This window comes from Phoenix dactylifera, chromosome 10 (genome assembly GCF_051530095.1).
Source record: "Phoenix dactylifera cultivar Ajwa chromosome 10, Ajwa_hap1_PhDact_Kaust_v1.1, whole genome shotgun sequence".
NCBI classification, from domain to species: domain Eukaryota; kingdom Viridiplantae; phylum Streptophyta; class Magnoliopsida; order Arecales; family Arecaceae; genus Phoenix; species Phoenix dactylifera.
The window spans coordinates 21,245,626-21,317,714 of record NC_143199.1 but is presented as its reverse complement, the minus strand read 5'-3'; the positions used below and the strand labels follow the sequence as shown (position 1 = coordinate 21,317,714).

General features: G+C 44.6%; 3 protein-coding genes and 1 pseudogene across 15 annotated transcripts in view; all 4 read right to left on the bottom strand.

Moving 5' to 3' along the window:
* Positions 1–1,800, bottom strand: part of LOC103698810 (cyclin-dependent kinase F-4-like) — an 11,156-nt gene extending 9,356 nt beyond the window's left edge. For all 13 annotated transcript variants that reach the window (XM_039117619.3, XM_088705503.2, XM_039117624.3 and 10 more), the window contains exon 1: positions 1,659–1,800. The gene's annotated coding sequence lies outside the window, so the exon portion shown is untranslated. The remainder of the gene's footprint in view (positions 1–1,658) is intronic.
* Positions 1,801–33,868: 32,068 nt separating this feature from the next.
* On the bottom strand, positions 33,869–33,966 carry LOC120105292 (small nucleolar RNA R71; annotated as a pseudogene).
* A 23,647-nt stretch (positions 33,967–57,613) lies between these two features.
* Positions 57,614–58,711, bottom strand: LOC148702298 (uncharacterized). The gene has a single exon (XM_089925709.1). The coding sequence runs from the start codon at positions 58,709–58,711 to the stop codon at positions 57,614–57,616; it is 1,098 nt and encodes a 365-aa protein (XP_089781835.1).
* Positions 58,712–58,779: 68 nt separating this feature from the next.
* On the bottom strand, positions 58,780–59,154 carry LOC148702297 (uncharacterized). Its single transcript, XM_088705302.2, has one exon. The coding sequence runs from the start codon at positions 59,152–59,154 to the stop codon at positions 58,780–58,782; it is 375 nt and encodes a 124-aa protein (XP_088561428.2).
* Between the last annotated feature and the right edge of the window lie 12,935 nt (positions 59,155–72,089).

Sequence of the window (72,089 nt, the reverse complement as noted above, 5' to 3'; positions counted from 1 at the left end):
ATAGGGAAAAAATTTCTAATCAGATGGATAGAACCCAACCATGCTTCCTCCCATATGCATTGCACATGCAAAATACAATCCATGTAATCAATACTACCTAATAGGATTACATTATTTTATCAGAAAGGCATTTAAAAATCATTTTATGGGTGAAATTGCTTGACATTGATAAACCTCAAATCAGCATAGGTAGGTAAATTTCTATATATGAACAAGATATAATCAGCATCCTCACATTATTATTTCCACTCCATTTTTTATAGGAACATCCAATTCATATTTTCCTTTTATAATTATACGACAGTAAGAAGCAAGCCTTGCCCCAGCCCTGCAATAATTAGCACAGGATTTTTAACATCCAATGCAATAACATAAGATTCACTTTCATCATAGGAAAGTGAATATAAATATATAAGAGTAGCATCATCAATACTTATAGTGTGTCAATCCTTCCAGACCTAGACAGTCCTTGATCATGTTATGGAAGTGTTATCAGCATAACATCCGACATCTACATAAATAATGCAGAGACGTCTAATGAATTACACTTAATTCCAGCCTAACTTGTCAAATTTTAGAATGGTTTTCCATCAACAAAGCGCGGCTAGCCCAAATTTATGGGGATGCTATATTCCGATGTACATTATCTCAACAAATCCTTCTTTAAGATGTATGGTCAGTGATTTTTTTTTCCACTAGTAGATGGGCATGCTTGCAGCAAGTATTTGGCATTATAAATTGACTGATTGAAAAGTTGTTGTATCTAAAAATTGCTTCTGATTTTGGTCACAAGAGACCAAGTCCACGTTGTTGTTGAAAATCATGTTCTAGGGTCAGATTTGGAATGGGTTCCATAATCTGCAACCCGTTGTTGAATGTAAATTTCTCCCATTATTATGATCAAATATCCCAAAAACTTTCTCGATAATTAGTTGGAGTCATCCAATAAGGTTCAACCTAGCATAAACCCATAAATACTACATCACATCTTTCATAGCAATTAAACAATAAGCTGGGTTTCGATCAGCAATAAAAACGATTTAGCATTAGTAAATTATTAGAAAATCAATTACTAAAAGAACTAGAGACAGTAAATAACTCAAAATCACAGATAACTGTAATAATAATCCTGGTATGAAATTTATTTATCCACAAAGCTTATCTAAAGCATAATCTTCACAAATCCTAATAATTTACACATGCTTGATAACCTAATCGTCCGATCCTTGAAACCCCTTAGTCATCCCCCCCAAAAAGAAAAAAAATAAAATAAAATAAAGAATACTGCATCAAACACGAATCCCCTTCAAATCCACACACCAAGATAAAATCGATCAACGAATCAGCAAAAATACACTGAAAGAGAAAGGAATTAGAAACAAAACAAATTCATGTATCAGAAACCCTAGAATCGTTAAAAAGTCCTCGCACCAAATTAAATCCTGAAACCCGCCCCGATGCCCACTCAGATCAAAACCCTAGGATCTAACAATAACCCAAATTCCAAAATTCATCACCCAAAACCCTCGAAATCAACGAAATCGTAGGGGGCGGCACCGCCGATAAAAAAAAAGAGGAATACGAGATCCAAAACACGAAGACAAGATCCAAAGGAGGAGCGACAAGACAGAAAGAGAGAGAGAGAGAGAGAGAGATACCTTGACGCCTTCCGGCATAACCTCCCTCGCCTCCCGCCACGAGCGCAGACCGACTCCAGGGCCGAAGCGTGGTCGTCCAACGCAACAACAGAGGGAAATAATGGAAGGGGAGCAATCCTTCGTCGCCGAGGAACTCTATTTATATCCTAGGTCTTGAATATGCTGTTCCACCGGAACGTCCTGCTTAAATGGAACCCGTGGTATTAGCTATCTAAGTACTCGACGTGACGTCATCGAGCACCTCACCGAATAAAAAAAATTGTCCTATTGCACGTGGATTTGGACGCTTTCCTTTGGGGACTCTCCTGCGGCGTTATTTAATCCTCGCGGGTGTGGATAAGCCTCGGGAAGTCCGGGCGGTGGGAGCGGTGTAGGATAAGAACCCCGAACAATTATTGTTCTTTATTTTTTTTAGCAACAAAATCGTTCTTCTTTATTTTATTATTTCATTTAATTATAATAATACGACGGTTCCCAAGTTACCACGATTAGTTATTTTTTCCCGTTCACGTTACGTCTTAAATGTCAATTCCAAGCGAAAGCTGGATGTGCCATTGGATGCCTTCCGGGGGAAGGATGAACGGCCATCTAGCATCCGCATAGAACTTTCCGTGCAATATTTAGGTGGTAATTTTATGCGGACGGAGGTTACCGGAGACCTATGTGAGGGAGACCTCATCAGGCATGCGTCGATTAACGTGCCAAAACTAAGATTCGAGAAACTCTTTTGGTGCGGAAGAGAGAGAGACGGTGCGCTTCGAAATTTATTATTTTTTATTTTTTATTTTTTAGTCGTACCATATTAGTAATGTATGATATATTCACTTTAGCAAAAAAAAAAAAAAAAAAAACTCATGACAGCGATTAGAAGAATGTTCACTGAATATTTTTTGTATCCTCAAAAGCCAACTTGTGCAAGGTCTGAACACGATTAGGTAACCAAAACGAAACCGGTGGAAGGATGATGCAGAGAGGCCATGCTCAGGGTAAGTTTGGTTCGGAATAGGCTGGAATGGGTTGGAATAAATATGAGAATAGTGATATTTTTCGACCTATATAGTTCATAACTAAAATAAAAAATAAAATTAAAATTAGAACATTTTAAATATTTATTTAAAAATAAATTAAATAGAAAGATGTTTTCAAAAAATCAATTTATTAAGTAAATTTGAAAAATAGAAAAGTGTTGGAATTGAATTTTGAAGTATTTGAATATTTTCGTTTTCTTCTGAAATTGGAATGGAAATGGAATTCTCCTTAACTAAGTTTGAAAAATTACAGACTTAGCTTGAAAAATCCAACATAAAATTTAGTCCCAATAGGCAATATTGAGGTCGTTTATTGATCCAATATCAATTCAAAAACAAAATTGTATCTTTCTACAGAGAGAGACTTGTATTGCATGGAGTTATCTAAATCACAGAGGAGTTTTGGCTTGAAAAGAATAGAATATTTTTGAGTTTGTTCATCTTGTTGTCACATAGGAGAAAGATAAAAGGCCACTAAGAAAAAGATGGCAGTAGTAAAATGTTTGAATGAAGAGATGGCTTGCAACATGGAGCTTAATAAATTGTACTGAATAAATTACGACCACAGTTGTCTGCTGTCTCTTGATTTAGATTTAGCATGAAGTTGGTTCGGAAGAAGTATAGAGGTTGTATCTTTAGCCGCAAAAGAGGATTTGCCTTCCTTTGCATAATTCCACCATTGGATCTTGCGACGGTCGCATCGAGATCTATGCAGCCTAATAAGTGAAAATATTTGGAATGCTTTGAGATCTATGAGAAGTGCTATCCGATGTGAAAGAAGGTCGGTCATTCTTTCGTACTAAAGATACCCGGACCCTTGCAAGCAAAGCATATCATGGGAGCTAACGTCAAAGGGATGAAATTATCCCGGAGATAACTTTGTGAATTTTGGTTGTGAGAATGCCTTGTGTTAAATAATCACCAACTTGGTTGTATGACTATGACAAGTTCCTTTACCTATTCTACCAAAAAGATAAGAAAAAAAATCCTTCGATCATGCCTCATTGACGTAACCAATAGAGTTGACAATAACAAGTCGATACATGCCGTTCACAAGCAAGGACCACTAAACCTGAGGAATGACAAAATATCTAGAAGAAGAATAAAGAAAGAGATGTGGTAAAGCGGCATAAATGTAAGAAACCAATGGTATGAAATCCATCCAAGAAAAGTGATTTTGCTAGTAAGAATTCATGCATCTTAAACAACAGATAAGAACATAATGTACAAATTTTTATCAATAAAATATAGATCAGAGGTGATTATTAACTAACATTCAACTTTAATAGTTCAAGCAAAACAATTTTTCACTCTCCAATAAAATAAAAAAATTGTAATTATATGACCATCAAAATATAAAGAATTTATACTTACCATCTAATAACATAATCATAATTACTAAAGCCTTCCACTATATAAGGAAATCATATCTATAAGTTCATTCATCGGCTAGCTGCGACATTTTAAACTTACTCCTTCCTAATCATGGCAATAATGAATTCATGGGTTAATCATGTTTGTCTATGCATTTCATGTGAAGCATTCATGAAAGCTTCACAAGAGTTTTTCATGTTTTTACCAATTTACCCATTATACTTCCCATGAAAGCTTCACATGCATGTATGGAGCCCTATGATTCTACAAGGAAAGAATTTACTGCAGAGGCCATGTGAGAAAAATATATATTTTTTTATTTATTAGGAAAAAGTGGGGCTGGGGAAGAGTGGGCAGTGGGACACAGATTATATATATTTTTTCAAAGAGAGTATATGCTTTTAGGCCTTAGAGGCTAGGTATTGACTCCCAAAGACACTCTAATTAGCAGACTTCTAGCTTAGTTTCCAATTTTCAGCATATAGAACTCACAATATTCTAATGTAGAAGCCTTAATTAGTTTCCATCACAAAGCAATCTCAAAGAGATTAAAATATTTAAGTCAAAGAATCTAATATGGAATAGAAGGGCTTACAAGCCTCTTTTTCCTTGTCTCATCTTCTCCTCCTCCTCCTCTTTACCTTATTCTCTCTCTATTTACACCATATCGATCTCAACAATCTAACTGGCAGATAGAAACAAGCACCATGTAGATTAAGTTTGATAGAATCAAAACATGTGGAAATTGCTTGACTCTTACTGAGACTGAATAGAGATCGATTGTGAAATCATACTAAGAATGTTAACTCAGGCCGAATAAAGAGAATTCGGCCATAATATAGATATACAGGCCGAAAAATCAAGTCTTAGCCGTTGGTTGGTAAGAGATCGAGAAGATCATATTGATCCCAGATTCTCAAGAATAGATAATTATATTATAAGCCGAATAAGGGGAGACGATTAACACAAGTTATGTTAGAATAAGATAAAAGCTGATGGGACAACTATCAGTCTAATAGTTGCAGAATAGTTGTGCTTGTATATGTGGATAATAGCAAGATGGTTGGCAATAGTTACCAAAACTAATAATAGTGACCAGACATGGGAAGCAATCGTTAGAATTGACTGTTATTGTGTTTGAGGGTAGTTGTTATGTATTACAATAAATAGTGAAATTGTTTATGTAAAAAGATCATTCCACAATCAATTTAATAAAATTATATTTTTTTTATCTTTATTTTAGTCTTTTATTCTAGAAGTAGGGGCAACTTAGATTATTTGTCATAGCTCATCACTGCATCCCTACTGTAGCCTATCACTATACTCTTACCATAGCCTGGTACTACATCCTTAGCATAGCCTAACGCTCCATCCCTATCCATTTTCATTCCAATGGTGACGTGATGGTAGGAAAAGTCCTTGAAAGCTAAGGGACTTGGACCCATGCTACTCTCTATCCTTTTTGATCTATACCTTTTTGGCTAGCTCCACGTCAGTGGCACGCTCACGCACATATTTAGACCTCGCCCAAGCAAACTTGATGCGTCTTTTGCCCTGACTGACTATGTTTTCCCCAAATTCTAAGTTTCCAGGCTTACTCACAACAGGATGGAAAGGGTGGCAACACTTTCTCACTTTATTTTCTCTCCTTTCCATGGAGCTCTTAGACAATATACAAGATGAGAGCTTCTAGCTTCATTTAGGAAGAACAAAAACCCCATGTAAATGGATGTATGTAATGTATATATGTACGCATGCACACATATATGTTTGTATACATATTATGCATATAGACATATATACAATTGGATTATATAGTTTATGTTAACTCCTTCTAAAAGGAGTTAATGATTTTAAAAATCAATGACAAGCCATCCAAATTAAAGATCCAAAGTATTGAATATTATCTATACTGCAGAGAATATTTGAAACTCATAAATAATATATTTGGTGGTCTCTAACCTATACACCAAGGTAGAACAAAAATAAATAATATCAATTTTACTAGTGTAGTAATATACATGATATGGTATTGAAACTCTACTCTATAGATCATGATCTATATATTATAAAACATGCAATACGTTTAAAAAAATCACTATATTTTGATGATTACTAATTAGAAACTACCAAAATACATGTAGCAAAGATTACTAACTATTGTTCGAGTTCAGTTGCAATATTAAATTTTCATAAATTGTTAAAAAATGTATACAAGGCGATGGTAACTTTATCTTAGGAAAACTCTTCTATAATATGTGATAGTTGAACAGTATAGTCTGATATGGGAGAGAGTTTTGGTGAGGCTTCAATTGGAATAGAGCATGAGAGAGGTCAAGTTTGTATTTTCAAAGTTTTATTAATAAAACTCATTTTCTCCTTCAAGATTACATTTGCGAGCCTTGTTTTTTATATTGTTTTTGATGCTTCTATTCTTATTGCTGGGTCAGCATTATCGCACACAAGGAGGATCATCATTTGTTATGAGTTATGTATGGGTATTTTAGTCATTATGATGCTTTTATCTCATTTTAATATTTCAATAAAAATTAAGGATGCGCTCCGCATGCTGAAATATAAAAGTCAAAACCCTTCTTCCTCTACTTTCTCGCTTGTCATTTTCCTCCATTCTTTAATCCCCTCTAATGTACAAAACTATTCCTTTTCTTTATTCTTAAAATTCTACTTGGCACAAGGGCACTAAAGGTATGCTGCAGAGAATTCCTCAGTGAAAATTATATTGTAAGGCTTATATATGAAGCGAAATGTTGGTTTGTGCATCATTGTTTGAAGATTGCTAGTTAGTTTTTTTTTCTTCTTTAGGATTGCATGATATATAAACCATGTCTTTGGAGCATATATGGTGTTGTTTAGCCATACGACGCTGATCGTTTCTGTTTTTTTTTTAATGTTCTAATTCCTTTCATCTATGATATGATGTGTCCTCTTAAGTGTTGTACCTATCATACAAGTATATGAGACAATATAATGATCAGTATTCTAAAGCGGCTGCTATATGGTCTACTTTTCTTGCAAATCAGTTGAGTTTCTTACAGTATAACATTAATATCTATGTCTAGTGTAAGTAGTGAGTCATTTTAGAGTTACAACTAGCATAGGTATTGATACACTCCAAACTGACTACAGCTCATCAGAAGGTCCAATCAATTAAAACATGCCACAATGCCAATATGTGGTGGATCGGGAGCGGCCACTAGGCGGGTCCAGTGTCATACCGTTAATCTTGCATATAAGGGCTCTCCATAGTTGGCCACATTCTAATCGAGGGATCTAGTGATAATCAAGATCTCACCGATGTGACAAGTAAGACGTCATCTACGTGCGAAGCATTCACGCCTGATGTCCACGTTGAGCCAGTCACTTCTAATAGTCGACCCACATGCCCTAATTTTTTTGTGGTAGGTAGGATCCTCTGCCGGACATACACAAAAGGGGGAGAGGGGCAGAGGAGGTAAGAAAGAAGAATGCCCTAATAGACTAAAAAAACGACCTCGTCCTATTCTCTGATTACCACACTAATTTAGGCATCAGAGAGTCTCCCACCGGTAGGGGTGCAAATGGGCCAGGTTGGGTCGGGTCTTGAGTGACCCTAACTCGACCCGATTTCTTGTTTGGGTCCTAATTTTGAACCGAGACCCGACCCAATTGAGGATCGGGTCGGATCAGGTCCACGACTATAATTTTTGACCCAACGAGTTATTCGGATCGGGTCGAGTCCGTGTATACCCAAACTCAACCCAAAAAATTCAGGTCCGGGTCGGATCTAGGTCGGGTACGACCCAAAGAAAATATTAAGCCATTATCTTTTTTTTTACTTCGTGGTGAGAACAAAAAAAGCCACACGATTTTGCATGGGATGGGGGGGAGAGGGGCCGTCCGTATCTATAACTGTCCCATCATCATTAAGGGGCGACATGACATTCCGCCACCTGTCATATGCTAAGCCATTATTTTTTTATTTTTACTTCATGGTGAGAACAGAAAAGGTCACCCCAATTTCGTATGGGAAGGGGCGAGAAGGGTTGCCCGTATCTATAGCCATCCCATCATCATTAAGGGTGACATGACATTCTGCCACCTATTATATGACGATCAACTATTGCCTTAGGAGCGGGAAGGCGTGATCTAGGGCTCGAGGTAAGTACTGCTGTACCACTCCCCCCTTTTTCTTTTGCATCTTTTCTTTATTTTTTGAATAAAAAATACTTTTAGCTTGGTTTTTACCAGTAGACTGTGAGCCTGCAGGCTACAGGCCTAAACGGATAATTCAGATTCGGGTTGGGTCGAGTCGTTGGGTAAAATAATCCAAAATTGATCCAAAAAAATGGATTGGGTCGGGTTGAGATTCAGTAAACCCAGACTTGACCTAAAAAGTAGAATGTGTCCAATTTTAGGATCCGACCCGGCCCCATGGGTCCTCCAATTTGGGTTGGTTTGGGTCTAAGCGGATCAAGTTGGATCAGATCATGGGTTAACCCGACCCATTTACAGCCTTACCCACTGGATATGTTTTGGCCAGAGGGCTTCTTTGCTCTATGCTGTTTCAAGTCGGAGTACTGCCATTCAAGGAGGATCTCGACTGTAGCGACCGAGCGTTATTGGCCTTCTCCAATTTCAACTAAAGCAGCTGACCATCGAGCTCTCTAGCGTTGTGCTTCTCACCATAGTGCCTAGGGCCAATCAATTCTCAGCGGTAATAGATTGGTGTTAGAGGAAGGGCTCATACCATCCTAGGAGGTTTCATCTTTCTGCCACTATGAAGTTTCGAAAGGCGCAGCCAACACCTTCTAATCCCCAACTGAACACGTTAGAGGAGGTTGGCAGCTCTTATAAAGCTTGCGGAGGGCTCCACCTGTTAGGATCTGTCACATGCCGCTGAAAATTCAAAAATTTTCAGATATGCAGCGGAAAGACATGTGCATATCCCGTTCATCGCATGAACGTATTTTAAAACCATTTATAGATAGATTAGGATTAAATTCTTATTAAATTATTTTAAAATCATGATTAAGAAGATCAGATCTTTACCTTGTGCGGGTAGATGGTCTCCGCAAATCTAATTCACGTGGTATTTGTGAGGGTTCAGTGAAAGCCGCACACGCGTCCGGCCTCTACGGATAACGAAGTAGTGAGTCGAAGCCTTTGGATCTCCCCGGGGTGCTAGCTCCCTTGCAGAGAAGGCTATTGATGGCTGATTTCCTCCCTATCAATCAACTCTTGAATGCCTAAGGGAGGAGGAAAAAGAAGGATGGTTCAATAGAAGGAGAACAAAAACCCGCAGCCTTTTCTTTTTCCTTCGCGTTGGAACCAAGGAAGGGGATGAAGTAGACCACGCCAAGAGCTTCTTTTCCCTTGCTTCCTTGTGGCTAAAAGGAGGAATGGAAGGAGGTTCCTTGCTGCCAAAAATCCCAAGAAAAAACATAAAAAAATTCGGAGCCCCTTTGAACCCCTCTTTTATGGTGTGTGGATAGAGATGAGCTCCTAAATTTTAGAGCTCATCTTTATCCTTTTGTGAATTCAAAATAGGAGGGACATGGCCCCTCCTTTTTCCTTCACGCCACCAGTCAAGGGAGGGGCGTAGGCCCCTCCCTCTTCTCCCATATGGTTGGCCCCACTTAATCAAATTAAGTGGGGATTGGGTTAGGACTAGTTCTAGGTCCAATCCTATTCAAAATAGGATTAAGTGCACCCAATTTAATTCCTCCAAATCCAAATCCAATTAGAATTTAATTGAGCCATGACTCAATTAAACTCTTCAATCCTAATCGAATTAGGAGTCATTTAATTAAATAGATTAATTAATTAGGACTTAAGAAAAATCTAATCTAATCAGAACTTGTTTAAATTTCAGCCCTAAGATAATTAGGACTTTAGAAATCCTACTCCAAGTAGGACTCTAATTTAATTTGAAATTCTAATCCAAGTAGGACTTCAAGAATCCTACTCCAAGTAGGACTCATGATCGAGTCCAATTAAATAAATTAAATTGCAATCCGATTGCAATTATTCCTTCTTCTAACCACTAACTCTGAGTGAGTTATCCATTTATCAATCTAATTGATCATATGTGATTCTTAATCATAATTCAACCATCGGATCGATCAATACTTCTAATGCGTGTGACCCCATAGGTTCTATTCTGACTGGTAGTGAGATATATTGCAATCTCTATCACAATATCATTGAAAACTTCTTTCAATGGGTTGAAATAATTTCAACTCAACTCACAAGGAATTATCGACCATCAAGATGATCCCTGTGAGTCTCACCATCCACCAGTGACACCTAGCAGTATGTAGTGGCTACCTAGCAGAATAGAATGATGAACCTTTAGGTGCAGTTATCGTATGATGCAGTCCTTCTATTGTGAATCCCTACAGACCGGAGGTCATGGATAACTCGTCAAATTCTGTCGTCTGTCATATGTCTAGATTTATTCGACTTGAGTTCGAGAGTGCAAAACTCTCTCTCCACTGTATATACTGCCCTGGCCAAGGTCTTAGAACTCAGTCTTGTAAATCATATAGGATCACTCCTCATCTATCAAGGTCGATAGATTCCATGTAGGTGCATACCCTACTCCTATAGTGAACCTACTTCAGCCAATCTACACTACAAGGACCCATATGACTAGAGACCATGTATATGTGTAGTCAAACTACAATAACCTCACTGTGAGTAGCCGAAGCACCGCAGGTCAAAGGACCAGTCACACTACTGCAACATCAAGCAAGTCACTGACGAGTAGATGAACATCCAAGTGACTTCTTGTCTTGGTCACGCTCAGTACTCTTGTTCTTTAACAAGCACCTGCACTATCACTTCAGTGTCCCTACACTGTGGACTCGAGTCTCGTCTATCCATAAGGAAAGCGATCTGTGCACTGATCGGATCGATCACCATCCTTATGATGATCCATTGATCAGGACCATTTAGAAATTAATCACCAATGATACATGGCTCAAATTCTCAACTCTTGAGAATATGTATCATCATCTTATTAAGTCCTTGGACGATTCATAGACACATAAACAATATGAATGAAAAGATGCTCATTTATTATTCAATAATAATTGTTGCCCAAATAGACAACCCAAGAGGGGGGGTGAATTGGGTTTTAAAATAATTTTAACTATTAAAGCGTTTGTGGGTGACTAATTAATGCTTTTTACAAGATGATTAATTAGTTGCTGTGATGTGTATGAAATGAGAGTAATGGTAAGAGACAAGCAATCACAAACACAAAGCTTTTATAGTGGTTCGGAGCTAACCCTTGCTCCTACGTCCACTCCCCAAGTCTCTCTTGGGAATTCACTATAACCCCTTGGATTACAGCCGGTTGTTTTCCAAGCTCACAACCAAACTTGTTGTTTTACGAGCTCACAACGAACTCGATCGGTTTTTCCAGGCTCACCGACTAGAACCAACCCCGATTGTTTTTCCGGGATCACAATCGAACCCTTACACGTTGGTTTTACACTCGGCTCACCAACCAACCTCAATACTCTTGATTCAATGCCCCGATTGAACCAAGCAAAGATGAAGGTGTAGATAAAAGAGACAAACAGAAAAATACAGCTTCTCAAAAGCAGATAAATGGCAATATGAACAATAACGAAGTTAAGAGCCCTCAAACGCTTTTAAGTTGGAGAAGAGGAAGGGCTTCTTAAACTTCTGGTCTCCTCTTGAGTGAGTAGTCGACTTGAATGCAGGAGGAGAAGGCTTTTAATTGCTGGGAAGATGTAGGTGGATGCAGTAAATGCAGATCTTCCTCTTTTTCGTTGAAGAACACGTTGCAGAGCTTGAATGCTTGATTAGTTGGAGTGGAATGGTTCTTCTCTGCCTTGCTACAGTCTTCTGTGGCTATTTAAACCAACCCCCACGGAAACTAGCCGTTAGAGAGCTTTTTCTGCCCGTTCTGCACACTCTGCGCAGCCTGACAATGTGTCCGTTGGTGGGTTAGAGTCGACTCGCGCGATCAGGAGTCGACTCGGCTGTAGCGGGAGTCGACTCAAGCTTTTCCGGAGTCGACTCGGCAACTGTTCCAAATTTGAATTAAAGTTGCCTTCACGACTGGGAGTCGACTCGTCTTGACCTGGAGTCGACTCGCCAACTTCTGGAGCTGACTTGGCAATTTCGGAGTCGGCTCATCCACTGAAGTCCGTGGATCCAATTTTGAATTTGATCCACTCGAGTCGACTCGACTATCCTGGGAGTCGACTCGAATCTCAGAGTCCGAACTCCCGATTCTCTGTCTTTTGGCTCGTCCAGTCTTGGAGTCGACTCGAACTTCCTCGGAGTCGACTCGGCTCTCAGTTTCCGAAACTTGGTCTTCTGCCTTTTTGATGTGAAGCTGTCTTGGAGTCGACTCGAGCTGTCTGGGAGTCGACTCGAATCTCAGAGGCAGTAACTTGGTCTTCTGTCTGTTGATGGTCGCGGAGTCTTGGAGTCGACTCGCATATTGCGGGAGTCGACTCGAATCTCAGAGTCCGAAAATTGCTCTCTGACTTTTTCTTGTGTTCCTCTGAGAGTCGACTCTCACCTTCTTTGAAGTCGACTTGCCATCCATCGGAGTCGACTCGCGTTTCACTGGAGTCGACTCGAATCTCAGACCCGAAAACTGCTCTCTGACTTTTTCTGTGTTCCTCTTGGAGTCGACTCTTACTATCCTGGAGTCGATTCGGTGAACATCGGAGTCGACTCGCGCACTTTGGGAGTCGACTCGTTGACTGGTTCTGAGTTAAAGCTTTCTGTTCTTCTGTCTGTTCTCAGTCGGAGTCGACTCGTACAGATCTGGAGTCGACTCGAGCCCGTGCCAGTGAACTTGATACGCTTGGAGTCGACTCGTGATACTCTGGAGTCGACTCGAGTCTCAGACTTTGGTTCAAGCTGACTTCTTAACTTATCCAAAAATTATGAACCAAGTCTTGAGACACTTAGACAAGATTTTCACTGAAACACTTAATTGAATTCATTAGTAAACAAGAAATATACTCAATTGCTTTGATCTCATCAAAATCAAATAGGGTTTTAATCAATCACTCCACAATCTCCCCCTTTTTGATGATGACAAAAAACTGAGTATATGTAAAGTGAATTGCACAATAAACAATGAAATAAAATCCATAAATGAATTCAAATGTCTGGTAATTCAATTTATCCAAGCTTGAAAGGAGTGAAACAATAAATTTCGGAGTTAAAGCTCCCCCTTTTATTTGGAATTATATAAGCCTTCATATTATACAATCAATTGTTTGGCTTATATGTCATTAATGATTTTGCTTGATTAAAATTCAGATTCTCCCCCTCAACATATGTATTCTACTATGTTTTGATTCTTTGAATTTTCTTTTAATGCTTTGAAGTTTTTGAACTGAATTTTTTTTGGTTTTTAGAGGAAAAATCTGTCAATTTGTTCTTGAGTAGGATTCAGCTAATCTCCGAATATCCCTTGAATAGATTCTGGAGATTACTCCATTAGGAGCCCCAAAAGAGAGATAATGAGCCTCGGGGTACCGAATCCACTTAGAACAAATTTGTGTGTTTTAAGAGTTTATCTTTTTATCTTTTTATTGATTTCCATTGATTCCTTTTACATATTTTATACATATTTTTCTTCCTTTTACATATTTCTCCCCCTTTTTGTCATCATATCAAAAAGGAGGTAAACAGAATACACAATCAAACATAGATCAAAAGGCACATTATTGAAGAAAAATGCGGCTACTCATTGTATTAATTTGTATGTAAGTACATTTCAGAATACAATAAGTAACGTAAAGCAATACATGTCAAAGCAAAATACAAAAAGTAGCTACGGTCTCCTCGAGGATGTAGGTCCTCCTCTCGAGGATGTATCTCCTCCTCTCGAGGATGTGACTCCTCCTCTCGAGGATGTGGCTCCTCCTCTCGAGGATGTATCTCCTCGAGGCATGCGCTCCACGAGTGATTGGACCGCATTGGTCACGTTCTCTAGCTGGCGAATGATGGCCTGGATGGCCCTGCTCTGTGTCATATCCAGCTCGAGTACTGACTTCTGCAGTCCGTCCAGCTTGTCGATGAGCACATTCGACAAACGCTCGGCCCCTGCGGTGGTGGTGGACATGTCACGGCCGATGTCATCCCGCATCTGTCGAGTGGTGCTCGTGACCTCACTCATGCTGTGGAACTGGGCCTGTATCAAGGTCCTCATGTTGTATATCTCTTGCCGCACCTCAGCCGTCATGTCTGTCACGGCTGTCAGGGAAGGGACCAATGCGGAAGATGTGGGCGCAGGAGAGGGAGTAGGCACCGCACCCCGGAGCTCCTGGAGCAGATCTCGGACTATCTCCTGCCGCAGCTCCCGGAGCTGCTCAGATGAGATCCGGACCTCCATAGGCTGAGTGGCTGAGGAGGAGGGTCCGGCTGAGGTGGTAGGAGCAGGAGTGGATGGAAGATCTGGATGGTCTGGAAGGTCTGGGTAGTCTGAATCGGGCTCAGGACTGGGGGAAGGTCTGGTGGTCTGTGAGGTGAGGGACGACTTCCTAACCCAGATCCCCTCTCTCTTCCGAAACCCCATCCTGTGTAGGGTCCCTGCACGCGTGCGATCAGTCCATCGCAATGCGCGAAAGGGCTCCCCCTCAGGAATGGGAATCTCGTACTCCCTAAACAGAAGGGTGAATATCATGCCGTATGGGAGGGTGAGCCTAGGTCTATCTAGGGGCTCACACATATACCTATAGATGAGTTTGGGGAAGTTGATCGGGGTGTCCTGAAGAATATAAAACATAAGAGCTAGGTCTCTCTCATTTACAAAATCAAATCTCCCTGTCTTAGGGAAGATGGACCTAGACAGTATACTCAAAAGGATTCTCACCTCAATCGGAAGTGAGCTAGCAGAAACCTCGTCTAGAGGTGACTGGGGTGGATGCCCTAGAACGGCCGTAAGGGCCTCAACCCTGTCCTCAGGGTGTGTGGGAGCCACCCCTACTAATGGAAGGTGGAGGATGTGGGCAATAAGATCCTCCGTAACAAACAGAGGGACACCGGCTACTGTGCCCTCGATACCCCCATCTCCCCGATGGACGGTACTATAGAACTCTCTAACAAGGCCAGGATAAGTGGGGAGATCTAAAGTGAGGAAGTACTCTAATCCCTGTGCCCTAAGCCTATCACCTATGGTGAACCCTTCTCGGGAGAGATAGTCGAAGTCGACATATCTCCTGGTGGTGACGGCCTTCCCGGCCAATGGCCTCGCGGGAACCGCCCTAGGCGGGGAACGAGCCGGAGGTGGTTGCCTCGCGGGATCGTGCCGCGCCTTGGAGCGCCGCTCGGGACCGGCCTCGGGTCGGGACCTCTTCCGGACAACGGTCTTACGCGGCATTATGACCTAGACGGAATGAAAAACCTAAAGGACGGAGAAAGGTCGACGGAAGAGGCTTGGGACCGACCGAGGGCGACCTAGGAAGGGATGAAAAAACCGAAGAACCGGTGAAAGATCGACGGAAAAGGGGTTGGAGACGATCGGGGACGACCTAGGAGTCGGCTCTAGGGCTTGTGAACAGTGGCGGCTGAGAAAGAAAGTGTTTTCGAAATGACAAAGCTAGGGTTAAAAAGTCGGATCCCGACTGCGAGTCGACTCCACTGAGTCGCGAGTCGACTCGACCTCGAGTCGACTCCAGAATATGCGCGAGTCGACTCTTCTTATGCGCCTGTAGACCTCGAGTCGACTCCCGACTATATGCGAGTCGTCTCCCCCTCTGCTGCCATCTTTGCGAGTCGACTCCCGCAAATGCGCGAGTCGACTCTCCCTTAGGAGCCGACTCTGAAACTTACTCGAGTCGTCTCTAACTTTGGCACGCACCTAAAAATCATGCTTCGTTTGTGCCAAACGAGGGAAAATCACTAAATTAGGATCTGATTTGATGATCATTGAAGAGAAACTCTATTTTAACCACAAACTAATCATCAAAATCAATGAATCTAGTGGAAACTACCACTAGAATGGATCAATCACTCCTAATCCCCTCCTAAGCACACTAAACCTCTCTTCACTTGGGGGTTTTGTAAAAATGTCTGCTAATTGATCATCAGTACAAACAAATTGGAGTGTCACATCACCATTCAATACATGATCTCTTATGAAGTGATGTCTTATCTCAATATGTTTAGTTCTTGAATGCTGAATTGGATTTTTAGTTAGATTAATGGCACTTGTATTATCACAATTAATGAGAATTTTATCTTGTTTAATGCCATAATCTTCTAGTTGTTGTTTAATCCACAAGATTTGAGCACAACAACTCCCGGCTGCAACATATTCAGCTTCAGCAGTAGATAATGCAACCGAGTTTTGTTTCTTGCTAAACCATGAGATAAGGTTTTCTCCTAGAAATTGACACGACCCGCTGGTACTTTTTCTATCAAGCTTACATCCAGCGAAGTCTGAATCTGTGTATCCTATTAAGTTTAGGCTAGATTCTTTAGAGTACCATAGCCCTATATTCTTAGTTCCTATTAAATATTTAAAAATTCTCTTAACTGCAACTATATGTGATTCTTTAGGATTAGCCTGATATCTAGCACACATGCAAACACTAAACATAATATCAGGTCTACTTGCAGTAAGATACAATAAGGATCCTATCATACCTCGATACAGTTTCTGATCTACAGATTTACCTGATTCATCTTGGTCTAATTTGCATGATGAACTCATGGGGGTGCTGATTGATTTGTTTCTCTCCATATCAAACTTCTTGAGCATCTCCTTGATATATTTGGCTTGATTGATGAAGATGCCTCCTTCAGATTGTTTGATTTGGAGTCCAAGGAAGTAAGTCAGCTCTCCCATCATGCTCATCTCAAATTCACTCTGCATCAAGTTAGCAAATTCTTCGCAGAGACGATTGTTAGTAGCACCGAAAATAATATCATCAACATAAATCTGTACTAACAGCATATCTTGGTTTTTCTTTTTCAGAAAAAGAGTTGTATCTACATTACCCCTAAAGAACTCATGTTCTAATAGGAATTTGCTAAGTCTCTCATACCATGCTCTAGGTGCTTGTTTCAAACCATAAAGTGCTTTGTTCAATTTATAAACATGATTAGGGTATTGATGATTTTCAAAACCAGGAGGTTGTTCTACATATACCTCCTCATTAATATACCCATTTAAAAATGCACTTTTTACATCCATTTGAAATAGTTTGAAGTTCTTAGAGCATGCATATGCTAATAATAATATAATAGCCTCAAGTCTAGCTACAGGAGCAAAGGTTTCATCAAAATCTATACCTTCTTCTTGATTATACCCCTTTGCTACTAGTCTAGCCTTATTCCTTATTACGATTCCATTTTCATCTAGTTTATTTTTATAAATCCATTTTGTACCTATAATTGGATATTCAGAAGGTCTCTCAACTAGATTCCACACTTTATTTCTAGTAAATTGGTTTAATTCTTCTTGCATTGCATTTATCCAATTTACATCATTTTCGGCTTCTTCTATATGTTTGGGCTCAAAGTGTGAGACAAACGCTAGATGGTTATTTAAATTCCTAAGGGATGCTCTAGTCCTAACCGGTTGAGATGGGTCATCTAGAATTAGTTCCTTAGGATGCCCGTGAGCATACCTCCAAGCTTTAGTTAGCCCATGATCCACAATAGCCTCTTGGCTTGATGATGCTCCTTCAATCAATTTTTGATTATCATCTTGTAATGTCATTTCATCTATCTTTTCTTCAAGAATTTCAGCATCATCATCAAGGTTAACTTTCTTACTAGAGGAGATGTCACTAGAATCATCAAATACAACATGTATAGATTCTTCTATAACTAGGGTTCTTTTATTAAAGACTCTATAGGCTTTACTAGTCGTAGAGTAACCTAAGAATATGCCCTCATCAGATTTAGAGTCAAATTTGCCTAGATTATCTTTTCCATTATTATGAACAAAACACCTACATCCAAAAACATGAAAGTAGTTTACCTTTGGTTTTCTGTTTTTCCAAAGTTCATAAGGTGTTTTCTTTATAATGGGTCTTAATAAAACTCTATTTAATATATGACAAGAAGTATTAATGGCTTCTCCCCAAAAGTACTTAGGGAGATTACTTTCACATAACAAAGTTCTAGCCATTTCCTCTAGAGTCCTATTTTTCCTTTCCACAACTCCATTTTGTTGTGGTGTCCTAGGTGCAGAAAAATTATGAGTTATTCTCTTTTTACTACAAAACTCATTGAATAACTGATTTTCAAATTCGGTACCATGGTCACTTCTAATGGCTATTACTGAAGTATCTCTAGCATTGGTTACTTCCTTATGAAACTTTTTAAATACTGAAAAAGCTTGATCTTTATGTGCTAAGAACATAACCCAAGTGTACCTAGAATAATCATCTACAATAACTAGACCATATTTATTTCCACCTAGGCTTGTTGTTCTAGTTGGTCCGAATAGGTCCATGTGTAATAATTCTAGAGGTCTAGAGGTAGAGACACATTTTATGGATTTAAATGAGTTCCTAGATTGTTTGCCAAATTGACATGCTTCACATATTTTGTTCTTTTCAAATTTTAATTTTGGCAAACCTATCACGGAATCTCTTTTAACTAGTTTAGTTATTGTGTCCATGCTTGCATGACCTAACTTACGGTGCCATAACCAACTAGCATCATTATCTTTAGTTTCATTAACAACTAAACATTGGTTATGTTTTGCAAGATCTTCTAGGTCAATAACATATACATTTCCACGTCTAATCCCTTTAAAAACTAAACTACTGTCATTAGGGTTTGTTATAATGCATAGTGATGGTTTAAACATAACATCATATCCTTTATCACATAATTGACTAATGCTTAACAAGTTATGCTTAAGACCATCAACATATCTAACATTATCTATAAAAGTTGAAGGGGTGATTTGAACTTTACCAATACCAATGATATGACCTTGGTTGTTGTCTCCAAAAGTCACAGCACCTCCCTTCTTAGCTTCAAGGGTGAAAAATTGATCCTTATCACCCGTCATGTGCCTTGAGCAGCCACTATCCAAATACCAGCAGTTTTTGTTGACCTTGGCTGCAAGACACTCCTACACAAGCAAATCATGTCAACTTAGGTACCCAAGTTTTCTTGGGTCCTTCATGGTTAGTCAAGTTGGTTCCTTTTGGAACCCATACCCTTTTAATTTTTCTTCTTGATTTACCTTTCCTAAAATTACACACATTTGCTTTATGACCTATAGTTCCACAACAAAAGCAGGTTATTTTCTTAGTTTTAGTTTTTCCAGCTTTAACAAAGAAGTTACTAAGAAGTTTTTGTTTATTTCTTGGTTTATATCCTAAACCCGCTTTATTAAATACTGCTCGTTGACTATTGAGTATCATATTTAACTTTTTAGAACTATATGTAAATTTTTCAACTAAGGGTTTGTATTTGTTAAGTTCTTTAGTTAGTGTTTGATTTTCTGTTTTTAGATCATTTAGTTTTGTTTGTTAGATCCTTGTTTAAGATTTGTTTATGGTTTTTAAATTCTGAAAATTCCTTAGTTAGTTTTTCATTATCTTTAGTTAAGGTATTAGTCTTTTGAGTTAAAAGTTGGTTGCTTGTCTTAAGTTCTATATTTTCTTTGGTGATTAAATCCTTATCCTTAACTAATTTATCGTATTTATGTAGGTATGATTGATTAGTTATTTTTAGTTCTTTATTCTTAAGATTTATTGCCTTATATTCTATCATTAATTCATTAAAAGCATCATAAAGTTCATCAAATGTAAAATCAAGCTGTGTTTCGGAAGTTACCTCATTTTCATTGGCCATGAAGCAGAAATTGGCCTTCTCTTCTTGTTCTTCATCCGATGATGAAGATGATGTGTCGGAGTCCGATAGGGTGGTGACAAGGGCTTTCTTCTTCTTGTACTTGCTGCCCTTCTTTAGTAAGGGACACTCAGCTCTGATGTGTCCCGGCTTTTTGCACTCATAGCATCCAATCCCCTCATTTTCCCTTTCCTTACCTTTGTCCTTGCGGTAGGAATTTGAGGGGCCTCTCCTTTGATGATAAGCCTTCTTGTGGTTGATGAATTTTTTGAACTTGCGCACAAGAAGTGCCTCACCATCATCTTCCTCATGTTCTTCTCCTTCACTGCTGCTACTGCAAGATAATTCCTTGTTAGATGAAGTAGATTTCAGAGCTATTACCTTTTTCTTGTGGGAGGACTCTTCCTCGTTGTGTTGCTTCATGGTTAGCTCGTGCGTCATTAAGGATCCAAGAAGCTCCTCGAGTGGTAATTTGTTCAAGTCCTTGGCTTCTTGGATTGCCGTCACTTTAGCTTCCCACGACCTTGGTAGACACCGAAGGATTTTCCTGACAAGCTTACTGTTAGTATAGTTCTTGCCAAGGCTTTTTAGGCCATTGACAATGTCAGTAAACCTAGTGAACATGCTAGTGATTGTCTCATTAGAATCCATTTTAAATAGTTCATACTTATGAACCAATATATTAATTTTGGATTCTTTAACTTGATTTGTGCCCTCATGGGTCACTTCAAGTCTATCCCAGATCTCTTTTGCAGAGTTGCAAGTAGAGACCCTATTGAATTCATTTCTGTCTAAGGCACAGTAAAACACATTCATAGCTTTAGAATTTAGTTGTGCCTTTCTCATGTCATGTTCATCCCAATCCTTTTCTAATTTGGGTACCGTGATACCCTCTACATATGTGGATGGGATGTATGGGCCATTTACTTCAATGGTCCACATCTCATAGTCTTGGGCTTGGATGAATATTCTCATCCTAGCCTTCCAGTATGAGTAGTCGGATCCATTAAAGAAAGGGGGTCTTTGGGTGGACTGACCCTCAATGTGGGAAGATCCAAATGGGGTTGTCATTTTGATCTTTTAACTCTTGGGTGGAAGAGTTTAGGCTCTGATACCACTTGTTGCCCAGATAGACAACCCAAGAGGGGGGGGGGGTGAATTGGGTTTTAAAATAATTTTAACTATTAAAGCGTTTGTGGGTGACTAATTAATGCTTTTTACAAGATGATTAATTAGTTGCTGTGATGTGTATGAAATGAGAGTAATGGTAAGAGACAAGCAATCACAAACACAAAGCTTTTATAGTAGTTCGGAGCTAACCCTTGCTCCTACGTCCACTCCCCAAGTCTCTCTTGGGAATTCACTATAACCCCTTGGATTACAGCGGTTGTTTTCCAAGCTCACAACCAAACTTGTTGTTTTACGAGCTTACAACGAACTCGGTCGGTTTTCCCAGGCTCACCGACTAGAACCAACCCCGATTGTTTTCCCGGGATCACAATCGAACCCTTACACGTTGGTTTTACACTCGGCTCACCAACCAACCTCAATACTCTTGATTCAATGCCCCGATTGAACCAAGCAAAGACAAAGGTGTAGATAAAAGAGACAAACAGAAAAATACAGCTTCTCAAAAGCAGATAAATGGCAATATGAACAATAACGAAGTTAAGAGCCCTCAAACGCTTTTAAGTTGGAGAAGAGGAAGGGCTTCTTAAACTTCTGGTCTCCTCTTGAGTGAGTAGTCGACTTGAATGCAGGAGGAGAAGGCTTTTAATTGCTGGAAAGATGTAGGTGGATGCAGTAAATGCAGATCTTCCTCTTTTTCGTTGAAGAACACGTTGCAGAGCTTGAATGCTTGATTAGTTGGAGTGGAATGGTTCTTCTCTGCCTTGCTACAGTCTTCTGTGGCTATTTAAACCAACCCCCACGGAAACTAGCCGTTAGAGAGCTTTTTCTGCCCGTTCTGCACACTCTGCGCAGCCTGACAATGTGTCCGTTGGTGGGTTAGAGTCGACTCGCGCGATCAGGAGTCGACTCGGCTGTAGCGGGAGTCGACTCAAGCTTTTCCGGAGTCGACTCGGTAACTGTTCCAAATTTGAATTAAAGTTGCCTTCACGACTGGGAGTCGACTCGTCTTGACCTGGAGTCGACTCGCCAACTTCTAGAGCTGACTTGGCAATTTCGGAGTCGGCTCATCCACTGAACTCCGTGGATCCAATTTTGAATTTGATCCACTCAAGTCGACTCGACTATCCTGGGAGTCGACTCGAATCTCAGAGCCCGAACTCCCGATTCTCTATCTTTTGGCTCGTCCAGTCTTGGAGTCGACTCGAACTTCCTCGGAGTCGACTCGGCTCTCAGTTTCCGAAACTTGGTCTTCTGCCTTTTTGATGTGAAGCTGTCTTGGAGTCGACTCGAGCTGTCTGGGAGTCGACTCGAATCTCAGAGGCAGTAACTTGGTCTTCTGTCTGTTGATGGTCGCGGAGTCTTGGAGTCGACTCGCATATTGCGGGAGTCGACTCGAATCTCAGAGTCCGAAAATTGCTCTCTGACTTTTTCTTGTGTTCCTCTGAGAGTCGACTCTCACCTTCTTTGAAGTCGACTTGCCATCCATCGGAGTCGACTCGAATCTCAGACCCGAAAACTGCTCTCTGACTTTTTCTTTGTGTTCCTCTTGGAGTCGACTCTTACTATCCTGGAGTCGACTCGGTGAACATCGGAGTCGACTCGCGCACTTTGGGAGTCGACTCGTTGACAGGTTCTGAGTTGAAGCTTTCTGTTCTTCTGTCTGTTCTCAGTCGGAGTCGACTCGTACAGATCTGGAGTCGACTCGAGCCCGTGCCAGTGAACTTGATACGCTTGGAGTCGACTCGTGATACTCTGGAGTCGACTCGAGTCTCAGACTTTGGTTCAAGCTGACTTCTTAACTTATCCAAAAATTATGAACCAAGTCTTGAGACACTTAGACAAGATTTTCACTGAAACACTTAATTGAATTCATTAGTAAACAAGAAATATACTCAATTGCTTTGATCTCATCAAAATCAAATAGGATTTTAATCAATCACTCCACAATAATAAAGTCAAGTACAAATTTATGTCCCAAAATTAATAATGTGTCCGCCATATTGGCTTCTAGGGCATACATCTAACAATCTTCCACCTGCACTAAAGCCAATCAGACATATATCTAAGTCCCATCTTCTCAAGGTGGGCTTCAGTCTTCTGCTGATTTAATTGCTTAGTGAGCGGGTCCGCCACATTGTCCGCGGAATCTACTCTCTGCACCTCGATATATTTCTTTTCGAGGTAATCGCGTATGAGGTGAAAGCGCCGCTCTATATGCTTAGACTTCTGATGAGACCTTAGCTCCTTAGCAAGAGCTATGGCACCATTATTATCGCAGTAGAGTGTGATGGCATTACATCTAGCTCTGCAATGAATTTCTTGAACTAGAAGGCTTCCTCTACAGCTACAGAGGCGGCGATATACTCAGCTTCCATGGTAGAATCAGCAATGATCAGTTGTTTGGATCTCTTCCAATTTACCGTACCCCCATTGCACAACAACACATATCTAGATGTAGACTTTCTATCATCAATATTAGTCATGAAATCTGAATATGTGTATCCTTCTACCTTTAACTCTGATGATCCTTCAAAAATCAAGAATAAATATTTAGTTCTTCTTAAGTACTTAAGAATGTTCTTCACAGCAGTCTAGTACTCTTCGCTTGGATTTGACTGATATCTGCTGGTGACACTCACAGCAAGGGCTATATCAGGCCGCATACACAGCATGGCATACATAAGGCTTTCTATTGCCGAAGCATAAGGAATCCTGCTCATGCGTTGAATCTCTTCAGATGTGTTGGGGCACATCTTCTTGGAGAGATGAATCCCATGCCTAAAGGGTAATAGACCCCTTTTGGAGTTTTCCATACTGAACCTCTTCAGTACCTCCTCTATGTACATCTTCTGTGAAGGCCAAGTATCCTTTTAGATCTATCTCTATAAGACCTTAATCCCCAAAATGTAGGATGCTTCCCCAAGGTCTTTTATGGAGAACTCTTTTGATAACCAGACCTTGACCGAGGTTAGCATGGGAATATCATTCCCTATCAGGAGGATGTCGTCTACGTACAGTACGAGGATCACGACAGCACTCCCACTAACTTTCTTGTAAACACACGGTTCCTCTTCGTTCTTGATGAAATCAAACGATTTGATCGCATCATTGAAACGAGTGTTCCAACTCCGAGATGCTTGCTTCAGTCCATAGATGGACCTTTGCAGCTTGCAGACCTTGTGATCTCCATCATTGGAAGTGAAACCCAGAGGCTGCTCCATATAGATATCTTCATCAAGATATCCATTCAGAAAAGCAGTTTTCACATCCATCTGCCATATTTCATAATCATGGAATGCTGCAATGGCAAGCAATGTTCGAATGGATTTCAGCATGGCTACAGGTGAAAAGGTCTCCTGATAGTCAATGCATTCGCGCTGACTATATTCTTTCGCCACTAGTCTTGCCTTATAGGTCTCTACCTTTCCATCCGAACCTATCTTCCTTTTATAGATCCATTTGCATCCAATAGGTACTATATCTTCTGGTGGATCTACTAAGGTCCAGACTTGGTTGGAATACATGGAGTCTATTTCTGACTTCATGGCTTCCAGCTATTTCTCGGAATCGATATCAGATATCGCCTCGTTGTAGGTATTGGGATCATTTACATGTTCCTATCTCCCACGACGAACATTTTCTCGGTATCTTCTATAAGCATACCTAAGTATCTATCAGGAGGATGAGAGACCCTACTTGATCTTCGAGGTGGAGGAGGTAATACGTGTACTGGCTCTGTATGAATAGGTTCTATAGGATCCATTACTAGTTGCTTTTCAGAGACTCTCTCTTCAAGCTCAATTTTTCTCCCACTGCCTCTATCAAGGATAAACTGTTTTTCCAAGAAGATGGCATGTCGGCTCACAAACACATTGTGATCCTCTGAGACGTAAAAATTGTATCATAATGACTCTTTAGGATATCCTATAAAACGAGCACTTATGGTCTTAGGCTCTAACTGGTCCGCCTATTATCGCTTGACGTGGGCCGGACATCCCTAAATCTTGACATGACCAAGACTTGGTTTCTTACCATGCCATATCTCATACGGTGTGGTAGGAACGAATTTAGAGGGAACTCTATTCAGTAAATAAATTGCGGATAGTAAGGCATGTCCCCAAAGATACATAGGTAAATCAGTGAAGCTCATCATGGATCGGACCATATCCAATAGAGCCTGATTCCTCCTTTCTGACATCCCGTTGAGTTGAGGTGTACCCGGAGGCGTCCATTGTGAGACTATGCCATTCTTCTTGAGATAGTCCTGGAATTCTCTACTAAGGTATTCTCCTCCTCGATCTGATCGAAGAACCTTAAGGATTTTTTCGGTCTGTTTTTCTACTTCATTTTTGAACTCTTTGAACTTTTCAAAAGACTCAGATTTGTATCTCATAAGATACATATACCCATATCGTGAATAGTCATCGGTAAAGGAAATGAAGTACGAATAACGACCCCTGGTTGACACATCAAATGGGCCACACACATCAGTGTGTACCAAGGTAAGTATTTCAGTGGTCCTCTCCCCATGTCCTACAAAAGATAATCTAGCCATTTTTTCTTGAAGACATGACTCATATACTGGATATGACTCGGAAGTCAATGGGCCGAGAAGCCCATCTTTCTTCATTTTGTTCATTCTGTCCTCTCCAATATGGCCAAGCCTGAGGTGCCACAAATACTTCTGATTTATCTCATCTCTGGATCTTTTAGATCCTATGGCACTCACAACTTGCTCAAACACATTCACAGACATATCAACATGCAAGAGATAGTGACTGTCAATCATGAAACCACGTGCAACTAATTAATTTCTGAAATAAATAAAACTTTGTCAAATGTCAAAATATGACCATCCTGTGCTAAACACGAAATAGAAATCAAATTCTGCTAGCAGCAGGGACATAATAACAGTCTCTAAGCAATAAACTAAATCCAGACGGTAATCGCAGAGAATAGGTGCCCACAGCTACAGCAGCAACTCTTGCCCCGTTGCCTACCCGAAGGATCACTGCACCTTCCGCCGGCCTTCTACTTTCCTTTAGATCCTGCATAGTAGTACACAAATGAGCACTAGAACCAGAATCTATAACCCAACTAGAAGTAGAAGAAATCGTAAGATTAGTTTTAATTACGAGCAAGTCTAACACACCTTCAGAAGGTGTGTCTGTCTTTTTGTTCTTCAGGCTCTCGAGGTATGAAGGGCAGTTCCTTTTCCAGTGGCCGTCGACATTGCAGTGGAAACATTTTTCCTTGTCACTAGCCTTTTTCTTATGAACTTCCTTCTTAGGCTTCTTGTCTTTCTTCTGCTTCTTTATAGGCTTCTTTTTCTTCCAAGTAGACTTTCTCTTGGAACTAGAAGTCAGCTCAGCAGCTAGAACAGAGCCCCTTGAACCTTTCAAGGCTCCCTCAGCAGTTACCAACATATTCAATAGTTTGGTCTTAGTTCATTCAATTTTATTCATATGGTAGTTTACTATAAATTGCCCAAATAAATCAGGAAGGGATTGCAGCATCAGATCTATCTGCAGTTCCTTATGCATGGTCATACCGAGCTTCTCAAGCTCCTCTACGTCCTTGATCATAGTCAAACAGTGATCGTGGACAGACTGCCCCTCGCGCATTTTTGCCTTCAAGAGCCTCTTGGACACTTCGAAGCGAGCTGTGCGACTCTGCTCACCATACAACTCTTGCAGGTGAGCCAGTATTTTCCTAGCAGTCTTCATGTTCTCATGCTGGCATTGAAGTTCATTAGTCATGGATGCCATGATGTAGCACTTGACCCTAATGTCATCATCTGTCCACTTTTGATGCGTCTCATGCTGATCATCAGTGGGATGTGCATGGTCATACCGAGCTTCTCAAGCTCCTCTACGTCCTTGATCATAGTCAAACAGTGATCGTGGACAGACTGCCCCTTGCGCATTTTTGCCTTCAAGAGCCTCTTGGACACTTCGAAGCGAGCTGTGCGACTCTGCTCACCATACAACTCTTGCAGGTGAGCCAGTATTTTCCTAGCAGTCTTCATGTTCTCATGCTGGCATTGAAGTTCATTAGTCATGGATGCCATGATGTAGCACTTGACCCTAATGTCATCATCTGTCCACTTTTGATGCGTCTCACGCTGATCATCAGTGGGATGTGCTGGTAATCTGGGGATGTCATTCTCGAGCATATACCCTAATTTCTCATAATTCAGAATAATTTTTAGGTTTCTAAGCCAGTCTTTGTAATTGGTTCCGGTCAGTTGGTTGGTCTCAAGGATACGGGTCAAAGGGTTCGAAGCTGACATTGTGATCTGTAGAGAGTAAAGATTCTAGTTAGACTTGTACTTGAACTCTATTTATTTTAGGGTCTCTTAAAACAAATATGCTCCCACTATTTTCTCAAATCCCTCATACTCCCCTGATGGAGAAATGAAAATTCTACGCGACTAGGATTTCTAGTGGGTACTGCGATCTCACCGATTTACATGCCGCCTCACCTAACACTTATTGATGACGTATAAATAGATGAGTGTACAACTCTTGTACAATGCTTCTCAAGCATATTGCAGTGGTACTTGGTCTCTAAGTCATGAAGACCTCACCTAACAGTTATTGGCCCCATTACTTAGTTAAGTTAGACCCACCGTATAACCGCAGAAATAAAGTCGTCATTGGGTCCTCACCTAACAGTTATTGGTGCCCAACCCCACCTTTATCCCGCAACATCTCATGTCTAATAGAGAGGTCCAGTCCCCCGATGCAACTTGCCCATTGTGTCCAGCCGAGACAAATCAACACCGGAAAGACCATAGCAGCTCTACTACGGTGGAAGACCTATGGACTTAATATTGCATAATCGTATCTTAGTGTTTGCAACTTGAGTTCTTTATAAGAGGTAATCGAACAATTGGCCAGGTAAGCAGGTGGGAGGCTCCTCTTACTCGGAGAGTAAGGTACTAATTAAGTAACCACCTTTTAGTTTTGCCTAGACACCAATTAGATCAATTAATCTAATATGACTAACTCATGTTGGTTCACTCTCGACTGATTAGGGAGGTTTATAATTAGGTCTCACTTGATCGCGTGTTCATATCTCATGCAAATATAAGTCTACCCGCATAGACATAAGATTAAACATCCAGGCATTTATCAAAATAAAATTAAATGGTGATGATTATGGATCCAAGATGGGATCATTTTACAAGCACATGCACGTCAATTGGTTTGATCGTCTTCAACTCTTGACTCGATCTTGATCCTCTAGGTCCAATTGTGATCAACTCCTTGATCCATCTTCAATCAACCCCTGATTTCGATCCGCGCATGTTGAGCTTGTTGATGTACATATCGATCAACCATCGACGTGCAATACACATCACAGATTACATCCCAGATTGCTTTAAAAATTAAATAAAAATAAAAATAAAATTACAACCGTTTTTTATGAGACACGCAGGTCTCTAATACATAAATTTAAGATGCACGCGGGCATCTAAAAAATTAAAATTACATGCATCACAGAACATCGCAGAACATTTCAGCACATTCAAAGGGTCCATCCATGATCATCACCATACGCATCACATTCATAAAAATTATTTTTCAGATCTGTAATTTAATTGATTATTCCATCTCATGACTTGCTGATCATACTAGATTTGACTCTAAATATTTGTAATCACATTATCAAAGCATTAGAATCATTAATCTAAGCATCTAAAAATTAGTATGCAGAAAAATCAGCAAGCTGAAAATTCTGCATACATAAATTTCAGCAAGCATAATCTCTTAAATTTCAGATCTAAAATGCCTTTAAAAATTTAATTCTAATCTTAATCTACATAACCTGGCTCTGATAACATTGTTAGGATCTGTCACATGCCGCTGAAAATTCAAAAATTTTTAGATATGCAGCGGAAAGATATGTGCATATTCCGTTCATCGCATGAACGTATTTTAAAACCATTTATAGATAGATTAGGATTAAATTCTTATTAAATCATTTTAAAATCATGATTAAGAAGATCAGATCTTCACCTTGTGCGGGTAGATGGTCTCCGCAAATCTGATTCACGTGGTATTTGATGAGGGTTCAGTGGAAGCCGCACACGCGTCCGGCCTCTACGGATATCTACACGAAGTAGTGAGTCGATCGAAGCCTTTGGATCTCTCCGGGGTGCTAGCTCTCTTGCAGAGAAGGCTATTGATGGCTGATATCCTTCCTATCAATCAACTCTTGAATGCCTAAGGGAGGAGGAAGAAGAAGGATGGTTCAATGGAAGGAGAACAAAAATCCTCAGCCTTTTCTTTTTTCTTCGCGTTGGAACCAAGGAAGGGGATGAAGTAGACCACGCCAAGAGCTTCTTTTCCCTTGTTTCCTTGTGGCTGAAAGGAGGAATGGAAGGAGGTTCCTTGCTGCCAAAAATTCCAAAAAAAATCATGAAAAATTCGGAGCCCCTTTGAACCCCTCTTTTATGGTGTGTGGATAGAGATAAGCTCCTAAATTTTAGGAGCTCATCTTTATCCCTTTGTGAATTCAAAATAGGAGGGGCATGACCCCTCCTTTTTCCTTCACGCCACCAGTCAAGGGGGGGGGGGCGTAGGCCCCTCCCTCTTCTCCCATATGGTTGGCCCCACTTAATCAAATTAAGTGGGGATTGGGTTAGGACTAATTCTAGGTCCAATCCTATTCAAAATAGGATTAAGTGCACACAATTTAATTCCTCCAAATCCAAATCCAATTAGAATTTAATTGAACCATGACTCAATTGAACTCTTCAATCCTAATCCAATTATGATTAATTAGATTAATTAATTAGGACTTAAGAAAATCCTAATCTAATCAGGACTTGTTTAAATTTCAGCCCTAAGATAATTAGGACTTTAGAAATCCTACTCCAAGTAGGAGTCTAATTTAATTTAAAATCCTAATCCAATTAGGACTTCAAGAATTCTACTCCAAGTAGGACTCATGATCAAGTCTAATTAATTAAATTAAATTGCAATCCGATTGCAATTATTCCTTCTTCTAACCACTAACTCTTAGCGGGTTATCCATTTATCAATCTAATTGATCATATGTGATTCTTAATCACAATTCAACCATCGGATCGATCAATACTTCTAATGCGTGTGACCCCATAGGTTCTATTCTGACTGGTAGTGAGATATACTGCAATCTCTATCACAATATCATTGAAAACTTATTTCAATGGGTTGAAACAATTTCAACTCAACTCACCAGGAATTATCGACCATTAAGATGATCCCTGTGAGTCTCACCATCCACCAGTGACACCTAGCAGTATGTAGTGGCTACCTAGCAGAATAGAATGATAAACCTCTAGGTGCAGTTATCGTATGATACAGTCCTTCTATTATGAATCCCTACAGACCAGAGGTCATGGATAACTCGTCAAATTCCGTCGTCTGTCATATGTCTAGATTTATTCGACTTGAGTTTGAGAGTGGAAAACTCTTTCTCCACTGTATATACTGCTCTGGCCAAGGTCTTAGAACTCAGTCTTGTAAATCACATAGGATCACTCCTCATCTATCAAGGTCGATAGATTCCATGTAGGTGCATTGATGAGAGCACAAAAGTGCGATCTAAGTACCCATTAACTTAGCCTAATGCTAGCAAAATAATGATAAATAATAGGTGTTAACATTTGCATGATTAAATATTTTATCCTTAGCACTTATTACAATTTTTATCATTATTTTATATAAATTTATCTTAAAAGAATGCATCTTCCTAACTGCAGAACAGAGCCCAGATTCAGCCGTCCGCAATGCATCCCGAGCATTTCCACGTCCGCATCCAGTGCGTCCAAATCTAATTCTGCAGCCAGTTTCCGAATTCATAGCATCCCGCGTTCCCCTCTTTCCTCATTTCAAAGGGGTCCACGTGTTCATCCAGCGTCCGCGTGCAGCCCAACATCCCGTGAGCATCTCCGCATGTGATCAGCTCCCAGCTTCCTCTCCACACGCGATCAGCTCCCTCCCGCGATGCAATCGTCTACGATTTCATCCCACGCGTCCGCCCGCGTGGATCCTGCATCCGAGTCCCAGTTCGCAGCAGTCTCCCGAGCGTCTCAGCTTCCTTCGGCGACCATCCAGCGCATCATCCGAATCCTAGCATCGATCCTCCACATCTGCGATCAGCTCTTATCCGGGGGTCTTCCAGATCCGCGTCTCAGCCCCCAGCAAAGGTCACACGCGTCATCCGAATCCCAATCCCGGCCGTCCGCGAGCGATCCACGTCTCCACGCGTCCGATCTTCAGCGCAATCCATCGGCCCCTTCCATTTCTGAGCCATCCGTGCTTCAGCCGAGCCCGTGTCACATGCGTCCGCCCGCTTCTTCCGCCTCTCCAATCTTCTATGGTTGAGCCTCTCCGCGTCCGGGATACTCGGCAGCCAACACGAGAGGAGCATCCTGTGTGATCAAGGGGTCCATCGGGAGATATAGGGAGCTTTCTTTCTCGGCTGGGGGAGAGGGCCCTGCTATTCAAAAAAAGAGAAAAAAACAGAGGAGAGAAAAAAAAGGAAACAGGGGATGCCCTGTTTCCGAAAAGAAAAAGGAAAAAAAAAAGAGAAAAGTGGCTAATGTCTTTTATGGAGGGCTAATTACTTAGGGAGGGTGATGGAGGAACCTTTGATGTATTACTTTTCTTGAAGTAAATTCTGAACCTTTGCTCTTATTGATTTATATTTTTGATGTGTTATGGGTTCTTGCATAACTATTTTGTAGATAGATTTTTAATGGTTTATGTTTATTGGCACATGGACTGCTTTAGTATTTGATTTGTCGTTGATGTAATAGGCACGATGAATGCTTAGAAATAGAGTTCATATGTCCATAAAATATATTCCATGTTTTGATCTATTCTACTTTTACGTCGTTAATCAAGAATCGCAGGATTTATTCTTGAATGCAATATTATCAAGGGGGATTCCAGATCCCTACCATTTCTCTGATTATTGAACTTTATTTATTTGCATGTCATTCTTTGTTTTTAATTTCTGAAAATCTACTGAAAATTACATCTAAAAATTATGCTAATAATCCATATTTCGTTCCCTGAGGATTCGACCTCGGACTCCCGAGAATTTACTATTTGTGCGATTCTCCTATACTTGGGAGATTAGTTTCGCGAAAGCAATTTTGCGAACGCGTCAAGTTTTTGGCGCCGTTGCCGGGGAACGGCTGATTTATTAGTATAATTTTAGATTTAATTAGTAATTTAGTAGTTAGTCTGTTTCTTTCGAAAAAAAAAATCTTTATTGCTGTTTTTTTTTCCCTGCACAGTCTGCATCAAACTCTGATATCAACGTAATTCACCGTCTGATTGAACTCCAATTTGGTCGTCAGCTGCAGGACCTGTGTTTCTTTCATCTGAACGGTCTGATTGACATTCTGAAACTATCAGATTAATACGAAAACTTGCTGCTGTCTGTTTTGAATTTGCTGCATTTAATTGTTTTAGAATCAGAATTTTATTGTTATCATATCTCATTAACCCTTGTTGCTAATTGAAAATTTAAGAAAAAAAAACTTTAAGATAAGATCAAGGGTGATTATTATTAAAAAAAAAGGAAAAAACCTAAAATTTCAAATTTCAAATTTCAAATTTCAGGATTCAAATTTCAAACTTCAATTCATAAAATTTAAAAAAATAAATAATTTGCTTGATCACCTATTCAATGAAATTTAATGTCATGTCATAAAATATTAAAAAAAAAATCTCTTGATTGTTGCATATAGTATAAGGCATCAGCATAAAATATTCTAAGGGCTGAACCCATTTAAAAAGATAAGGTCGGGATTTCATCACTCGTCCTTAGCCCAAAAATCACCCCATTGCATAAATATCCTAAGCTTAACTAAAATCAACTAGACGTTGGCCCCTAAGGACATTCGAGCTCAATAGGACGAAGACCACCGAAAGTTGCACCAATTTCGCTCTGTGGCTTAGTTGAGTTCTAGGCAAGCTTTGTCCCTATAAGGGAGACAGTTCATCTGTTCGAGGCAAGTGGGTTTTAAGTGGGACCTTTGCGAACGCATCGTGACCCCTCCACTTACCTGGGAGCTTACCTGGTCAACTCGGTTCATTAGACCGGATTGGAGGCTTAGGTGCCCTCTTCAAACCAGTTAGGAGCTGTCTAGAAATTTAAGAAAAACATTAGAAATTGAGGTGTAATGTTTAGTTGCATGTTTGATTGTGAATAGATTTTTGTTTTAGGGTGTAGTTTTAGGGTATCTTTAGTTGGTACTTATATTTATATTTATTTTTTTTAAAAAAAATATAAAAAAAAATAATTAAATTTTGTATGCTAGGTTGGAATAGGGACGACACCGGTCGATTAAGTCGTACCACTTTAGATCATCCCTTAGGACACATCCTTGAAATTCCTTCACAGTATCTCACACCTTGTGAGATGGCAAATTTTTCTGATGATGTAGGAAGTCACCATGGTGATGAAGGTAGACCCCCAGTTATGACACTTCGACAATATTTACATCCCACTAGGACTAGTCAACCTTCATGCATGATTATTCCTGAAAATGTAGGACACTTTGAAATCAAACCAGGAGTAATTCAATTGCTGCCCAAGTATCATGGGATGGAATCTGAGAACCCTTATCTTCATCTTAAGGATTTTGAGGAAATTAGTATCACATTTAGAGTGCCAAATGTATCGGAAGACGTCCTTAAATTGACCTTGTTTTCTTTTTCCTTAAAGGATAAAGCCAAAACATGGCTGAACTCCTTGAGACCTAGATCGCTAGGAACATGGCATGATATGCAAAGAGAATTCTTGAAAAAATTCTTTCCCGCACAAAGGACTAACTTTTTGAAAAGGCACATTAGTAATTTTCAACAAAAAGACCATGAAACATTTTATGAATGCTGGGAGAGATTTAAAGATTTGCTTCTCTCTTGTCCTCATCATGGGTTTGAAACATGGAGAACCATTAGTTTCTTTTACGAAGGGTTGTCTCCACAGTTAAAACAATTTATAGAGACTATGTGCAATGGTCTATTTTTGGAAAAGCAACCCGATGAGGCATGGGACTATTTAGACTCTCTCGCAGAGACTGCACAATTATGGGATACAGGGGATAGAGTGAATAAACCTTTGCCTAAGCCTAATAGCATTCCACACGGGGGCCTTTACAACCTTAATACTCAGGATGATATTCAGGCTAAAATGGCAGCCCTTACTAGGAAGGTAGAGGAAATTGAACTTAGAAGGATTGAACCCGTCAAGACCGTAGAACATAATAGCGAGTGTTGTAGGATTTGCGAGATGCCTGGCCATCTCACCACTGATTGCCCCACAATACCCGCATTTAAGGAGGTCTTGCACGATCAGGCCAATGTTATGAATACCTATCAAAAATCTTTCAATAATCCTTTTTCGGGTACTTACAACCCTGGTTGGAAGAACCATCCAAATTTCAGGTGGAGGAATGACCAACCTCAACAAGTATATAACCCAACTCCTCCACCTCCGCACCCTCATTATGCACATGCACCCCCTCAAAAATCCAGTCTCGAAGAAACTTTGCAATCTTTCATGCAAGGTCAAGCTAAAATCAATGATGAATTAAGAAATCAACTGACAACGCTGACCACTGCTTTAAGTGCTCAAGAGAAAGGTAAGCTACCAGCTCAACCACAACCTAATCCTCAAGTCTATGGCGGTAGCAATGCATCATCTTTAACTTCGCATAAAGAACAAGCAAAGAGTATAATAACTTTGCGAAGTGGAAAGATTATTGACCGACCAGTCCCAGAACAAACACAAGTCATACCTGATTCGGACCCTCCCAAGACAAAAGAAAAGGATAATGAAGAAACTGAAGCACCAACATCTACTGAAAAAATTGAATGTCCTTTTCCTGCACCATTTCCACAAAGATTAAAGCCCTTGCAAAAGCTTGAACCAAACTCTGAAATTCTTGAGCTTTTTAAGCAAGTAAAAATCAATGTACCTCTTCTTGATGCAATCAAACAAGTGCCTTCCTATGCAAAATTTTTAAAAGATTTGTGCACTGTCAAGCGTCGTTTAAATGTCAAGAAGAAGGCATTTCTGGCTGAAAATGTGAGTGCAATTTTACAGTATAACATTCTTCCTAAATATAAGGATCCAGGTTGCCCAACTATCTCGTGCATCATTGGCAATTTTAGGATTGAGCGAGCATTGCTAGATTTAGGAGCGAGTGTGAATTTGTTGCCATATACGGTATATGAGCAACTCGGTTTGGGTGAGTTGAAGCCAACAACTGTGACCTTACAATTAGCTGACAGGTCAGTGAAAGTCCCTAGAGGGATTATTGAAGATGTGTTGGTCCAAGTAGACAAGTTCTATTTTCCTGTTGACTTTATCGTACTGGACACACATCCTGCTTCCAATTCACCATCTCAGATTCCGGTCATCTTAGGATGTCCATTCCTTGCAACTTCTAATGCATTGATCAATTGTAGGAATGGTGTCATGAAGCTTTCTTTTGGCAATATGACCTTGGAACTGAACGTCTTTAGTATAGGTAAACAACCCAGTGATCATGAAGAAAGTAAAGAAGTTGAATGGGTTGAAACCATTGCGGAAGAATATCTGTTAAAAGAAACATTTACTGAATCGGCCGACAATAGTTTGATAGATTGGTGTTCTGAAGGTACTGCTGATGATGTGGTCCCACCTGTTTTAGATAATTCGGATGTCATGATGGTCAATGGGTGGAGACCAAAAATAGAGGAATTTGAACAGTTGCCACCTCGAAAAGCAAAGATAGTACCATCCCATGAACAAACACCTAAGCTCGAGTTGAAACCTTTACCGAAGGATCTCAAGTATGCCTTTCTTGGACCCGAGGACACATTTCCTATAATCATCTCATCTGATCTGGATCATGCCCAAGAAAGAAAATTACTTGGTGTTCTAAAGAATCATAAGGGAGCTTTAGGATGGTCTATTGCCGACTTGAAGGGGATTAGCCCTTTAATTTGCACGCACCGGATATATTTGGAGGACAACGCCAAAACTACAAGGCAAATGCAACGCAGGTTGAATCCTACGATGAGAGATGTGGTTAAAGCAGAAGTCCTCAAGTTGCTTGACGTGGGTATTATTTACCCAATTTCCGATAGCAAGTGGGTGAGTCCTACTCAAGTCGTGCCCAAGAAAGCGGATCTGACGGTGGTCAAAAATGAGCAGGGTGAACTAGTCCCAACTCCTGTTCCGACGAGTTGGCGCATGTGTGTTGACTACCGAAAATTGAATTTGGTCACTAGGAAGGATCACTTTCCCCTACCCTTCCTAGACCAAGTTTTGGAAAGAGTTGCAGGACACAAATTCTATTGTTTTCTCGATGGCTATTTCGGGTACTACCAAATCGAGATTTCACCAGAAGATCAAGAGAAGACTACTTTCACTTGTCCTTTTGGCACATTCGCTTTCCGTCGGATGCCATTCGGGTTGTGTAATGCACCTGCAACATTCCAAAGATGCATGTTCAGTATTTTTGAAGATATGAACGAGAAATTTTTAGAAGTGTTTATGGATGATTTCTCTGTTTTTGGCGATTCTTTTGATGATTGTTTATTACATTTACAAGCTATCTTAGCTCGGTGTATAGAAAAGAATCTGATACTGAATTGGGAGAAATGCCACTTCATGGTGCCAAAGGGAATTGTCCTAGGACATATTGTTTCATCGAAGGGCATGGAAGTTGATAGAGCTAAGATTGACCTAATCGCCAAGCTACCTGCACCCAAGACGGTTAGAGATGTTAGATCATTTTTGGGTCATGCCGGATTTTATAGGAGGTTCATCAAGGACTTTAGTGTCATAGCCCGACCATTATGTAACCTCCTATCCCTTGATACACCATTTAATTGGACTGAAACATGTCAAGAGGCATTCGAAAAGTTGAAGGCTATACTTAGCACTGCACCCATCGTGCGACCACCTGATTGGTCGTTACCTTTTGAGATCATGTGCGATGCTAGTGACTATGCGATAGGAGCTGTCCTAGGACAACGCAAGGATAATAAGCCATATGTCATCTACTATGCAAGCAAAACTTTAAACGATACTCAAATGAATTACACCACCACCGAGAAGGAATTGCTTGCAGTAGTATTTGCATTAGACAAATTTCGCTCTTATATCCTTGGTGCTCCTATTGTTATCTTTACAGATCATGCAGCGCTAAAATATTTATTGGATAAGAAAGATGCCAAACCACGCTTAATACGATGGATACTTTTACTCCAAGAATTTGACATCACTATCAAAGATAAAAATGGAGTAGAGAATGTGGTTGCTGACCATTTATCACGGCTAGTTGTTCATGATTTGGTGCCACAGTTGCCCATCAAGGACTCGTTCCCTGAAGAGCAATTGTTTACACTTTCTACTATGCCATGGTATGCTGATATTGTAAACTTTCTTGTCACGAACCGATGCCGGAGCATTGGGGATCGAATGATAAGAATAATTTCTTGCGTGAAGTAAGGAGTTATTATTATGATGCCCCCTATTTGTTCAAGTATTGCAATGATCAAATCTTTAGAAGATGCATACCGAATCATGAGATACAAAGTGTACTCTCTTTTTGTCATGCCAGTGCTTGCGGAGGACTCTTTGCATCTAAGAAAACAGCAGCTAAGGTGTTACAATGTGGTTTTTATTGGCCTACATTATTTAAAGATGCCCACGAGTTCTGTAGGACATGTGACCCATGTCAACGTGTTGGAAGTCTAACTCGTAGGCAAATGATGCCTCTTCAGCCCATTACTGCTATTGAAATTTTTGACATGTGGGGCATTGATTTCATGGGTCCGTTTCCACCATCTTTTGGCCATGAGTATATTTTAGTTGGTGTTGAGTATGTGTCAAAATGGGTAGAAGCTGTTGCCTGTAGAACTAATGATCACAAACCTGTTTTGAAATTTCTGAAAGAAAACATATTTTCTAGGTTTGGGATGCCCAAGGTTATAATTAGTGATGGGGGCAAACATTTCTGTAATAAACCTTTTGAGATTCTGTTACGAAAGTACGATATCACCCATAGAATTGCAACCCCTTATCACCCGCAGACTAGTGGCCAAGTAGAGTTAGCCAATCGGGAGATTAAACGAATTTTAGAGAAAATGGTGAATCCATCACGCAAAGACTAGTCTTTAAAACTTTCTGACGCATTGTGGGCTTACCGTACTGCTTATAAAACTATTCTTGGTATGTCCCCGTATCGGCTAGTCTATGGAAAAGCATGTCATCTACCTGTTGAAATAGAGCATAAATCGTATTGGGCCATTAGAAAATTAAACTTTGAACTGTCAGATGCTGGTTTAGCCAGAAAACTACAACTAAGTGAGTTGAATGAAATTCGACGAGATGCGTATGACAATGCTAGACTTTGTAAAGAACGAATGAAAATTAGGCATGATAAATCAATTCTAAGAAAATCTTTTGAACCTGCACAAAAAGTTCTTTGTTTTGACTCTTGCTTACATCTGTTTCCTGGAAAGTTACGATCAAAATGGACAGGCCCTTTCATTGTAAAAACTGTTTTTCCACACGGGGCAGTTGAAATTGAAAATCCACAGGATGGCACAATTTTTAAGGTAAATGGACACAGATTAAAACCTTTTCTTGAGAATTTTGCAGGTGAAGAGGACTCCTTTTTCTTGGGGGAGCCTTCTTATAACCGAGCATGATGGCCAAGGTATGTGTATATTAGTTAGAATTAATTTTTTTTTTATTTCTAGTTTTCTTCTTATTTTGTAGGTCTTCTTTTCTGAAAATCAACAGCTCAAGGTATTCTTCTTCTCTCTATTATTTTCTCTATTGTCTCTCATATATAGTTTTCTTGCATCTTTTACATTGAGGACAATGCAATGTTTAAGTTGGGGGGAGGAAAATATTTTGATAAAAATAATAATAATAATAATAATCTTGGTTTTGCATTTGATTTATTCTATTACTTTCTTTTCTGAGCAAATGCACATGTATTTTCATATTGAGTTTGTGCAACTATTAAGGCAAGGAACACATGCATACTATGATTGATCAGAGACCTATTATTAGATCCCCACGCGTGTACTTAATGATAATAGGAAAGCCTCAGGAGTTCACATTTGTTAACTGCATTTTTGTTAGCCTTATCCATAAAAGAAGTACGAGTATCCTTGTTCATACCATAAGGTTCAGAATTTGGTTTTCACATAAAGATAGAGGTTGAATAGCCCAGTTAGATTACTTAGGTGCCTTATGATCCGACTTTGGTTGACCTATAGTCACGATGCAGTCACATATACATAAAAAAAAAAAAATATACCTATATGGTTCAGTCTATCTTCTCTTTTCTTGCATAATTATATATATATATAAAAAAATCCTTATGATGACAAGTCTGGCCTCGTGGCATAGTCTGGTTCGAGTAATTAAGCCCGAGGGGTGTTTCACCTAATGTCTTGAGCCAACTGGATCGGGGGTCATTGGCTGAAAGCTCGCTACATGGATCTTACTAGAGCCTAATGGGGTTGGACTATAGTAATCGTCATATGTATTTCAAAATAAAAATAAGCATGAATAGGGTTGGTCGGACTGAACCTAGTGACATGTGGTAATGACTGGTTTGACTCCATTGTTTTGGACCTCTATGTACCCGGGTTATTTAGTTGGGATTGATAGCTCTTTCTTTACATGCGAACCATTCTTGACAAATTTAGACAACATGTGATATTCTGAAAATTTGATGAATCAAGTTCTAATAAACTGTAGAAAATACTTGTGAACTTGAGTAGTGCACCTAAAACTCAGGCGGTGCCCTATTGTGGTGGAGGTATTAGTACTCTGAGAAAGTCATGCGATTTGATGCACACTACACTTTTATATTTTCTTGCTTTGATAGTTGCCATGCTTGAAAATATATATCAATTAATTACATGTGTATTAGCTTAAGATTTATTTCATATTTCTATTAGAATCTCATGTCATATCATTCATGATGTTTGTGGGTAGCATCCCTGAAAACCCTCACGAGACAACACTCGTCCACTAGGGTAACCTAGGGGTTTAACGGCTTGTTGCACGTGCTAAGTGCAATCGTGATTCCTACGAAAGTGAGTATTTATCTTAATTTTATGCAATTAGTTCTAATAAAACATCAAAGGATCAACCAACACTTTTTGTACTCTCATGTTATTGTTTACTCTGAATTGCTAGAGACTAGCAATAAGCTAGTTGGGGGGTGTGATGAGAGCACAAAAGTGCGATCTAAGTACCCATTAACTTAGCCTAATGCTAGCAAAATAATGATAAATAATAGGTGTTAACATTTGCATGATTAAATATTTTATCCTTAGCACTTATTATAATTTTTATCATTATTTTATATAAATTTATCTTAAAAGAATGCATCTTCCTAACTGCAGAACAGAGCCCAGATTCAGCCGTCCGCAATGCATCCCGAGCATTTCCACGTCCGCATCCAGTGCGTCCGAATCTAATTCTGCAGCCAGTTTCCGAATTTATAGCATCCTGCGTTCCCCTCTTTCCTCATTTCAAAGGGGTCCACGTGTTCATCCAGCGTCCGCGTGCAGCCCAACATCCCGTGAGCATCTCCGCGTGTGATCAGCTCCCAGCTTCCTCTCCATGCGCGATCAGCTCCCTCCCGCGATGCAACCGTCTACGATTTCATCCCACGCGTCCGCCCGCGTGGATCCTGCATCCGAGTCCCAGTTCGCCGCAGTCTCCCGAGCGTCTCAGCTTCCTTCGGCGACCATCCAGCGCATCATCCGAATCCTAGCATCGATCCTCCGCATCTGCGATCAGCTCTTATCCGGGGGTCTTCCAGATCCGCGTCTCAGCCCCCAGCAAAGGTCACACGCGTCATCCGAATCCCAATCCCGGCCGTCCGCGAGCGATCCACGTCTCCACGCGTCCGATCTTCAGCGCAATCCATCGGCCCCTTCCATTTCTGAGCCATCCGTGCTTCAGCCGAGCCCGTGTCACATGCGTCCGCCCGCTTCTTCCGCCTCTCCAATCTTCTATGGTTGAGCCTCTCCGCGTCCGGGATACTCGGCAGCCAACACGAGAGGAGCATCCCGTGTGATCAGGGGGTCCATCGGGAGATATAGGGAGCTTTCTTTCTCGGCTGGGGGAGAGGGCCCTGCTATTCAAAAAAAGAGAAAAAAACAGAGGAGAGAAAAAAAAGGAAACAGGGGATGCCCTGTTTCCGAAAAGAAAAAGGAAAAAAAAAAGAGAAAAGTGGCTAATATCTTTTATGGAGGGCTAATTACTTAGGGAGGGTGATGGAGGAACCTTTGATGTATTACTTTTCTTGAAGTAAATTCTGAACCTTTGCTCTTATTGATTTATATTTTTGATGTGTTATGGGTTCTTGCATAACTATTTTGTAGATAGATTTTTAATGGTTTATGTTTATTGGCACATGGACTGCTTTAGTATTTGATTTGTCGTTGATGTAATAGGCACGATGAATGCTTAGAAATAGAGTTCATATGTCCATAAAATATATTCCATGTTTTGATCTATTCTACTTTTACGTCGTTAATCAAGAATCGCAGGATTTATTCTTGAATGCAATATTATCAAGGGGGATTCCAGATCCCTACCATTTCTCTGATTATTGAACTTTATTTATTTGCATGTCATTCTTTGTTTTTAATTTCTGAAAATCAACTGAAAATTACATCTAAAAATTATGCTAATAATCCATATTTCGTTCCCTGAGGATTCGACCTCGGACTCCCGAGAATTTACTACTTGTGCGATTCTCCTATACTTGGGAGATTAGTTTCGCGAAAGCAATTTTGCGAACGCGTCATGCATACCCTATTCCTACAGTGAACCTACTGTAGCCAATCTACACTACAAGGACCCATATGACTAGAGAGCATGTATATGTATAGTCAAACTACAATAACCTCACTGTGAATAGCCGAAGCACCGCAGGTCAAAGGACCAGTCACACTACTGCAACATCAAGTAAGTCACTGACGAGTGGATAGATATCCAAGTGACTTCTTGTCTTGGTCACGCTCAGTACCCTTGTTCTCTAACAAGCACCTGCACTATCAGTTCAGTGTCCCCACACTGTGGACTCGAGTCTCATCCATCCATAAGAAAAGCGATCTGTACACTGATCGGATCGATCACCGTCTTTATGATGATCCATTGATTAGGAGCATTTAGAAATTAATCACCAATGATACATGACTCAAATTCTCAACTCTTGAGAATATGTATCATCATCTTATTAATTCCTTGGACGATTCATAGACACATAAATAATATGAATGAAAAGATGCCCATTTATTATTCAATAATAATAAAGTCAAGTACAAATTTATGTCTCAAAATTAATAATGTGTCCGCCATATTGGCTTCTAGGGCATACATCTAACACCACCCCCACCAAAGCCACAAACAGTTTCGGTGGTGACCTTTGAATAATTTTAAGCACTTCTTTAATAGATCGAGGCGCTGACTACTGTGATCCAACACATGCAGCAGACAGCTGCCTCCTAGTGCCCACAATAGCAAGAGGCCCACAAGTAGGATCACCGAGAGGACCTGGAATGCTCGAGTTGATGCTCTCCACTTCAGAGTGAGAGGTAGGCGCTCCTGATCAGCCTTCCCATCGTTACAGCTCCAGCAAGGCTCCACACAGCATTTACAGCTCAGGTGGATCCATCTTGATCGACTGACTCTCCCTCTTGAGAGGAGTCAGCCTCTAGCCATTCCTCCTCTCACCGACCTAATGGGGCATCCAGAAGAGAGGCCAACCTCGATCATAAGCTCGAGGAGATGCGCCAGTGCCTCGAAGACCTACAATAACATCAGGCTAATCAAGACCAAAACGTGGAGTTCACCATTGAATCCCCCTTCTCGATGAAGATAATGGGGGAGCCCCCCCCCTCCTCCCACCAATTTCAAGATGTCATAGCTGGAGACGTATGACGACACCTCAAGCCCTCTATATCACTTAGAGAGTTTCAAAGCTCTAATAATGCTCTAGGGTGGCTCTCATGCGGTGATGTGCAGAGCTTTGCCAACTACCCTTCGGAAGACAGCTTGGTTGTGGTACACGGGCTAAAGCCAAGTTTGGTCCATTCATGTGAGTAGCTCAGCCGGATGTTCGCTGACCACTTCATAGCAGCAAGAGGCCAAGGTGGAGTTCAGACACCCTTTTTGCCATCAAGCAGTGAAATGACGAGTTCATATGAGACTACGTCAGCTGCTTTAATGCAGCCACCCTAAAAGTACACGACTTGAATCATTCGATCACAATGTCTGCCATGAGGAGCAAATTGAGGACTTATCGATTCTTTTTTTCTTTAAAAAAGGTTCTCGAGAGACTATGCCAAGCTATTGGCTCGAGCGACAAGTACATCAATGCCGAGGAGGCTATGACGATATAATGAGAGTTAGCAAGGGGCGAACCTATCCAAAAGAAAAACAATAAGCGGAGATGAAGAAGCCCCCTGTCAATCGAGAAGCCCTGCTTAGAGGTTTGGGAGATATACACCCCTGAACACTCCATGTTGATAGATTCTCATGAATATATGCAATTGCAATTATGTGTAGTGACCACAAAAAATGAAGTCTACGGCTCCTAAGGGCATCATGCGGTAGTGCTAGTTATACCGCGACCATAGGCATGATACCAAGGATTGTTTCCAACTAAAAAATGAGATCAAGGTTGTGATCCCGGTGGAGATTGGACTAGCATCGCACTGGGTCGACTTCCTAGAGGATTAGGGAAACTCGGAGCATCTACGAATCAACCTCGGCTTGCTGGAGGAAATTAGGGAACGAGCTCGAATCCGCATGGCTGCCTACCAACATCGAGTAACCCAATATTACAATTCTCGGGTGAAAGCTACGCTCTTCCAACCTAGGACCTGGTATTAAGGAGAGTCGAAGTTTCCCAGCCAACCAAGCAAGACAAACTCTCACTTAATTGGGAGGGACCATACAAAATATTCAGAGTCATCTGACCTAGAGCTTATCGCTTCAAACATTTGAATCGGACAACCATTCCCCATATGTGGAATTCTGCCAACCTCTGGATGTACCATCAGTAAAGCTTGACGGACCAATCTTGTAAGTTGAAATTATCTAATAAGATCGCCTAATTCATTTCTTTAAAAGGAAGCATTCTATGGTGGTTCCTAGAAGGCCGGTCTTTGTGCTGAAAGCTTGGCGTGCCAACCGATCCCTCTAAGTCGAAAATGGCCTAAGTAGAAGACTGACCCCTACGTCAAAGGCTCGGCATGCCAACCGACCTCTCCAGGTCAAAAATAACCTGAACAAAAAGCCGACCCTCACATCGAAGGCTTGGCAGCCCAAGCAAGAGAATGACACCCATGCCAAATGCTTGGTATGCCAACCGACCTCTCTAGGTCGAAAATGACCCAAGCAAAAGGTCGGCCCCTATGTCGAAGGCTCAGCATGCTAACTGATCTCTCTAGATAAAAAATGGCCTGAGTAGAAGGCCGGCCTCCACACCGAAGGCTTGGCATGCTAGCCGACCTCTCTAGATTGAAAACGGCCCAAGCAGAATGCCGGCCCCTACGTCGAAGACTTGGCGTGTTAACCAACCTCTCTAGATCAAAAATAGACCAAGAAGACGGTCGGCTCCTATACTAAAGGCTCGACGTGCCAATCGACCTCTCCAAATCAAAAATGATCCAAGCAGAAGATCGGCCCATACGTTGAAGGCTCGGCATGCCAACTGACCCCTCTAGATCGAAAATGACATGAGCAGGAGGCCAGCCCCTGCACCGAAAGTCAGAAATGAGAGAAGCCCTAAGAAGTTGTTAAAGTTGCAGTGTCAGTCCTGCGAGTGGCCTCCCATTTAGCCACCCTAATGTCCTTGTTGCTGGAAACTGGACCTGGGGGCGACCGGTCCTGTTGGGGTATGTGGAGACCTTTGGTGATGAAGAGAATTGAAGGAAAATCAATTCTGCATAGTTTTCTGTCTGGCGGACTGTCGGAGTCGACTCGAGCTTCAGTCGAGTCGACTCGGGAACAGTCGAGTCGACTCGAGGTCTGTCGAGTCGACCCGAGAGGAGAAAGCCGCAAAAACCATGTTTCTGTCTGGACTGTCAGAGTCGACTCGAACTACAGTCGAGTCGACTCGGAGCATCGTCGAGTCGACTCGAGATACAATGGAGTCGACTCGAGATCGTGCCAGTTAAACTGGAAGTTGTTCAGACGTGCCAGAGTCGACTCGAACTTCAGCCGAGTCGACTCGGGCTCGCGAAAAATCGTACGGACGATTTTCTTTTGGTGTTTTTGGTGGCGTTTCAACGGCTATGATCATCTGAAGGTCTTGAGACTATATATAGGACTCATGAGAGCCCTAGGGTAAGGTGATTGGCCGTATATTTGAGAGAGACTCTTGTTTGTGAGGCTAGGGTTCTAGAGAAGAAGAGGATTGGGATCCTACTTCTTGTGCAAAGGGAATTCTGTGTGAATCTCTTGTAGATCGATCGCTTGTGATCGTTCGGGTGTGTGCTATCTCTGTAATCAGTTCATCCTTATTGAGATTTGGAGCGGTGGAGGACGTAGGCTATTTGTAGCCGAACCTCGTTACATTTTTGTGTTTGCTTTGCTATTTTCTTCCTTCTTCTTCCTTTGATCTTTGATAATCCGTTGCGGTGCTCAAGTGTTTTATCCTACTGATACCACAGGGTAATCTTTTGCCCTTCGTAGGCGGAGCGAAGAGGTGATCCTTGAGTCCGGAGTCGAGGGAGCGAGAGAGTGCTTATCCGTTTGTATCTCTCTTGCTTGTCCGACGTCGGTGGCGGCGCTGGTGTGAGTGGGTTCCGGTGCGGGGCGCCGACAACAATTGGTATCAGAGCTATTGGTTATTCTGCAATGGCGGATGAAGGAAAGTTGCGAATTGAGAAGTTCAATGGCACGAACTTCGGGTTTTGGAAGATGCAAATAGAAGATTACCTTTACCAGAAGGATCTCTATTTACCTCTTGGAGGTAGAGCAAAGAAACCAGAGAAGATGTCCGATGAAGACTGGGAGGTCCTCGATCGGAAGACGCTCGGCACCATCAGATTGTCACTTGCATCACAAGTGGCATTCAACATCAAAAACGAGAAGACGACGATGGAGTTGATGGCAACATTGTCGCGGATGTACGAGAAACCCTCAGCATCAAACAAGGTATTTCTCATGAAGAGGTTGTTTAATCTTCGTATGAAAAATGGCGGCAGCATAGCAGAATACCTCAACGAGTTCAATGGACTCACGGCCCAGTTGGAGTCAGTGGAGATTAGTTTTGACGATGAGATTCGGGCATTGCTAATCCTCTCCGGATTGCCTGATAGCTGGGAGGGCCTAGTGATGGCGGTGAGCAACTCTTCGGCAACGGGAAAGTTGATTTTTGATGACGTTGTGGGAGTGCTTCTGAGTGAAGAAGCAAGAAGGAAATCTTCTGGAGCTACGGAGTCGTCTGGAAGTGCACTAAACACCTCTGACCGGGGAAGACAAAAGAAGGACGGTCGTTTTCGAAGCGACTCGAAGTCGAGATCCAGCAGGTCTCGAGCACCTCAGAACAAGGGAGCGAAGTGCTGGAACTGCGGGAAGACGGGGCACTTTAGGAGGGATTGCAAATCTCCTAAAGGGAAGCAAGGCGACCACACCGAAGGAGTCAGCAAGGATCTGGCAAATCTTGCTGAAGACGGTGATATGGATGCCCTTGTTCTATCTTTGTCTACCTGTGACGAGTCTTGGGTGATAGACTCGGGCGCGTCTTTCCATGCTACATCCCAACGGAAGCTTCTTGAAGGATATGAGAAGGGAGACTTTGGCAAAGTCTACCTAGGGGATGGAGAGCCTTGCACCATACAAGGAAGGGGAAGCGCGGAAGTGAAGTTGGTTTCTGGATCTTCACTTGAGCTTGAGGACGTACGGCACGTACCTCAACTGCAGAGGAATCTGATTTCTGTTGGACAGTTGGCGAGCCAGGGGTACAAGGCTACTTTCACAGCTGATCAGTGGAAGATATCCAGAGGTTCGTTGACGGTGGCTAGTGGCAAGAAGGTTGGGACACTTTATGTTACCAACGGCACGGAGAACTCTATTGGAGTTGTTGCAGCAGATGTGGACACCAAGTTATGGCATTGTAGACTTGGGCACATGAGTTATCAGGGACTAGAGGTGATGCACCAGTTGGGAAAGCTGCAGGGTCTCAGGAGTGTTGAGATGGACTTCTGTGAGGATTGTGTTCTCGGAAAGCAGAAGCGTGTTTAATTCAACAAAGAAAGTAAACCTCGGAAGCAAGAAAAGCTAGATCTCGTGCACACGGACGTGTGGGGGCCTGCACCAGTTTCTTCCATTGGTGGATCTCAGTACTATGTTACTTTTATTGATGATGCTACCAGGAAGCTTTGGGTGTTCTTCTTGAAGCACAAGTCAGAGGTATTTGGGGTCTTCAGGAGATGGCAGGTGATGGTAGAACTCGAGACAGGAAAGAGGTTGAAATGCCTGAGATCGGACAACGGTGGTGAGTATTGTAGCAGGGAGTTTGAGGACTACTGTGCAGATGCTGGGATCGTCAGGCAAAGGACAGTTCCAGGAACACCACAACAAAATGGAGTTGCTGAAAGGATGAACAGAACAATTAATGAGCGTGCCAGGAGTATGAGGATACATGCTGGATTGCCACAGCAGTTTTGGGCGGAAGCAGTTAACACTGCTGCCTACTTGATCAACAGAGGGCCATCAAAGAAACTTGAATTTGGGATTCCTGAGGAAGCATGGACAGCGAAGAAGATTGATTTGGCGCACTTACGAGTATTCGGTTGTACCAGTTATGTCCATGTTGATTCCAGTCAAAGAAGCAAACTAGACGCCAAATCAAAGAAGTGTATTTTCGTTGGATACGGAGGTCAACAGTTTGGGTACCGGCTTTGGGATCCCGAACACAAGAAGATCATTCGTAGTAATGATGTGGTATTCAATGAGAAAATGCAGCAGAGCACTGAATCAGAAACAAAACCTGTTGAGCCGTGTTTTGTGGATCCTGAAGAGGAGTCTACAAATTCTGGTCAGAAGACTCAGTCAGAGCAAGAACCTGAAGCATTGGCACCCCCTCCACAACTAAGAAGGTCCACTCGTAGTACTCATGGGAAGCCTCCTCAAAGGTATGATGGGACTCTTAGTTATTTGCTGCTCACAGATAATGGCGAACCTGAATGCTTCATGGAGGCATTGGAGGTTGATACCAGGAAGGAGTGGGAGTTGGCCATGGATGATGAGATGAAGTCATTGGAGCAGAATCAAACGTGGGATTTGGTGGATCTGCCCAAGGGGAAGAAAGCACTGTCAAACAAATGGGTTTACAGGCTGAAGGAAGAGCAAGGCGGGAAGAAGCGATACAAGGCCAGGCTGGTTGTAAAAGGATTTCAGCAGAGAGCAGGTATCGACTTCACAGAGATCTTTTCTCCTGTAGTCAAGATGAGTACTATTCGAGCGGTGCTGAGCATGGTGGCAGTAGAGGATCTTCACTTAGAGCAGCTTGATGTGAAGACGGCCTTTCTCCACGGAGATCTCGATGAGGAGATATATATGCAGCAGCCGGAGGGATACATTGCAGCTGGCACGGGTGACTTAGTCTGCAAACTAAAGAAAAGCCTCTATGGTTTGAAACAGGCACCCAGACAATGGTATCTCAAGTTCGATAGTTACATGCTTGAGATAGGATACAGGAGATGTCAGGAGGATCACTGTTGCTACTTCCGGGACTTCGGTACATCTTACATTATCTTGCTATTGTATGTTGATGACATGTTAGTTGCAGGAGCTAGCATGCATGAGATTGCAAAATTGAAGCTGAAGCTGTCAAGAAAATTTGCAATGAAGGATCTAGGAGCAGCAAAACAGATCCTTGGGATGCGGATCAGTAGAGATAGGTCTAAACATATCCTCAGACTATCTCAGGCGGAGTACATCAGCCGAGTACTCAGGAGATTCTGCATGGAGGGTGCCAAACCTGTTGGCACACCGCTGGGTGCCCATTTTAAGCTCTCAAAAGGGCAAAGTCCGAAGACGCGGGTGGAGGAGCTCAATATGTCAAAAATCCCGTATGCATCGGCAGTGGGGAGCTTGATGTACGCTATGGTGTGTACGAGACCAGACATTGCTCAAGCAGTGGGAGTTGTGAGTCGCTTCATGAGCTGCCCAGGCTTGGAGCATTGGCGCGCGGTCAAATGGATACTGAGGTATCTGAAAGGCACTGAGCACATGTCATTGTGCTATGGAGGTTCTGAGATCCGGTTACAGGGCTATGTGGACTCAGACATGGCAGGGGACTTGGACGGCAGGAGAAGCACGACAGGGTACTTGTTCACCTTGGGCAGTGGAGCCGTCAGTTGGATTTCCAGGTTGCAACCAGTTGTTGCATTGTCGACTACGGAGGCGGAGTATGTGGCAGCCACAGAGGCGTGCAAGGAACTAATATGGCTTCAAGTCTTGATGAAGGAGCTTGGGAAGGAACAGAAGGATTGCATGTTATATTCAGATAGTCAAAGTGCAATTCATCTGGCAAAGAATTCAGCTTTCCATTCAAGGACGAAGCATATTGACATACGGTACCACTTCGTGAGGTCATTGCTCGAGCAGGGACTCGTCAAGTTGGAGAAGATTCATACAAGTCAGAATCCTGCAGATATGTTGACGAAGGTCGTCACGGTGGAGAAGCTGAGGAGTTGTTCAGCTTCTGCTGGTCTTCATGCTTGAAGACGTTGAGGAGGCATCGTACCTATTTCACTAGGATGATTTAGTTTCAGTGGGAGCACAGAGGAGAGCCAAGTAACAAGAGGATATACCCAAGGTCTCCAAGTGGAAGATTGTTGGGGTATGTGGAGACCTTTGGTGATGAAGAGAATTGAAGGAAAATCAATTCTGCATAGTTTTCTGTCTGGCGGACTGTCGGAGTCGACTCGAGCTTCAGTCGAGTCGACTCGGGAACAGTCGAGTCGACTCGAGGTCTGTCGAGTCGACCCGAGAGGAGAAAGCCGCAAAAACCATGTTTCTGTCTGGACTGTCAGAGTCGACTCGAACTACAGTCGAGTCGACTCGGAGCATCGTCGAGTCGACTCGAGATACAGTGGAGTCGACTCGAGATCGTGCCAGTTAAACTGGAAGTTGTTCAGACGTGCCAGAGTCGACTCGGACTTCAGCCGAGTCGACTCGGGCTCGCGAAAAATCGTACGGACGATTTTCTTTTGGTGTTTTTGGTGGCGTTTCGACGGCTATGATCATCTGAAGGTCTTGAGACTATATATAGGACTCATGAGAGCCCTAGGGTAAGGTGATTGGCCGTATATTTGAGAGAGACTCTTGTTTGTGAGGCTAGGGTTCTAGAGAAGAAGAGGATTGGGATCCTACTTCTTGTGCAAAGGGAATTCTGTGTGAATCTCTTATAGATCGATCGCTTGTGATCGTTCGGGTGTGTGCTATCTCTGTAATCAGTTCATCCTTATTGAGATTTGGAGCGGTGGAGGACGTAGGCTATTTGTAGCCGAACCTCGTTACATTTTTGTGTTTGCTTTGCTATTTTCTTCCTTCTTCTTCCTTTGATCTTTGATAATCCGTTGCGGTGCTCAAGTGTTTTATCTTACTGATACCACGGGGTAATCTTTTGCCCTTCGTAGGCGGAGCGAAGAGGTGATCCTTGAGTCCGGAGTCGAGGGAGCGAGAGAGTGCTTATCCGTTTGTATCTCTCTTGCTTGTCCGACGTCGGTGGCGGCGCTGGTGTGAGTGGGTTCCGGTGCAGGGCGCCGACAACAGGTCCGCTGGGAAGGAGGAGCTCCGGCGAGAACTGGCGGACGGCGATCCGTCAACGGGCGGTGTCCTCTGCAAGTGGCCTGCAAAAAGTCGATAGCCGGGGTTTCCGGCGCTGGTCCTCCGATGGCTAAGTCAGAGGGGGCAAGTGTATTCAAAAGTGGGAGGGGAGAAAAAATATCACCCGAACTTTAGAGTCCAATCCCCCTTTTTATAGGAAGATATAGGATTACCTGTGATATGATGGGGCAAAATTACCGTATGGTTGAGCATGTCGTTGGAATTAATGCACGATCATATGTATTAATGGCTTGCCGTGTGAAATCAGGTCGGAGCCAGGGAGCTATCATGACAGATCGGACGTAGCCGAGCTGAGTTGCCGTGAAAAGCTTGAGGTCCGTAGATAACAGGAGTCGCGTGCATTAATTGTTGAGTAAGCTGAGGGTCTGCAGAGACCATGTGCATTAATTGTTGAGTGAGCCGAGGGTCTGCAGGGACCATGCCCATTAATGGTTGAGTAAGCCAGAAGTCTGCAGAGGTCATGCGCGTTAATTGTTAGCGGTGGTGACAGGGTATGGCTTCTGGTTAAGCTTCAGAAGGATGTGACCGTGGTGGGTGAGCGGCGAGGTTGGCGAATAAGGAGGTCGCGCGCCTGGTCGGGCATCAGGCCGGGCGTCCGAGGTAGGGTGCTTAGACCGAAGTTGCGTGTCAGGTCGGGCGCCTTCAGTTCGGCCGTCCTCAGGTCAGACACTTAGAGGTCGGACGTTCTAAGGTCGGGCGCCGGCAGCCGGTTTACGGGCCTTGGGGCTGTTTATTTTCCTCCAACACTATCCCCCGACTTCCGAGATCGAGCCATTTACGAGCTCGGGCACGGAAAGTAGCTGCCTTAATTGTGCTGGGGGCGAGGGGGTCTTAAATTATTTCGGCGTTCCGCAGGCTTCGGGGTTCCTTTAATGAGAGGAGACGGGGCGACGTCCTGTCGTCCGTCGAGGCTGCCTCGTGTGGCGGGCTCGTAATGGGGCTTCGGGATCCGATGGGACGCTGCATGATTCTGCATTCGAAGCGTCTATCCAGGTTAAGTGTGCCGTCTCGGCTTTCGGGGCCGACACGTGGCAAGATCTGGCCAGAGGGCGGGATTTAGTTCCGCCGATCTGGGCCGTTGGGGAGGTATATATAAACCCCTTGCCTTAGCCCTAAAAAGGTCTCGCTTGACCGTTATTGCTTTTTCTTTCTCACTCATTTTCTCTCTTCTTCCTTCGTCCGACCGAGTCTCCCCGGCAGCGTGCTAAGGCGATTTCCGGCGGCCGCCTCATAGGTCTTTTTCCCACGTAGTCTCGGGGGTTCCCTTCTTCTCCTTCTTCTCCCCCTTATTTCTCATTTTCTTCTTTGCTTTCCTTCGGTTTTTTGTCTTTTCGGTCGTCCCTCTTCTTTTCTGGGATGGGTCGTGGTCCTAGTGAGGTCGGGTCTAACCTGACCGAAGAGGAACTGGACTTGGTCCGTTCCCGGTTCTTTTTTCGGCCCGAGTTTCATCTTGAGCCCGCAGGGTCGGAGGACCGGGTAACGAGGCCCCCTCCGGGCCGGATCGGAGTGTACGTCGAGACACTCTGGGCCGGCCTCCGGTTCCCCCTTCATGAGTTCGTGAACGAGCTGCTGGTGGAGTACCAGCTCGTCCCAGCTCAGCTCACCCCGAACTCGTGGAGGACCATTATTGGGTTCATATCCCTTTGCCTTGCACATGGGATACCGACCCTGGTAGGTGTTTTCCGCCGGTGCTTCTTGTTGAAGTCAAACCCGGCGGATGGGGAGTGGCTATACTTCGCCTTTCGAGGCGGTATGTCCCTCTTCCGAGGTGCCCCCTCCTCTATCCATGACTGGAAGGGGAGGTTTTTCTTTCTTGCTTCCGAGCTCTCGCGGGGGTTTGACCTGAGATGGGGGACTCCTCGACTGAAGGCTCTCAACCGGCTCACCGATCTTTCGGCAGACGAGCAGAGGGCATTTGATGCCCTACACAGCCTCGGAGGTGACATCACTATTACCGACCTCCTGAGCGAGGAGGCTTTGGTGAACGTCGGCCTAAGCTCGGCGCGCCCCGAGGGTAAGAGCGGTTGCATTGCTTCCTTTGTTTTGCTAGTCTTATTCGCTCTTTTTCTTTTCTTAATCATTGATTTTAATACTTGAAAAGATTCTTTCCTTTTCAGACATTCCCAACATGGTGACGAGCAATACCGCGCTCTTCTTCCGCCTTAAGAGAAGGGCGGCCGAAGCTGGCGGGGCTCTTCCAGAGCCTAGGAAGAAGGCCAGGGCGGCCTCGACTTCTGCCCCTGCCGAGGCGAGGGGCTCTGGGGCCGGCCTTTCCAGATCCGTCCGGGTTGAAGCCCCGGTTACCGAGCAGGCGAGCTCGGGCTCCAGAAGGGGGACGGGCCCGGCGTCCCCAGCGTGCCATGTACCTATTTCCCAGCGGCCAAATCGGCCGATTGTCCGCCTGCGGCGTTCAGGCCCCCAGCCAAGCGGGGGTGACGGGGTTCCGAGCTCGGACCGGCCGAGCTCGTCGAGGGCTGGAGGTCGCATCGAGGGGGAGTCCGATGACTCGGAGTCCCCCATTCGCGAGGGCAGCTCGGCCCTCCACGACAGCGAGGTCGTGCGCGCGGTGTTTCGTCACGCGCTTCTTCCGGCCAATCGGGCTGAGTTCAGGTCCGTTGGCCTCACCGAGTTGGTCGACTAGACCTACTGTAATGCTGCCCGAGTAAGTTACTTCTTTCTCTAGTTTTGGTTGTGTGTCATTTCCTTTGCCTTAACTTACCGCTTCTTTCTTTTTCTGCAGCACCTCCACGAGATTGACAACCTGGTATTCATAGCCTCGGAGTGCCAGAATGAATCTCGGCGGTTCCAGAGGTAGTTGGAGACGGGCGAAAAGGGATTGGCCGATTCTGAGGCAGTGCGGGCGGAGGCCGTCTCGCGGATGGAGGCCGCCGAGGCCGAGCGACAATCGGCGCTCGACCAACTGGCTGAAGAAAAGGCTGCGCACACACTGGCGCGGTCCGAGTTGCGCGCCTCTGAGGCGCGTCTTGCCGAGGCCCATGCCGAAGCTGCGGGCCAGAAGTATGAGGGTGGAGTTCTCCGCCTGAAGATCGAGCAGCTCGAAGCTCGAGAGAAAAGGTCGCTCGAGCGAGCTGAAAAGGCTGTGGAGCTCTTCAAGGAGTCGGAAGAGTTCCACAATATGTTGGAGGAGGAGACCATGGACGGGTTCCTCCGCGGCTTCGGGAATTTTCGAAGGCAGATGGCCCAGTACTGCCCCCAGCTCGACCTTTCGGGGATCTGTCCGAGGATGGGGATAGGCGCTGAGTCCGAGGACGATGTCCCTATAATTCTCGCCGAGACCGAAGCTGATATGGCCGATTAGGCGATGTTGGAGGCTCCTCCCGGGGAGGTTGCCGAGGGCGCTCCCGAGGCTTCTGGCGAGGCCCCAGCTGGGGCCGCTGCAGAGGGTTCCGAGCCAGCGCCTGCTGAAGGCTCTCAGGTTATTACCATAGATGACCCTGAGGGTGACACTGGTGCAGCCGCTGCTCCCTAGGACTTAGCTTTTCTTTTTGTTTTTTCCCTTTGTGAGTGAGATCGGCCTTCAAACTTGTTGTATGGCCGGTCTCTGATTTTGTATTTCAGCGTCTGGGTTTTTATTAATGAAAGAACTTTCTTTATGAATTCATGTCTACTTTTCTCTTCTTTGCGTAACGGATAGGCCTTTATTTTAACCATTCGAGTTGATTCCCTCCTGGCGAATTCCTCTAAGTGCTGGAGCTCGGCTAAACTCATGGACTCAGGTTCGGGTTATGTGTGCCAAACCATCAAGCTTAGGTCTGATGAAGAACTTTTAGGCGCCGGGCTCAAATCTTAGGAAGATTCACTAAGTCGTCGAGCTCGGATTCGGAGTTTGCCAAGCCCTTGAGCCTGGCTTCCAAATTTCTAAGGCACCAAGCTCGGGCCTCGGACCCCAAGAGGGGTTTCGCTGGACTTTCAGATTCATCTTCCGGAGTGTTCGACCGTATGTTCGCGGAAAGTTTTGGGGTCGGTCTTCGAGGAGACCGTGAATCAAAGTTAAGTTGCCGCTGGGGCCTCCGCGGTAATTGGCCCCGAGCCCAGTCGAGGTACCGACAAGTGGAATGAAAATATATGGTGGGTGCCTTGACACTCCCGAGCTCGACCAGAGCATCAAAGGTTGAGGTCATCGCTACAAACGAACGTTGACTTTTGGTGTTTGGGTTTGGCTGGGCCCTCATTCAGAGTGGTTTGTGTGGGCTAAGATGGAGATCATAAATAAGGAGAGCATGCGCGGGGTTGACGGGACCTCGGCCTTGGGTCGATCCAAAATGGCATCCCGACCTTGGTCGGGGAAAGTCTCGAGGTTGATCGAGATCTCACCAACAATTCATAAGTAAATGGATATAATGGAGCAGGCGCTAAGTGGGATGTACCTTTTGTGCCTTCGAAGTCGAGCGCCCCATGTTGAAGCAAGCCGCTCCGCTCCTCGGCCAGCTTTCAGAGGCATTTTTTGGCCTGGGGTCCGCTTAGGGAACGCCGGCATGCTGGGAGATGTCGCTGTCACCAGGAATTTGCGTAGATGTCATTCTGCCGCTATCGTCAAATATCACAAAGGACCGCGAAGGTACTACCCCGTCTTTTCGAGATTGAGGGAGCTCGGGCTCGCTGTCGACCTAGTAATGCTTTCCGAGATCGAGGGAGTTTGGGACTCTACGGTCGACACACAGAGCATTCCGATCTTAGTCGAGGAATTGTGCGCAAGGTCGAGGGGTCCGAGAACGCACTGTCGACCTGCGACGCTTTCTGAGGTCGAGGAAGTTTGGGACTCTACGGTCGACACACGGGGCATCTCGACCTTAGTCGAGGGATCGTGCGCAAGGTCGAGGGGTCCGAGAATGCACTGTTAACCTGCGACGCTTTCCGAGGTCGAGGGAGTTTGGGACTCTACGGTCGACACACGGAGCATCTCGACCTTAGTCGAGGGATCGTGCGTAAGGTCGGGGGGGTCTGGAAACGCACTGTCGACCTACGACGCTTTTCGAGGTCGAGAAAGTTTGGAACTCTACAGTCGACACACGGGGCATCTCGACCTTAGTCGAGGGATCGTGCGCAAGGTCAAGGGGTCTGGAAACGTACTGTCAACCTGCGACGCTTTCCGAGATCGAGGAAGTTTGAGACTCTACGGTCGACACACGGGGCATCTCAACCTTAGTCGAGGGATCGTGTGCAAGGTCGAGGGGTCTGGGAACGCACTGTCGACCTGCGACGCTTTCCGAGGTCGAGGAAGTTTGGGACTCTACGGTCGACACACGGGACATCTCGACCTTACTCGAGGGATTGTGCGTAAGGTCGGGGGGGTCTGGGAACGCACTGTCGACCTGCGACGCTTTTCGAGGTCGAGAAAGTTTGGAACTCTACAGTCGACACACGTGGCATCTCGACCTTAGTCGAGGGATCGTGCGCAAGGTCAAGGAGTCTGGAAACGTACTGTCAAACTGCGACGCTTTCCGAGATCGAGGAAGTTTGAGACTCTACGGTCGACACACAGGGCATCTCGACCTTAGTCGAGGGATCGTGCGCAAGGTCGAGGGGTTTGGGAACGCACTGTCGACCTACGATGCTTTTCGAGGTCGAGGGAGTTTGGGACTCTACGGTCGACATACGGGGCATCCCGACTTCAGTCGAGGTTTTTGAGGGAGACCGGGATCGAGCTCGATATCGATGCGGCGGAGCATCCAGGCTCTGCTGGGGCATTCGAGCTTGGTCGGGCATCCAAACTTAGTTGGGTATCCTGAGATTCACGGATATCACGTTGTCAGAAAGAGTATGAAATAATTAATGGAGAACCGTAAGCGAATTATCATAAGTGGAGGGTGAGAGTTGTATTGCCATTTGTCGATGACCCCTGAAGGGTCTATTGGTAGTACATCTGAAGATTCTCGGAGTTCCAACTTCGAGGGATGAAAGTTTCCTCAAGAGATCCCAATTTGTACGCTCCAGGCCGCTGGACTCGCGCGACCCTGTAAGGTCCTTCCCAATTTGGGGCTAGCTTCCCTTGTTCAGTCGGCTGAGAGGCTTCAGCTATTTTGAGGACGAGATCCCCCGCTTTGAAAAGCTTGAGCTTGACTTTGGAGTTGTAGTACTGGGCCGTTTTCTGCTGGTATCTCGCCATGCGGACTCGGGCGACTTTCCTTGTCTCTTCGACGAGGTCCAAGTTGTTCCTGAGTCGAGAAGAGTTGGAGTCGGCGTCGTAATGCTCCACTCTCAGGAACGGGAGACCGACTTCCAGAGGAATAATGGCTTCCGTCCCATATGCCAGGTTGAAAGGGGTTTCGCTTGTGGGTAGTCGGAACGTTGTCCGGTAGGCCCAGAGAACGTTGTACAAGTCCTCGACCCACTATCCTTTGGACCGATCGTGCCTGGCCTTGAGCCCTTGCAAAATGGTGCGATTTGTTACCTCAGTTTCTCCATTTGTTTGGGGATGGACGACCGAGGTGAAGCGGTGGTCAATGCCGAGCTCGGAGCAGAATTCTCTGAAACGGATATTGTTAAACTGGCGACCATTATCATATATAAGGATGCGGGAAAGTCCAAATCTACAGATGATCGACTTCCACACAAAGTCCCGCATCTTTTGCTCGGTGATCCGGGCCACCGATTCAGCTTCGACCCACTTGGTGAAGTAGTCGATGGAGACAACCAGAAATTTTTTCTGCCCGGTTGCTAGAAAAACGGCCCCAGGATGTCGATTCCCCACTGGACGAATGGCCAGGGGGCACCGATCGAGGTCAGCGGGGCCGAGGGTCGGTGCTGGATATTGGTGTTTCGCTGGCATCGATCGCATTTTCGAACGAAGTTCGTTGCATCCTTTTGGAGTGTGGGCCAAAAGTACCCTTGGCGCAAAATTTTATGAGCCAGTGCTCGGCCTCCCAGATGGTTCCCACATATCCCTTTATGGACCTCTCGCATAGCATAGTCCGCCTCTGACGGGCAGAGGCATCTGAGGAGAGGAAAGGTGAAGAATTTTTGGTAGAGCTTGCCTTCATATAATATGAATCGGGAGGCTAGACGTCTGACTCGACGAGCCTCGAGCTCATCATTGGGGAGGATTTCACTTTGAAGATAATTGACGAGCTCGTCCATCCAACTCGGCTCGGTGTCGATGCACATAGTCGGTTCAGGCTCTTCCGTGCTGGGTGTTTGGAGATATTCAAGCGCCGTTGCCTTTGGGAGCTCGCTCATACGGGAGGTCGCCAACTTCGACAGTTCGTCTGCTCTCAGGTTCTCTGTCCTAGGAATATGCTGGATGTTGAAGAAGCCTAGGGTGGATGTGAGGTCTCGCACCTTTCGGAGATATTTCTGCATTGACGACTTCTTCGCTTCAAAATCTCCCAGAACCTGGCTCACGACCAGTTGGGAGTCACTGAGGACCTTCAGGTCTTCTGCCTTCAGCTCCTTTGCCAACTTGAGCCCGACAATGAGCGCCTCATATTCCGCCTCATTGTTTGAAGCCGAAAACTCAAGGCATAGGGCCTGCTCTGCCACCACCCCATCTGGGCTCGTAAGGATAAGACCTGCTCCGCTACCCCCCGAGGTTGAGGAGCCGTCCACATATAGGATCCACGGTAGCCCCGGGGTCTCCTTTGTTGGCATGAGTGGGTGCTCGGGGTCGTCCGGCAAAGTGCACTCCATGATGAAATCGGCGAGCGCCTGGGCTTTGATTGCTGGCCTTGGACGATATTCGAGGTCGAACTCTCCGAGCTCGACTGCCCATTTGGCAATCCTTCCGGTGCGGTCCGACCTCTGCAAGATTTGCTTCATTGGCTGGTCAGTCAGTACGGCCACAGTGTGGGCCTGAAAGTAGGACCGGAGTCTTCGAGCTGAAGTGATCAAGGCGAAGATTGTTTCTCCAATTTGGAATATCGGGTCTCAGGACCTCTAAGAACCCGGCTAGTATAGTAGACAGGCCTCTGTAGCTTGTCCTCTTCCCGGACCAGGACTGAGCTTACTGCGATCAGGAAGACAGCCAAGTACAAATAAAGGACTTCGCCTTGCTGAGGCTTGGTGAGTAGCGGAGGGGAGGCAAGAAGGCACCTAAGCTCTTCAAAAGCTTGCTGGAACTCCTCCGTCCATAGAAAGTTCTTCGGTCGTTTAAGGATCTTAAAGAATGGAAGGCAGCGCTCCGACCTGGAGACAAACCTCTCCAAAGCTGCGATCCGCCTGGTAAGCCTCTGCACTTCCTTGACCATCTTTGGAGGTACCATCTCTTGCACTGCTCGGATCTTCTCGGGATTAGCTTCGACTCCACGCTGGGTCACTACGAAGCCCAGGAATTTGCCCGAGGTGACTCCGAACGCGCACTTTGCAGGATTGAGCTTCATTTGGTACTTCCTGAGCTTGGAGAATGTTTCATTGAGGTCGGCCACATGGTGCTCTGCGGTTCGGCTTTTCACCAGCATGTCATCCATGTAGACCTCCATATTTCGGCCTATCTGATCTTTGAAGATTTGGCTGACCAGTCTTTGGTATGTAGCTCCTGCATTCTTCAGTCCGAACGGCATCACCTTGTAACAATAAGTGCCCTTGTCGGTGATGAAAGCCGTCTTCTCCTCATCCTCAGGTGCCATTCGGATCTGATTGTATCCCAAAAAGACGTCCATGAAGGTCAGCAGCTGATGTTCCGAGGTTGAGTCGATAAGCTGGTCGATGCTGGAAAGGGAAAAACTATCCTTTGGGCAGGTGATAAATGCTAAATAATGCATAAACTAATATCTTATTCATAGCATTTATCATTATTTTAATTCACATATTTTATAAATTTAACTAAAAAAATGTGTTTTCCTTCACCATTACATTTTAATAAATTATTAAAGAAAATTCGAGTTTTACTTATTTATTTACTGATTAAGCTTAATGTGTGCAGGTCCAGTCCAATAATTCTCAAGTCATCCACTGTGGTTTAATTTCTCCCGCATCTAATTGAGTTCAACCTCTCGAGATTAGTTTCATCCTCTCCACGGTACACTATTTGAACCCATACCACGACCGTAGGTTGGCAATTATCCCATTTGTGATCAGCCACTCAAAACCCCACACCAAGCCGGCAACCACCCATTTCTCCGCATTCCCTCCACGTCCGAGTACAACACAGATTCAACTCCACTTTCCCAGCTCCCATGTCCAAAGAACAGAAGCTTCTTCAACCGTGAGATCTTCCCCATTCTCCGCGATCTATCCTCATCTTCCTCTCACCCACAGCGTCCCAGATCCCGTTCAAAATCAAACATCCCAGCGTCCCATGCATCCCGGCATTCCGAATTGATCCCAGCCAACCTCGATGATTTCCTTATCCAAACTTCCTCCCCTCCGAGTAAAACAGCATGGTCTTATCTTCCGGACATCTCCCAGCTTCTCCCGCAATGCATGCCAAGCAAACAAACTCTTATCTTCATCCACAACCGAATCCAGACTTCATCCGGATTTCCTCCCAGCCGCATCCAACCATCGGCAGCATCCCAAAAATCAGATCTCAGCCTTCCTTCAATCTCATCTAGCATCCTTAACCCACGTTCTTAGCTTCCGCATCCCCTGTTTTAGCTTCAAAACAGAGCCGTTGATCCCAAATTTCGTCCGCAATCATCCCACGATTCGGCTTCATCCTCCCGAGCTTCACGGAACAGAGCATTCTCTCACGGGATAAACTCGAATTTCAACAAACTTCCCACGCCTATCCTCACATCTCGCCCACGCTTGTTCAGCCGTCCGAGATCCTCTCAACATTCATGGTCCCAGTTCATTCCCAGCTATCTGCATTCCCTTCGGCGTTAACGAAGTGATCAACTCTCATCCGAGATTTCAGCATCCCATGTTCTCGCCAGCAGGAAGATAAGCTTCAGCAGACACGGATAGAATGAAATCATCCACCGCGTCCAAGGATCAAGGAGTAGAAGTTTATCTTGCACTCGAAACAGAGAGGAGAGGGGGCTGGTGAAAGCTATAAAAGGAGGAGAGCTTTCTTCCTTGGAGGATCATCTTTTCTGAGGAGTTCCCACCGAAGACTAGAGGGAGAGAAAAGTTTGGTTATTTTGGGAATAACTTCCCACATATAAAAAAATAACAATGAAGTGTTGAGAGAGGAAGAAGGAAGGAGGGAGGAAAAAGGATGCCGATCGTGATGGAAGCCCGTTGCTGTGCTACTGCTGCCGTCCACCACTCCATGAAAGGTTGATCTCCTCACTAGGGCTGGATGCAACCCTAACAAAGGGCCAAGGGTTTTATATTTTTGATTTCTATTCTTGGAGTTGTATAAACCTTATTTTGCTTCTAATGAATATTTTATTTCATCTCATATTTAATTTCTGTGATTTTAAATGTGAAGTTTATACAACTGTTCTTCATGATCACTAGGTAAATATAAGATAGTCCATGCTTAGGGAAGATGCGATGTGCTGCCACCTTAGATTAGGGTAGACATTTCATGCCAACTGAAGATGCATTATGCCCAAATTACTTTTGTGAAATTTTATTCGAATGCTTATTAGGCTTGTAGCCAATTTGCATGTTAATCCAAGAATAAATTAAAATATAAATAACCCTTGTTCCGATGTTAGTGGTGAATTCCTTGCCCTAGGTTTTCCCCAAACTGATATCTTTTTAATTGCATTTTGCTTTATTAAAATTCCTTAGTTTAATTTTCTTCACCAACTCTTCCTTTTTAAATATTTTATTTTTTTTTAAAAGAAAAAACAACTATATCCCAATCCCTGTGGATCGATACCCGTAATCACAATCCTACCAGATACGTGCTATTGCGTGGTCTTTAAAGTTGACTATCAGCAGGCCTTGTTCAGGTCGGTGCAGTCCACGCACATACGCCATTTTCCATTGGCTTTCTTCACGAAGACCACGTTGGCGAGCCAGTCCGGATAGGAGACCTCCCGGATGAAGCCGGCCTCGAGGAGTCTGTCTACTTCCTCGGCCGCCGCTTGCTGTCGTTCTGGGGCTGAACCCCGCTTCTTTTGCCTCACGGGTCTGCAGGTTGGTTTCACCTGGAATCGGTGAACCATAACCTCGGGGTCGATTTCCGGCATGTCGGCGGGCGATCAGGCGAAGACATCCATGTTGGCCCGGAGGAATTTGATCAGGCGCTCCCTTTCGCAGGAGCTCAAGCCGGAGCCGACCTGCACGGTTAGCTCGGGACAATTTTCCTGTAAAGGAATTCGAGCAAGAGGCTCACCAGGCTCTACCCGCTTCTTCCGGAGGTCGTTCCGTACGTCTTAGGTTTCAATGGGCAACATGCGATCCATTGCTTGAGTTGGTGCCTCGGCCGGTAGCTCTTGTTGGTTTGACGCTTCGGCCGGTGGTTTTGCTTTGCAGGTCGCCATGTAGCACCGCTTGGCCACCGCCTGGTCTCCACGGGCTTTGCCTATCCCGTAATTGGTGGGGAACCGCACGAGCAAGTGGTAAGTTGAGACCACAGCCCGGAGGGCGTTCAGTCCCGACCTTCTAAAAATGGCATTGTAGGCTGAAGGCAGGCGAACTACAAGAAAATCCGTCCTCACGGTGCTTTCTCGAGGGGCGAGCCCAGTTGTGACAAGAAAATTGACCTCGCCCTCAACCGAAACTGAGTCTCCGGTAAATCCAACTAGTGGAGCGTTCATCCTCCGAAGCTGATTTTTCTTTCAGCCCTATTTTTTGGTAGACATGATAATACAAAATATTTGCCGAGCTTCCATTATCAACCAAGACGCACTTTACATCGAAATTATTTACAATCATAGAGATGACCACAGCATCATCGTGAGGGGTCTTAACCCCTTCCAAGTCCTCGTCCGAGAACGAGATGACTTCAGAAGTGCGCGGACACTTCGAGGGAACCCCTTCTTTGGCAGCTCTTCAGCCGAGCTTCCTCCTCCGATGACATTGATGGTGCCGGCGATGGGCCTATTGTCATTTGGATTTTCAGACGACACGGCATTTTCCACTGGCCTCCTTTCCTCACGTCGGTTCCTCACAAACCAATTGAGCACCCCGCGGCGGATAAGCGCCTCGATCTCGTCTCGGAGCTGAAAACAATCCTCCATATCGTGGCCGTGGTCCCGGTGGAAGCGACAGTACTTCCTAGGGTTGCGCGGGATTCCTACATTGCGCATCGGAGGCGGGGGTTGGAAGAAGTCCCGACCCTCGATCTCCATTAGTATCTCGGCCCGGGGCGCGTTAATGGGAGTGTAATTCTCATACCTCCCCGGGTGCATTCGAGGTCGTTGCGGGGATCTTGGTCGAGGCGGGGACCTTGGTCGAAGCCGTCCCCGCTGCCGAGGCGAGCTCTTCAGCCGAGGCAGGTTCCTATCCCGGCGGGGAGAACGGCTTCTCGGGTGGCCGTGCTCCTCGCGGCGCTTCCTTTGCTTCTTTGAGGCCGGCTCGGTCGCGCCCCGTCCAGAGGCAATAGCCTCCTCGGCCTTTGCATATTTCCGAGCTCGGGCCAGCATTTCGGTGAAGTCGGCGGGGAAGCTCTTCTCGATGGAGAAGAGAAATCTATAGGAGCGAGCTCCGATCTTTAGTGCCGACATGGCTACCGACTAGTCAAGCTCACGGACCTCCCAGATCGTAGCGGAAGCGGTCAAGATATTCTCTGAAGGATTCCCCCTCCTTTTGTTTGACGTCCAGGAGGAAATCCGATGTCCGCCGCTGACGTCAGCTGGCAGCGAAGTTGGTGGCGAACTGCCGGCCGAGCTGCTCGAAAGAAGATACCGAGATCGGCTTCAGTCCAGAGAACCAAAGCCGAGCGGTTCTCCGAAGGGTAGCTGGGAAGGCCTTGCAAAGCACAGTCTCCGAGGACCCTTGAAATGCCATGAGGGCTCGGTAGCTCTCCAAGTGGTCAAGGGGGTCGGCAGTCCCGTTGTAAGGCTCCACTTGGGGCATTTTGAATCTCGGTGGGACCAGCTCACCCTCGATCTGGCGAAAAAAGGGGGACTTGGTGGGGAACTCAAAGTCACCCTCGTGTCTTGCCTTCCTGTTATGAAGCGCTTCATTCTGGCGCTCCAGGTTCTCGACCTTCCTGTCGAGCTCCCCAACCTGAGGGATTGTTACGGTAACCTGCTCCGGTTTGTGGCGGTCCGGAGCCGACTCAGCCTCCGAAGGTTGCGGCCTTCTATCTAGGCTTCTTTCTGACAGTTCTCTCCGGGGAGATGCTCGTTCTTCATTATTAGCCCTGGAGGAGCCATGAAGACTTTGGCCCTGGGGGATCGGTCCATTTGGAGGAAGCACCGGTTGGGCCAGGGCTTATGGAGGTAGCATGGGTGAGGCTTCCTCACGCCGCGGGCCTTGGATGGCGGCGACCAAAGCCTGGACCTGCTGCACCAGGATGCTGAACTGTTCTGGCTGGACTTGGGGAACCGGGTCAGCCGAAGGCGGCGAGTTTTGGACGGAATGTCCAGGGCTTGGTGGAAGACGCCGGGAAGCATTGGAGGCTCCTTTACTTCTCAACTTCATGGCCGCGACTCGGGCCCTTCCTCTAGCGCCAACTGTTGCTGGAAACTGGACCCGAGGGCGACCGGTCCGCTGGAAAGGAGGAGCTCCGACGAGAACTGGCGGGCGGCGATCCGTCAACGGGCGGCGTCCTCCGCAAGTGGCGTGCAAAAAGCCGGTGGCCGGGGTTTCCGGCGCCAGCCCTCCGATGGCTAAGTCAGAGGGGGCAAGTGTATTCAAAAGTGGAAGGGGAGAAAAAATATCACCCGGACTTCAGAGTCCAATCCCCCTTTTTATAGGGAGATATAGGATTACCTGTGATATGACGGGGAGAAATTACCGTATGGTTGAGCATGTCGTCGGAATTAATGCACGATCGTATGTATTAATGGCTTGCCGTGTGAGATCAGGTCGGAGCCAGGGAGCTGTCATGACGGATCGGACGTAGCCGAGCTGAGTTGCCGTAAAGAGATTGAGGTCTGTAGATAACAGGAGTCGCGTGCATTAATTGTTGAGTGAGCTGAGGGTCTGCAGAGACCATGTGCATTAATTGTTGAGTGAGCTGAGGGTCTGCAGGGACCATGTGCATTAATTGAGGGTCTGCAGAGGTCATGCGCGTTAATTGTTAGCGGCGGTGATAGGGTATGGCCTCTGGTTAAGCTTCAGAAGGATGTGATCGTGGTGGGTGGGCGGCGAGGTCGGGATTCCGAGGTTGGCGAACTTCGAGGTCGTGCGCCTGGTCGGGCATCAGGCCGGGCGTCCGAGGTAGGGTGCTTAGACCGAAGTTGCATGTCAGGTCGGGCGCCTTCAGTTCGGCCACCCTCAGATCGGACACTTAGAGGTCGGACGTTCTCAGGTCGGGCGCCGGCAGCCGGTTTACGAGCCTTGGGGCTGTTTATTTTCCCCCAACAGTCCTCATTGACAAGGGTGGCACACCAAAGTGGCTGGGAACTATTCAACAATAGGCACAACCGCTATACACAAAAGCACTATAAGCACAAATAGGAACGAAAACAAAAAAGGACAAAGCGAAAGAGATATTCTTTATTCATTGTTCTAGTTATAGTGGAGGCTATAAACCAACTGGATGTGTATTTACACAAGAATGAAAAATCAGATTATCCATACAAGAGCATGGGCAATTTGATGGTGACCAGACTTTTTGCGAACTACAACATCCAGAAGGAGTCCAACGATTGCTTCCTGCCATAGATTTCTTGAAGGACGACACGATGGTTCCCGACCGAAGTCCTTCAGCGAGGATTCAACCTCTTCGCATCCCGTGACAATAGAAGATTCGTGTCCTCAAAATAGAAGCTGCCTTGCCCTCATCCTCCATGGTGCATGAAGACATGCTTTCCGATTTTACTATTGACCTAACAAGCTTATGATGCAGCTTCGCACCCTGCATAGCTCCCACTCTCAGCTCCACCTCCATCCTCACCAGACTGAGGGCCGGCCACTGGTGAAGAACTCCTATGAACCCAAGCTAAAGCCTCTCCAGAATTGGGTGAAGGTGAATGGCAAAGTACTTGACCCAGTACAGAATTAAAAGGTAGACCTTATTCCATTTATAAGCAAAGATCCACCACAGAAAATAAAGCACCCAAGCTCCAATTAAAGGACGTGTGTCTAACCCCTAGCCAGGCCACATTCAATTCTGAAATTGCCTAAGAGCCCTTACCTTCTCCAACAACATTTGGGATTATCGCCTCATTGAAGTTTGAGCCTTACGCATCAGACCCTGGCCACAAGTCAGCATGACGACGTGCGCAGCTTTTTGAGGGAATGAGTGGATCTTGTCTCACGACAATTGCTGAGTAGGAACCACCGCATCACCGAGGTGGGAACCTTGGCAACCATATCGAGAAATAAAGGGCGTAATAGCAAAATTATGGAGTAGCCTTGTACTTGACCGAACAACCTTGTACTTGACCTAACGACCCTTTAGATGAAAAGTTTATCGGTTCAAATTGAGCCATCAAGTAAATAAAAAGACGAGCAAACTTTCATTTCATTCATCAAAAAATGAAGAGAAGTACAAAACAATGGCTCATAGCCAAGCCAACACAAAAAAAGGAGAAGAAGAAAAAGAAAGACCGACAATGGCAAACACAATCATTCGTCTCTCCTCTCCTCTTCTTCATGTTCTTCCTCCTCTTCCTCTTGTTCTTCCTCGGCCTCGCTCCCTGATTCTCTAAGAAAGGCCTCCTTGTCTGAGTACTCGCCTAAGAAGGTGATCGGGATGTGGTCGAGTTTAGGAGCCACCTTATGGATTGTTTCCCAGCAAACGGTAAACCCCTTCTTGAAGGAGTCCCCAGCAGCCTCCAGCATCTCCTTGCAGAACTCTGCAAAAGCTTTGTAATCCGCAATAGCATTTTGGGCCCTCTCTTCACACGGGAGGCCTCTTCCTTTGCTCAGATGATCTCTTTGGTTGTGATGTTGGCCCTTTCCTCAGACTGGGCAGCTCTTTCCTCTACATAAGTAAACTTCTCCTCAACCTGAAAGGCTCGAAGCTCGATTGCAGCGACCGCATCCCTCAGGCGGGCAATCTCCACATCGGTGTCTTTCCTCACGCGGGCCCCTTTCTCACTAATGGCTAGCTGCATCTCCCGCAATCAAATGGCTTGCTGCATCTCTCGCAGCTGAATGACCATCTATCCTAACTTCGTCTGAAAACTCTCGGCCTTGGAGCTGAAGAAGCGAGTCTTTACCTCGGCCTCCTCTCTTCTCTTCTCGACCTCCAACCTCTGCTAATGGGAGCGGATGATCTTAATAAGTATGCAGGTGGCATACACACCTACCAAAAAAAAAAATAAGATTCTAGTCGGGACAAGAAAGGAGAATCTTACAACGGAAGTGCACAAGTCATGCTCTGCGACTTCATATCTCCTCTCTCTAGGTTATGGAGAGTAAAAGAACAAGGTGAATGGGTTACAACTATAGCCTTCCTTATTTATCGAGGGTTTAAGCAACTCCTTCCAAGGCAACGCTTCACCTAGCCTTGGATACGTGTCTTTTAGGCGTTTGCCCCAAGATGACACATTCAGATCGCTGCTGAGACCCAGATGCCTATTAAACTCATGGACGCCTTATCTATGATTACGATGCTTTGTGGAGGACAGCAAGGCCATGCCCTTCATAAATACGAGATTTGAAAAATCTCTGTTTTCCTAATGAAAAAGGCAATATGCATCCTTCTCTGCAATCTTCATTAAAGCGGACTTTTTGGAAAAACTACTTCTACAGCCCGAGCACAATAGGTCGACTCAGTTGCGAAAGTAAGGGACAAATTATACGCCTTCAAACTGGCTATAACTCACTAGAAGGTCCAACCAATTAAAATACGCCACGATGCTAATACGTGGTGGATCGAGAGCGGCTACTAGGTGGGCCCAGTGCCATACCACCGAGCTTGCATATCAAGAGCTTCCACAGTTGGCCGCATCCTAACTTAGGGACCTAGTGATCATCGAGATGCCACCGATGTGACAGGCAAGACATCATCCACGTGCGAAGTATTCACGCCCAATGTTTAGGCTGTATTCAAGCCAATCACTTCTTGTCGATCCATATGTCCTAATTGTCTGATGGTAGGTAGGCTCCTCCACCAAACATACACAAAAAAAAAGGACAGAAGAGGTAAGAAAGAAGAACACCCTAACATCTTGAAAGACGACCTCCTCTTGTTCCTTGATTACCACACCCCATCGGAGGGTCCCTTATCGAATCGTTCCGTCTAGAGGACTTCTTTGCTCTGTGTTGTTTTAGGTCAGAGTGCTACCATCTGACGAGAATCTCGGCTGTAGCGACCGAGCGCTGCTCGTCTTCTCCAATTATAACTAGAGAAGCTAACCACCGAGCTCTCTAGCATCATCGCGCTACTCGCCGTGGAGCCTAGGGCCAGTCAGTTTTCAGCAGCAACATGTATATTTTCTAATGAAGGTAGCCGGCTAGGGAACCTATAATTGTAAATTACTTTTATCATGTTAATGGAAAAAAAATTTTGGAATGGTCTCAATCATGAATAACATAGTTATTGGAAGTAGAGAGAAGCAAGGTTGTATTAGCGGAAAAATTTAAATATCGATAGAGTCAGACCCTAGTAATGAGAGGTGAGAAACAAAAAAAAAATGAACTATTGTATCTTGGCTTCTGTCATTCAATGTCGCCCCAAATCAGTTGTAGCTACTTGTTCTTACACACACTGCAACGGAGATATAGGATGTGGCTGCCCAAGTATATTCCTAGCAAAAAGTATCTCTTGAGTATATCAATTAAGACAGGAAATAGCTTACTTGCTTCAGGGGAGTGCTATCTTGTTAAATATTATTCTACCTTTTGTAGTTTGTGGGAGGAGTTGGACCACCATCAAAATTTTGAACCTTCTTGTAGTGACGATGCAGGGTCATATAAGAAAATTGTGGAAGAGCTGTATTTTTGAGTTTCTAGCTGATTTGAACATGGAGTTTGAGTCGGGTCATATGTAGATTTTGAGACATGATGATTTGCCACCACTTTAGTTATGTTTACTCATTTATTCAAAGTAGAGAGAGCAGGCATTCTGCTATGTTATAGAATGTTGGGACTATAGATAAATCAGCCTTTGCTACAATATCTCATAAGAGTGGTAAAAATGGCGGTAGGAAAAGATGAAAGTCAAGAGTCTCACAAGATGAGTAGGATAAATAAGGATGTGATAATTGTAGATAGACATATTGTCAGGATCAAGAACTACCATTACACCAAAATCTGCAGGTGTTAGTAAAGGTGCAACTTAATTTTCTGAAACTAGCGCAAGGGCCCATAGCACCACGAGTCGACTCTGATCAAGCCTCGCTTGACTCCAGACTCCAGACTCCAACAGGGGCTTGCTAGTGGGTTCAGAGACCCCTTAGTGGTATAACCCACCCTACTCCTCTAGCGCATCCACGTTGGCAGACCGGGAATTGTGGCTTAGGGACCCCCTATGTGGTATATCCAACAATCCCCCCCCCCCAATGTAATTCCTGGGTTTCGAACTTGAGACCTATAGCTCTGATACCAATTTTTAGGATCAAGCGCTACCGTTACACCAAAATCTGCAGGTGTTAGTGAAGGCGCAACTTTATTTTCTTAAACTAGCGTAGGGGCCCATAGCGCTACAAGTCGACTCCGACCAAGCCTCGCCCGATTCTGGACTTCGACAGGGCCTCGCCAGTGGGTTAAGGGACACCCTAGTGGTATAAACTACCCTACTCCTCTAGTGCATCCACGTTGGCAGACCGGGAACTGTGGCTCAAGGACCCCCTATGTGGTATGTCCAACACACATCATACTAGAGAAACATGTTGGATTTGGTGGGTTGTCTGCCTAAGTTTCACACGCCTATATCCTCAAATGCTCATAATGCTATTACCACAAGAAATGATATGTCTTCTATTAGTCACTCTCGTGATATGCCTATAGCACTTCCTCCGTATAATTCACCCGTATATGCCTATCACACTCTCGTGCTCCTGAAAACAATCCTCCGTATCGTGGCCGTGGTCCCGGTGGAAGCGACAGTACTTCCTAGGGTTGCGCGGGATTCCTACATTGCACATTGGAGGCGGGGGTTGGAAGAAGTCCCGACCCTCGATCTCCATTAGTATCTCGGCCCGGGGCGCGTTAATGGGAGTGTAATTCTCATACCTCCCCGGGTGCATTCGAGGCCGTTGCTGGGATCTTGGTCGAGGCGGGGACCTTGGTCGAAGCCGTCCCTGCTGCCGAGGCGAGCTCTTCAGCCGAGGCAGGTTCCTATCCCGGTGGGAGAACGGCTTCTCGGGTGGCCGTGCTCCTCGCGGCGCTTCCTTTGCTTCTTTGAGGCCGGCTCGATCGCGCCCCGTCCAGAGGCAATAGCCTCCTCGGCCTTTGCATATTTCTGAGCTCGGCCCAGTATTTTGGTGAAGTCGGCGGGAAGCTCTTCTCGATGGAGAAGAGAAATCTATAGGAGCGAGCTCCGATCTTTAGTGCCGACATGGCTATCGACTAGTCGAGCTCACGGACCTCCCAGATCGTAGCGAAAGCGGTCAAGATATTCTCTGAAGGATTCCCCCTCCTTTTGTTTGACGTCCAGGAGGAAATCCGATGTCCGCCGCTGACGTCGGCTGGCAGCGAAGTTGGTGGCGAACTGCCGGCCGAGCTGCTCGAAAGAAGATACCGAGCTCGGCTTCAGTCCAGAGAACCAAAGCCGAGCGGTTCTCCGAAGGGTAGCTGGGAAGGCCTTGCAAAGCATAGCCTCCGAGGACCCTTGCAATGCCATGAGGGCTCGGTAGCTCTCCAAGTGGTCAAGGGGGTCGGCAGTCCCTTTGTAAGGCTCCACTTGGGGCATTTTGAATCTCGGTGGGACCAGCTCACCCTCGATCTGGCAAAAAAAGGGGGACTTGGTGGTGAACTCAAAGTCACCCTCGTGTCTTGCCTTCCTGTTATGAAGCGCTTCAATCTGGCGCTCCAGGTTCTCGACCTTTCCGTCGAGCTCCCCAACCTGAGGGATTGTCACGGTAACCTGCTCCGGTTTGTGGCGGTCCGGAGTCGACTCAGCCTCCGAAGGCTGCGGCCTTCTATCTAGGCTTCTTTCCGACAGTTCTCTCCGGGGAGATGCTCGTTCTTCATTATTAGCCCTGGAGGAGCCATGAAGACTTTGGCCCTGGGGGATCGGTCCATTTGGAGGAAGCACCGGTTGGGCCAGGGCCTGTGGAGGTAGCATGGGTGAGGCTTCCTCACGCCGCAGGCCTTGGATGGCGGCGACCAAAGCCTGGACCTGCTGCACCAGGATGCTGAACTATTCTGGCTGGACTTGGAGAACCGGGTCAGCCGAAGGCGGCGAGTTTTGGACGGAATGTCTAGGGCTTGGTGGAAGATGCTGGGAAGCATTGGAGGCTCCTTTACTTCTCAACTTCATGGCCGCGACTCGGGCCCTTCCTCTAGCGCCAACTGTTGCTGAAAACTGGACCCGAGGGCGACCGGTCCGCTGGAAAGGAGGAGCTCCTCCGAGAACTGGCGGGCGGCGATCTGTCAACGGGCGGCGTCCTCCGCAAGTGGCGTGCAAAAAGCCGGTGGCCGGGGTTTCCGGCGCCAGCCCTCCGATGGCTAGTCAGAGGGGGCAAGTGTATTCAAAAGTGAAAGGGGAGAAAAAATATCACCCGGACTTCAGAGTCCAATCCCCCTTTTTATAGGGAGATATAGGATTACCTGTGATATGACGGGGAGAAATTACCGTATGGTTGAGCATGTCGTCGGAATTAATGCACGATCGTATGTATTAATGGCTTGCCGTATGAGATCAGGTCGGAGCCAGGGAGCTGTCATGACGGATCGGACGTAGCCAAGCTGAGTTGCCGTAAAGAGCTTGAGGTCCGTAGATAACAGGAGTCGCGTGCATTAATTGTTGAGTGAGCTGAGGGTCTGCAGAGACCATGTGCATTAATTGTTGAGTGAGCCGAGGGTCTGCAGGGACCATGCTCATTAATGGTTGAGTAAGCCAGAAGTCTGCAGAGGTCATGCGCGTTAATTGTTAGCGGCGGTGATAGGGTATGGCCTCTGGTTAAGCTTCAGAAGGATGTGATCGTGGTGGGTGGGCGGCGAGGTCGGGATTCCGAGGTTGGCGAACTTCGAGGTCGTGCGCCTGGTCGGGCATCAGGCCGGGCGTCCGAGGTAGGGTGCTTAGACCGAAGTTGCATGTCAGGTCGGGCGCCTTCAGTTCGGCCACCCT

Bases quoted from the DNA above. Each gene is read 5' to 3' on its own strand.
- LOC148702298 (XM_089925709.1), bottom strand. From the start codon at position 58,711: ATGAAGCAAATCTTGCAGAGGTCGGACCGCACCGGAAGGATTGCCAAA.
- LOC148702297 (XM_088705302.2), bottom strand. From the start codon at position 59,154: ATGGTACCTCCAAAGATGGTCAAGGAAGTGCAGAGGCTTACCAGGCGG.